This window comes from Perissodus microlepis, chromosome 16 (genome assembly GCF_051167445.1).
Source record: "Perissodus microlepis isolate ML-2025 ecotype Zambia chromosome 16, ASM5116744v1, whole genome shotgun sequence".
NCBI classification, from domain to species: Eukaryota; Metazoa; Chordata; class Actinopteri; order Cichliformes; family Cichlidae; genus Perissodus; species Perissodus microlepis.
Window position 1 is genome coordinate 22,661,592 of NC_140476.1, and position 72,089 is coordinate 22,733,680.

The 72,089-nt window shown below is 41.1% G+C and overlaps 1 protein-coding gene and 1 long non-coding RNA gene across 2 annotated transcripts; one reads left to right on the forward strand and one right to left on the reverse strand.

Moving 5' to 3' along the window:
* Positions 1-4,346: 4,346 nt before the first annotated feature.
* On the forward strand, positions 4,347-11,547 carry LOC146370918 (uncharacterized). Its single transcript, XR_014797189.1, has 3 exons — positions 4,347-4,407; positions 4,592-4,620; positions 11,461-11,547. It is a non-coding gene; the product is annotated as an uncharacterized LOC146370918 (long non-coding RNA).
* Positions 11,548-46,028: 34,481 nt separating this feature from the next.
* tmtc4 (transmembrane O-mannosyltransferase targeting cadherins 4) lies at positions 46,029-56,089 on the reverse strand. Its single transcript, XM_084908405.1, has 18 exons — positions 55,650-56,089; positions 55,351-55,552; positions 55,148-55,263; positions 53,170-53,386; positions 51,622-51,709; positions 51,336-51,436; positions 51,037-51,129; positions 50,675-50,836; positions 50,178-50,380; positions 49,751-49,925; positions 49,259-49,390; positions 49,030-49,109; positions 48,830-48,937; positions 48,592-48,733; positions 48,094-48,208; positions 46,711-46,823; positions 46,498-46,567; positions 46,029-46,292 (listed from the first exon to the last, which is right to left on the reverse strand). Exons 2-18 carry the CDS (start codon positions 55,510-55,512, stop codon positions 46,144-46,146), a joined length of 2,226 nt encoding a protein of 741 aa, XP_084764531.1. The 5' UTR covers positions 55,513-55,552; positions 55,650-56,089; the 3' UTR covers positions 46,029-46,143.
* Between the last annotated feature and the right edge of the window lie 16,000 nt (positions 56,090-72,089).

Below are 72,089 nucleotides of genomic sequence, written 5' to 3' on the forward strand. Positions count from 1 at the left end.
CTCTTAGGGTCCTTTTTCTTTTTTTTCTGATCATTTCCTCGCCTTATTCATGAACCCTAGGAGTCCAGCTTTGTAGTAGTGTTGGAGCTAGAGCAGGCTACCCCCACTGAATACAGCTCTGGGCCTCAGCCTGCGCAAGACTCCCCCTCTACCCTGTTACCTCTCCCCAAATAGCCTCCCCTCCCCTTTACCTCCCTCCACCTCTTCCCCATAAGGGCCCACAGAATCTCTGAACTTGCTACACAGAAATGACCCGCCTTATTGTGATCAGTTATCCTCAACCCCAGTCTCTCTCACTCTCTCTCTCCCTCTTCCCCTCTCAAACCCACCCACTGTTCCAGATCCCCCTGCCTCGTCCCTAGCCTTCACTCCTTTCCTGCCTCTCCTCCTCATTGCAGATTTGTATGCAGACTGTGACCTGGGCGGCTACAAAGGACCGCACATTATTCTTGATCATTCCTCTGCCCCCATGAAGCCGGTTATGCGGAAAGAACCCTTAATGATGCTCTGACTATTAACAGTCTTTTATGTCCAAATGTGCCGCTCGTTCTCCTAACCACCCAGTCAAATATAGATACAAGAAATGTGGGAATCTGCAGTGACAGTGATTTTGGTAAAATATACATAAGCCCAGTTTGATTGTAGCAGTAACTGGCAAGTAAAGGGTCCAATTAAGTGACCGTGGAACATGGCGGTGGCTGGCGATGGACTTTTGGTCGTCTCAGATGAATTCAAAGTTAGCTTTAAAGTTGTTCTTGGTTATACATTTCCTGAACGTGAATATCCAATGCAAGATTTACTTTCTAAATAATACTCATCATTAGTAAAGAGTGATGATTGTCATTTGCACAGTATGCCAAGTAATGTCACATGTGATATGTCATTCTTTTGGTAAAAATTTTATTTTTTTCACAAAACCCCCCCAAATAAATCAAAAATAACTTTTTATGGAAAACATAAATAATCTTTTCGAATGAAGAATGATGAAATGAGAGTTTCCAGAGTATGTGTGCGGGTGCATGTGTGCGTCGTATTTAGGAGTACGAGATTAGTCTTGATCGGTGTTTGTTGTCACAGTGCCAGCATTGTGTCTGCAGCCAGTCCATCCAGGCCCCCGCGTCTCCCATCTCGTCCCAAGCTCATCCCTCTGTCTGTAGGAAGACAAGTCACAGCGCCAGTCTGGCTTGATGCCAGTGTGGAAGCTCTGGTTAAGTCTCTTTGCCAAGCCTGGATTACACTGAGATGTTAATCATGGGAGAGCATATTAAAAGCATTATTGTATACTTTCCATTTTCAAACCGCAGTGACATTTCGGTGGCGGTAGACGCACCACCTGCGAGCTCTTTTGAATCTTTGCCTTTTTTCTTCTTCTTCTTTTTTTTTAACGCATCTTCAGTAAAACACGTCAAAAGGAACGTCTTACTGGAGAGTCCGTGGAGTATTTTGGGTGGAGTTTGGTAAAGAGGAATGCCCTTTAAATTCCGGTCTCTTTTGTTACTTCATTGTTGCAGCTTATTGTGTCATAAGTAATTCTAGCTGACTTCAAAGGAGGTTGGGGCCGCCAACTGTAGGGTTGTGGGAAGCACTGTGAATGTCAAGCTATGCAAACGACCTCTCTCAGATGGGAACGATACAGCTCGTCTCTCGTGAAAATAGTTTGTTTCCCTTCCCGTCTCCCTTCAGATTGATACATGACCTAAATTTGGCAAATTTGAACTTATAACGCAGGGAACCTGATGCCAAACCTGTTTTATTTTGCCGCACGATGTGTGCAGATCTGTTTGTAAGTGCGTGCGTGTGTGCGTGTTTATGCACAAGACTCACATTTATTGGGTTTTGTAGGGGTGAGTGGGAGATGCCAAAATGGCAAAGGGAGCACCACAGAAATAGATCATATTTCTGTGTTCTGTGTTTTCTCCTAATAAACCAAAGCAATATATCAGAATTACACATAATCAAAGCTTTTCAATTTTGACTAAGTTGATTTGAGTGAGATGTGTGTAGGAGAAAAGAGGCCTGTAACCAATTCACTTAGGGAGTATGTATGCATTTGGGCCCCTATAGTGAAGCAGACAGACGTTCAAATTCGAATGATGAATCGTCCTGTTTTACTGCATCTGTTTATACTGAATTTGGCAACAGATTTTAGCAGACCTGTCACCCGTTCGTTCTCCGCAATGATTTAATCGTGTTTGAGTTACGGGATGCTGAAGTAAACATTAGCATACCTTATGTGGAAGGAAGAGAAGAATGCCACCAGTCCCTGACAGCGCTGTCAGTTCGCTCTGCGTTCCTATTGATGGAAGCAGGCGCAGATTTATGACAAAGAGGGTAAGAAAAGTCATGTAAGCGAGAACAAGCCAAACAGAGAAAAGCTAAGACCACGAGTATGGAAAGATGAAGCATTTTGCAGAGTTGCTGGCGATCAGCAGGAGTTGGACAAACAGAGATTGTTGGTGGTGGTGGAGATCAGGGGTCCATGCTATCACTGTCTGCGCTACCAGAGAGATCTCCACAGGGGGAAAGAGTGCCCTCTGGACCTCCACACATCCATCTAAAGCGGTCGTGCACATTCCTTACATACTCCTAATATTGGCTTGTCCATCTTCCGCTCATTGTGCTGCCGTTTGACTGATATCTTTATTCACATCTTTGAAAAGGTCTGCACTTGTCTCTGTTTGCCACTGTGTAATCAATACGATGGGAATGTGTTAACAAGCAAGCAAAAGGGGAAAAAAATTGTTTTGACAAACCTAACCTAAATAAAAGTAAACAGGAGTCACGGTATTCCAGCACTTCAATCATGCAGCTTTGCGTCTCTGCATGTTTCTGTCATATTTACAATATGGTGCAGTGTGAGGGAACATTTTCTCTCTCGACAGCCGTGAAAGCATCTCCGTGCTCATGGTAACAGAAAGAATTTGCACCCGCACATTTGCAGCTGTCAGAACTTCCTGCTGATGCTCACATAAGGTTTTACGGCACACATAAGCATAGATTTTGCTTCAGGAAGAAGGAGATTCTAGGATGGGACACGTCCCGCTGCATCTTCATTGCTTCAGCTCTATTGCACCTCTTTTGCAATCGCACAGATTTAGCGCTTAACTGTGTGTGTGTGTGTGTGTGTGTGTGTGTGTGTGTGTGTGTGTGTGTGTGTGTGTGTGTATTTGTGTGTATTTTAAGGAAAGAAAGTTTCAGATCCACGTCCCTTAGTCTTAATGAACCCATCAGTCAATAACAGTCAATGACAGCAGTTCCTCGTGTTATCAGTATTCACGCGGGAAATCGGCAGCTTTCTAATTAAGTGGATCAGAATTAATCAAGCAGCAGCTTACTGTGGGTCTTTGTCAGAGGAGGAAGTAGTTATCACTCAAAGAACACACACACACACATACACATACACACACACATAATTAAAGTATATATAGATATATATTCAACCTTGCAACTGTTTCTGCTTTATACATCTCATTATAAAATCTATTAAAACTAAGTTAATTAGTAAAAGGCGTAGTACTTTTTTTTTGGTTTTTTTAAACTGCATCCCAGGTCAGCTTGAATTAACACTCTTAAAAATGTTCTTTTTTTACCTTTTTTTTTTATTTTCAGCTCCTCAGGTTAACCTCCTTTGTGGGTCCTTTGCAACAATGGAAATCTAATTTTATCTTCATCTGAAACTGTTTGGCATTTAAACTCTGCTCTTGTTGCTTTTTGGATTTGACTAACCTTTAGGAGGCGAGCTGTGCATCTTTGGTATTTATACACTTGTTTGTGTACTTTTTGTGTTGTTTGAGAGAGAGCGAAACCCTCTGCATATGCCTACATGGACAGTATTTATGTTTGTACCTACAGGATGCATGTACATTCTGCTGAAAAAGGAAAAAGACAGACAGGCCTGCGTGTATATAATATTTGCGCTTTAATATCGTCATTGCCTGGATGTCCTCTTCATCTTGAGCCACAGATTCAGAGAGGTGCCCTCCCCCAGCTGACCTTTCAATGTAAACTGCTTATTTTAAGATGCCATGTTGCATCACCGCAGAGAGGCTGCTGGGATGCAACTCTAGTGTTGCAGGGAATGAGGGAGACAATTCAGAGGTGGGGAGAATCCATCTAAGTGACCTCTCCAACCTCTGACCTTTTAATGAAGCTTTTATTACTGACAACCACATTCACTTTGTTTTGTTTTGGACTTAACCCTCGTTGAACCTCAGATTAGATGTTATTCTTTGGCTCGCGTAGCCACAGGTTATTCTTCTCTTTTCTTTCCTCGTTACAGTCTTTTCTGTCTTCTTTCATCATAGCTATTCAACAACATGTAAAAAGATTATTTGCTTTGTTTCTTCCAGAGTTTGAGCTCACCTTCAAGACAACATGAATCTCAAAGATCAACATCAGAAGTTAAAGGTAGTAAAAGAAAATCAAATATTCATTAAATGTCCTCTTATTTAACTGAACAAAAGAAGAGAGACCTTGCCAACATGGCAACATAAGATATTTACATTTCTAAATAACTCAAGAATCTTTCTAAAATATATGTATGTATGATTTCATAATATGTTCCTATGTTTCTTGTGTTTTTAATTAATAGGAAGCTGCGATGAAGACATTATTTCCCAGGTATGGAAAATGGGGCATAATTTGGATCAGATTATGTCAAAAATGTGTGAAATAAATGCGTCAAGTTTTAATGTCAAATGCCAAATGGCAGTAAAAATGCAGTTAAGAAACCAAAGATTAAACTGGAAAAAAACATGCAATTACAATAACTGTGCTCATCTTCATTATATTGTGGTTATTGTGGCAGTATTGTGCAGTTCATTTTATTTTAAGGATGATTCGCTGCTGTTTGAAAACTGCATCACTTGGAGCGCCCCAGTCGGGTCTGATATTTAAAACACCATTATAACCGTGTTATAAGACTAGGAGGGAGTTTATGTTAATCCCTGAAGTCATATTTATATATGATAGGAGGCTGAAGGCTGAAGGATTTACACAGCGTAAATATGCTGAGTGTCTTAATCTGCTGTATTTTATTAGTAACTGCACGAAAGGGTTTTTCCAAATCTCAGTTATGCACACATGTTTCAGTGCTACCTATGTACGTTTACGAGATACTGCCAATAATGAACATGTCTATACTGGGAGGCAAAGGATGCATTTACTTTCAAGTCGACTGTTTACTCTTTTAAAACCAGTAATAAATACAATGCCAAGATGATGGACTGTATGATGAGCTGAAACTCAGTAAGTACACTATTTATACGAAACACTGTTTTTCTGTGTGCTTTCTTAGATTTACCACTCACTTTACCTCAAGCAGGCAATAGATTGAGCAGAAAACAACAATCAAACCCGTCACTTCCCCTCGGACCAGTCTTGTTCTATCTACTGTCCCACAGTGTGCTTTGACTGTGAGCTGTCTGCTTAGCCTGTGGCTGTCTGGCACACTGACCCCCTTAAGAGGATACATTGTGTGTATGTGTGTGTGAGTGAGCGCGCGTATGTACACGCACACCCGTGGGCGTGACTGTGTGTGTTTGTTTGTGAGTGAGTGTGTGTGGGTGCCACCCCTCCTCTAGCCCAACATCAGCTCATGTCCTGGCTGTTATAAATAATTCATTGGCCATTTGAGGCCCCCAGAGCAGAAGAGCACTTGTGCAAGCCTTTAGTGATGGCCTTTAGTTACTTCATACAAATACCCACTTAAACAGTCTTCACACACAAGAATACGCTCCTCACAAACCACACCAAAGCGGCCACTTAAACTGTCACAGCAGATCAATGGGAAGTCTAAATTCAACATTATCCTCTTATGTCAAAGCTTTTTTCAACCTGACAGTACTCAAGCAAATAGATATTTCCTTTATCCCGTTCAACCTTTTATCACTTAGCCTGGACTAGTATCTGTATCCAGAAGCTCCGGCTAGGGTCAGGGTTGATATTTTGATGGAGCGGAGAGGAGTGTGATGTGAGGTGGAGGCAAAACACCTGGATTTCTTCCTCCAATCTGCTACCTGCTTCTGGTTTGTGCATTTGATGTGCCATGCAAATGAATGGGGGGAGAGAGGTAATTGAGCGAGGTGGGTGAGACATGGCAAGACACGGAGGAAGAGACAGAGGATGAGGCATTGGGAGGTCAGAGTAGCATCTAGCCTCCCGAGGAGAGGAAGAGAACTGTCCGGTAGCACCTGCCTCATTACCGTCTGCACTCCCTTGGTCTGACGTAACCCCGGTAACCCTGAAGAATATACATTAGCTGTGGGCCATACCTATAGGCCATGCAAACACATTTGTACAAGTTTTTGTCGATTAACTAATTCAGAAGTGAGCTTCATTATTCCACAGCCTTAATTGAGATAACAATGCAAATTCCCTTCATTAACTGTGACATGGACAATTTCTCGCGGGCTCCACAGGGACACCATTATATTCAGAGCCCATGGAGCAGGTTGCAAGGTGTCATCAGATATTCAAATGGCATGCTTGTTTAATTGCAGTAAATGTAGCATGTCCGGACGGCTTGGTGGAGGACATTTGGAGTGCGAGCCCGGCCTTTTTTGTGTCGCTCTTTTAGGTGTGTATGTGCGCGCTACGTGTTTGGTAATAGAGGCATTTGAATAGTAGTTGAGGTAGGAGTCAGTTCAAGGTGTGAGTATAGGTTTGTGTGTGCGTGTGTGCTTAAAGGTGCAGGGCCAATGCCCCTCCCACCCCTCCCACCCCCCAGGCAGCTGTTTGCGGGCCCCTGTGCGATCCCGTGGGGCTCCTGAGGGAGTGTGTTGTTGGACTCTTGTCTTTTATGGCAGCAGCAGTAAACATGACAGGCTGTTTGGAGACCATCTGTTTCCAATGGCTGCCGCATGGTAACAGGGAGCTCAACCTGAGATCTGCTTGGTGTCTGTCTCAAAGGTAACAGTCCTGTCTTCCAGCTCCTGCAATGGGATTCTGACGGGTAGTGGGAGAGGGGACGCGGATGAGAGAGGGGATTCCAGTGAGATAAAACTTGGCATCCGCATGTAATACCTAGCATCAAACAGCACCCGAAGGACCTACGGGTATACTCTCATCACTTAAAAAACACACACACACACACTTCAAACATAGGCAGAAAAATGTCCACACGCTCTTTTCAGCACACACATAGCTACACCTCGGGTCATTAGGTTAAAGCGGTATTAAGAGAGGCGGTCCCAGAGCATGACAGATTGACTCAAGTTCTTCTAACACTCTCTGGCTGCCTACACGGTGCTATGTCAAAAGCCTGCACCCCCCAAACACCTTCTCTTGCCAAATGAGATGAAGCAAACAAGAGACTGTCATACTCCTCTTAACACATAACTCATTAATATGTCTCTGATGCAATCATTTGTTCACCTCACTCATTAATTTGGGCTTGTTCTCACTTAAACAGCATTCAAATCAAAACAGTGCGTATAGCTTTGAGGTGTGACTCTGGCTGATTTGCAAGTCCTTTACCTTTGAGGCCATCTTGTTGCCATTAGAGCATCACAGATCATTTTCTTTTTTTTCTCCTCTTTTTTTCCTCCTGTGTTTTTTCTTGGTCTGTGATCATTTGTTGAAATCCGACTTAAGAAAAACACCAGTCACCCTTGGACAGCTAACAGTAGCCGGGCAGAGTTTTTATTTAGCCATCTGAAGAGGTGTATCTGTTGAAACAAGGTTGGCATTCTTTCTATCTTAGGCTAATTATTTTTTTAAAGCCATTTACTTTCCCATCATTACCCTGCTTAAACAAGCCTATCCCGAAAGGCCATGAACCTCTCTCTCTCTCTCTCTCTCTTTCTGCCTTGTCATTTCATTCTCCCTTGCACATACCCACCCATTAAAGAGCTGCTGCAGTCCGCCACTCATTATTGCTCAGTACATTTACATTGAATAGGTCATTGGGACCCAACTAAGTGGAACTAATGTGGGATAGAATAGTAGACGGTTTGGCTTCAGTGTTACACAAACCCTCTGCTCTGGAATAAGGACTCTGTGATAGCTGTTAAGCGGGTGGCAGAGCGCCTCACTGATCCGAGACATGCCACAAACAAATCTCGGGTTTGCTCGTTTGTTTTGTGGCTGTCTGTATTTTGGCTTTTCTTTATCGTAATTGGTATGGAACGGGGCTGTTCCCTTCATCAAAACATAAAGGAAAGCTCGCTCAGCTTTGTTAGATATGCACGTTTAGAGGTCTTATTTTTTTATGTTTTTTTTTTTTTTTTAATTTGTTTCAGTTGAAATGTTACGTATAGGCTCGTAATTATGCAGGGATAAGGATGCAGAAGGCAAGGCCATATGGTGGATGTCTCCTTGCCTTACTGACACAGAGAAGACTTAGAAATGAAGCACAGGGTCACTCCTTGACATCGGCCAGTGCGCATCATAAAGAGACAGAAGTATACAGTATATGCACGCAGTCAGCAATGCCTGCAAACTGTATAATCTGACTGTATGCTTTCAGCAATAAGTCGTTGTGCAGTGAAACATCTGTTGTTGATGTTTATGGAAATACAGCCACTGCTTTTGTCATGCTGACAATAAAGTCTGCCTTCCTACACAACATGTGTTAGGTCTCCAGTTGAAGTAAACAGGCAGTAATTCTGTATCTTGTTTCTACTTCGTAGGCTCGTCTGTGGGTGCAGCCAGGGAGGAGATGATAGTTGATACTTACACCTCTGGCTCAACGTGGTGGGCGAGAGCACAGCAGCTGGTTGACTTTTATTAAGACACTGCAATGTGTGTGTCTGCGCGCGCATGTGTATCTGTGCAGAGCGAGTGAGCACAACCGCAGCACACGTTTCAGCCCGTTTACATGTCGATCTACTGTATGTTCTCTGTGCCGTGTGTAGACGCAGACACGGTCGACTGTTCTATCAATTAACACTTTGGCTCCATGTTACGTGATAACGAAAAAAAGGGATTTTCTTTGTGTGTGTGTGTGTGTGTGGCTGGTTAGGAGATCATTTTGCTGAACATGGGAGCAAGTAAGGAAAAGGGGTAGGAAGAACTAAGAAGAGAGGGAGTACCCTGTCTATGTGAATCCACTTCAACTGGATTTAGCTGTATGAAGTAAGATAGATCAAATATTGAGTAAGTGAAGGAAGGGCATCTCCACATCAAAGGCACGGATTGGGAGGCACAGGGAGAGATTAAAGGCAGCCTTGAAGAACTGGGTGAAGGAGACCAAACTGTGGTAGGAGCCACACTGGATGGACCAGTCGATAGCCAACACCACTGCACTGCTCCTCCAAGTCACTGCTACATGAGCTCCTTTTCTATCCCCGTGCTGCCAGATCTTAAACACTCACACAATGACCTTGAGGAGGAAACGATCACGAGACACAAGAAAGAGAAATGCCAGCAAGATTTCACTTGGAGGTGCTTTTTTTTTTTTTTTTTAAATGAACACCATCCAATTTTTTTTCCATTTAGAGGAAGTTGTCATCCACCCCCTCTCTCTATTTTCTCCAAACCTCCACCCTTTACCTAAAGGTTGCGGCATTTCAGCTTTCATCTACAATGTCTTCTATAATTCTAATTTCACAAAATGTTTGCATATTTCTTTGGACAGTCAACTAACTAAAAGAGTAATGAAAGGAGAGGACACAATAGCACATAAACAAAGTTGAGTAGAAACCCAAACCCCTGCAGATTCTGGCCTAATCAGCCTGCCCTGTTCTGGCCCAGCTTGCATGCCTGCATGCCTGCCCGAGCTTGGCTGGGTTTGAAAAGTCATGCTTGTGGGTGGATGCTACTCATAAATATGTATTTGGCTTAAGCCGTATAGTCCCACTGCTCTCGACTCTGCCTTGCCCGCCCAAACCTTATGCTCCTTTTCACTCGTCAGTCCTTCACAAGTAAAGGATGCAACTTCCCGGGGCATTCGCATTAAAAGAAATACAGAAAAATAAGATTGGCGATAGAATCTCTGTAACAGGTTGCCGCTACATAAGAAATGTAAAGGTGGGCAGCAGGGCAGTAAAGATAACATGTAGGTAAATGCCACTGTTGTAACAGTTCCAAACAAAGAATAGAGTCAAAAGTCTAGAAGCTGCACTACTTCCTTTGGAGTGAAGCACCATATAAACATCTATCTTTCTGTGTCAGTCTTCACTGATGGCTTCATTGGCACTGCTCTGATTCGTTTCAAAGCTCGCTAGTAAAGGAGGCTTCAAAGACTTCAAATGAGCTACATTGGAATAAGACCTTAAAAATACCTCACTTAAATCTTCCCTGAAGAATTTCTGTTTCTTTTTACCTTGGAAATTGAGATATGTCTGACTGAGTGCATAATCCTGATCCTGAATTTTGATTTAGGCTGCAGCTAGTGTTTTCTGAGGATGCGTGTGCTTCAAGTCAAAAGGCACAGAAGCTAAAACCTAAGATCTCTGCATGTACAATCTGCTGGGAATCTGTCATGTGACGATCCCTTTTTATCTACACAGTTGGTGTGTGCGCGTGAGAGTGTGAGCAGGCGTGTGTTTCTGTGCTTGTGTATACGCGTGGCAGCCTCGTATGAGCACTGATTCACTAAGTTGCTCCCACTCCTCTGTCTTTGCGTTTCCTTGGTTGCAGGTTTGCACTTTGCTAAGTGAAGATGTGTGTTTAAAACTATGTCAGTACTCACAGTAACTGGCTTTCTGTGTAATCCTACAGTCATGTTTAAAGCACTCCTCCTCCTCCCTTACTTACTTGCCTTTATTTAGACTTGTGAAAGTTGCTGCTCCTTTTTTGTCTTTCTCCTAATAATGCTATTGTTAGCTTTAACGAGAGCTAGCTTGTATTTTCTGACAGTTCTCAGAATTTAGAAAGATCACCCATAAACAAGAACTGATGGCTCCCTGAAAACACACACACACACACACACACACACTGAACAAATAGGAATCTTTGTTGCAGTCATTTTTAAATGCAGTGTGAAACTGATTGCACATAGTAGGCAACAAAAAACATCAAATAGCTCAACGATTTTTCATGTAGTAGATGTTGCTGTGTAGTTTGTTAGATGACTACCCTAAAATAATAACACAATACCAGAATATTGGTTGATGTACTTGTATAAAAGGCTTTGCGGTGGAAAGAGAATTTGCCTAACATATGCTGTTTAGTCACTTCCCTCTAGGCCTACGTGACACCTGATACTCAAATTTTACACAAAGTAAAAAGAGGTGAAAAAAATTAAAGCACTTTTTTTTTGGTTACTTTTCATGATGACAGTCATTCTGTGCGCATTCTATTTTTGTTATAGTAACCTGATGATTTCTTCTGTAATGTGTTGTCCATCATTCTTTCAAAGCTAGAAATAATTCAGATTTATACCTTGAATGTGTGAGTAGCAGTCCTTTATAGACGCTGAAGGGATTGTCTTTTAACCTAATTGTTGGAAGAGACGATAGAAGAATGACAATCTCCAGGCTGCAAGCCAACCCAAACCTTTCAATCTTTGCTCTGCAGGGATTGGCCACTCGACTCTGCCAGCCAAACTGCTGCAGTAACCTTGACAGGAGCTGACCTCTGTGATTATAATCCTTCTATTCTCATCCACAGGTGAGTTTTTTTTCTGCCTTTGTCTTTTGGTTTATTATTACCGGTAAAAACAATTAAACTCAAATACATTTCAATAACACGCATCAGGCTTCTTAGTCGTATGCTCAATTGCTGCTCTAGTCTTTAGCTGTAGGATCTCTTCTTTTCCGGCCTTGTTTTTACAAGCTCACACCTCTTATTTCTTCTCCAAGGCCCATCCTTTCCAGGCCCAGTCCGGTGTAAACTCCTGCCTACAGTAGCCTGTCCACCCTATGCCCTGGCTGTCAGCTTTCCAGGCAGGCTGTGTTGACAAGGGGAGGCCACTAGGGCTGTCTGTCATGGGGTTATTCTCAGGGCGGAGACGGTTCAGCTGATTCGCTGACACCGGCTGGCGTGCGCAGGGGCTGGAAGGGCGGGCATTTGGCGGGGATTCACAATGTGTGTATGTGCGAGTCTTTATGTGTGTGCCTTTGGCGGGGAGCTACCAGGGGTTAGCCTTGCCAGATGACAGGTATAAGGAAGGCGCAGAGAGAGGCTCAAGAGGCAAAAAAAGAAATACAGGGCAGGCTTCTTCTACACACCTAAACAGACACATAGATATGGTCACACAATCATAGTGAGTTGAAGGACAATGAACAGGGTTTCAGAGCTCAGAAACACAGCTGGGCATAAATGCCCTCAAGAGAGGTGTGTTTTAATCAAAGAGTGAAAACAATGGACATAAAGTAACCTGATTAAATGTATTACTTCTGTAAGTTCTGACTGCCTCTTATGACCCCTGTAAACATGCCTGCCTACTACCTAGAATGCTTATTTTGCAACAGCTCTTTCTTGATTAAAATTATTTGCCCACTAGATACTTTCAGATTGTAATGTTGCATATGTATGACAGTCCAATTATGGTAATGATGATGTTCAAGTCAAGCGATTGCAAAAGTCTGTACCTGGGGAAGCCAAGAGTGAGAACTGAACTGAACCTTAGGCGCGCATGTTCTACCAACACTAATATAAACTATGACGTCAGAAAAGGTTGATTATTGTAACAATGTTTCTTGACAATAAATCTTATAATACAATAAACGACACCAAACAGGAGTCACTGGCACCTCCTGACACACCCTCCTTATGTTGGTTACCAGTTTGGTCACACACTGCTGTGGGATGGCATCCCATTCCTTAACCAGCAGTTGTCACAAGTCAGCCAGTGTGGTTGTGTCAGTCACAGAATAAGCTGTTTGGCCAAATCTTATCTGTCAATACCAGTGTGATGGACCGAGTTGAAAACAGGAGTCACAGGGTAACTAAGCAAAACACAACTGTAAACAACAAACAGTGCAGTATAGTCTGGTATGAATACATAAGCAAACTAAATGTGCACGCTTACAAATAGAACAAATATATCCAAACCAATCAATAAAGTTATTGGAAACTAAAGTGTGTTATTGTGTTCAAACAAAGAAATGAAAATACACAAGAGTTACCAACTTTAGAGTGTGGCCATGGGTTTGGCTATCACACCAGTTTCAGTGATAACTTTTCATTAGAAATGTGGCACCATTTAAGTGGCAAATAACAGGCTCTCCAATGGTATACAACAGCGGTCCCCAACCTTTTTTGCGGTTTATGTTTTCACGGACCGGCCTTTAAGATGTTGCGGATAAATACAACAAAATAAAACCAGTACCGATACAAAAAAAAAGAAGATTGATTCGTAACACATTCATAATAATCAAAAGAGATAAAAAAAAAAAAAAACCAATGATAAAAACCGATAAAAACCCTGAAAACCATAAATTTCACACTCGAGCCTCAACTCTCACAGCCCGGTACTAGATTCATGGACTGGTACCAGTCCATGGCCCCGGGGTTGGGGACCACTGGTATACAATTTATTGCTAAGAAGCATCATTATAACAAAGAAATAATCGACCAAACACAAATTTCTTTACTTTTTGTGCATTTTACTTGTTGCTCAGTTATGGTAATTTTTGCAGATCTCTTCACAATGAGCACAAAATGTCATCCAAAGCCCTCAAAGAAAACCATCCTGTTTCGCGGTTGAAAGTTTGGAAAGTTTTGCTTTCATCAAATGTTGCTCCGAATAGTTCTTTACGTATTGTAGCCAAACAGGTCATTTTAACTAGCATCTGTACAGAACATGTGTTTCTAAATTTACTCAGGCATATCCAGATGTTGCTTTTCATAGTTCCAATGTTGGCTTTTGTGATAATCCTGCTCTTGCAAGCGTTGCCACATAGTGGAATGATGCAACCCTTGTTTCTTCTGCTTTTGCAAAGAAACGCAGGTTTTGCTTTGCCTGTCAGCAGAGCTTGCTTTTCTTAATTCTTGTCTTTTTTTAACTTTTTCATGCAATTTGCAATCTGGAGTCGCTTTGATAGATTTCTTACCTTCCCCAACATATTTTCAGTCAGTTGCCCACTGCTGAGTGCTTCCACAGGTTTAAAGAATCAGAAATTAAAAAGAGCTTTCATCAGGTGACAGTTCCTAATGGCATCTTTTGACCAGCCTTTGCAAGCACTTCCAAGAGACTTTTAAGAGTTAATGAATTTGAAAATTTCTAATCATTATCAAGTCTCTAAATTAAACTCAAACCTTATTGAAAGTCAGGTGATTCTTCGTCACTTCCTTCAGAATTCTTAACGGACTTTTAGGTGGAAGCTTTCCGCCATGTAGGGTTGTATGGGTTTTTTCAAATGGTAGGAATAAAACATCAAATATGGTCGTCTAGTTGCAAGACGCCTTGTTACGCAGCAGTTTGATACAAATATGTTTTGGACTCTTGTCTTTTTAAAAATATTAGCAACTAATATAGATCATGAAAGCTCTGCCCATCAGACAATTTGTTATCTGTTTTTATTAGCAGACTTAAACAGACACACACACACACACAAAATCAAAGTTCCATTGTACATCTGGACTTTGAAGTTGGAATTGTCCTCGGTCCTGGTTATGCAGCTAACAAAGGTTTTTGGAGTGGCTTTTTATCTTTATTGAGAAAATATCCAAATATGTAAACAGTGCAGACATGCTCAGCATTATTATTACAGGGAAAAAACACAATGTGATAAATAAATAGAGTTAACTATACAGTTACACAGTCACAGTATACAGACTGTATACTGCGTGGGCGCGTTTCATGTGGTAGGGGATACAAGGGGAAACAAGATTTTGCTTTTATGTTTAAGATTTACCATTTACAGTTTAATTTCTAGCATGTTTAAATTGTGTAATGACAGCCTACCACTCCAACCTTCCTGCATCACTGTCACCAGTTTTATGCAATATATAATCTTTAACTGGAGTCCAGAAAGTAATTAAATGTATATAGTAGTAAAGTAAAAGTGTATTTTCAATGAGAATTCATGCAAACAACAAATAAATACATTTTATTTTAAAGGAATATGAGTTTTTTTGACTATATTTTGACATTTGATGTGTAGGCCATCTTTAAGTTGATTGATAATACTGGATTTATGAGGAAAAAAATCTTCCATCTGCCATTTAGTACCTGTGCAAATGTTCATCCAAACAGCTGCATCATACCATGTTATAACGTCAGGGGTTCTCTCTTTACTGCTCTTTAAATTGATAGAAATAACTGGAGAAAACTTTTTAGTTGCTGGAATAGATTATCAAAATATTTCACTGCATAATTTAGTGTTCAGCTTATTGCATGAAAGGAGAAGAAAATATTTACATAAATAATACTTTTATCAGCTCAGTTTTGCTTAAAGATAGTGTGGCATCCTGGACATTTTAGGTTGCAGGATTCTTTGAAGATCTATTTATTATTACTTAAAATGCTCTGTGTGTGTGTGTGTGTCTCTCTCTCTCTGTGTGTGTGTGTGTGTGTGTGTGTGTGTGTGTGTGTGTGTGTGTGTGTGTGTGTGTGTGTGTGTGTGTGTGTAAAATAGATCACTGACACTGCATCATATTAAAATTGTACTTCTAGGAGCAATGTTGTTGGTTCTTGTGCTGGTAGCCTGAATCAGCTGTGCATTCTGACACATGACAAGACTCCAACCAGCCACAAGCCACCTGTGAAACCCTTAAACCATTGTATTACTTTCACATTCTTAGAAAGATTTTAACCACAAATATTGGTCTGCATTTTAGCCTGGGATCTGCAGATCTAACAACTGATATTTCAGAGTTTTATTTATACAGTGTCTGTGCAATCCTGGGGAGCTTCCCAGGATCTGACATCCTCAGCTGAGCCTGTTCAGACTGTCCTCCTGTGGGATTTTTCAAGGCTTGATACTACAGGACTATCAGGTACAATTTTCCCCATGATATGATGTTTGAAACTTTACAGGTCCATTGAAACTATATACATATATACTGAATATATGTCTCTGTGTGAGGTGGGGATAATCCCTTGATCTCCTTCAGAAGGTCCCAGCAACATGCCAATGCTGACTTTGGCTAGAAGAGCCAGGACAGCTCAGGCGCCAAGGGAGTCTCATTCCACTCATGTGGTGCCAGCACTTAAACAAACAGGGTCAGCTTTCAAAGACAAAGACTGGACATGGATCCACTGGACTCTCAGTCAAGTACTCTGATTCAGTCTATTCATAAATCTGTCAGTCTCACTCAACACAGAGGCACATTCAAAGCAGTCGGGGTTGAGGATGGGGTGGGTGTTTGTTTCATCTAAGCACCAGCACTGCTTGCTTTAAAGTGCCATTTGTTGTCTTTCTTGTGATTACTTTTTTTTGCAATGAACGTATAAGTGCTGCATTTGAAACATTTCGCATCTTTGAAATGAAATTATGCTTTGACATTTTCCTGGTAATTTTTTTTCCCTGCTTCTCATTTATATACATATTTTCACTCAATAATGTCGTCTCTGCTCTTACCTTGGACCTCAATTATCATCTTGAGAGTTTCTAAATCCTACATTAGACAAATGGCAATTGACTCTTTTCTGTTGCCTATAATAGAAGCAGCATTGTGAAACTGCAAATGAGATAGAGTTCAGACATTAGTATTCTGTTAATTTGACCCTAGGCGCCTCGGTGCAATCAGATCTGAAGCCAAAGCACTTAGCCTATGCTAAGGATTAATGACGGCCATCTAAAACAATTTGGGAGCCAATCAGTTGAACTGAGGAGGGTAAATCTAATATGATAATTTATCTGCATCAACGCGACTCGCCTGGCAGGGAGGAGTATGCTAATTGCGCGACCCTTACCTAGTGACTGGATGCACACAGCTGGGTGTGCTGGCTCTAGCTCTGCTATTAGGGAACTTTGAGGGACTTTGGAGTTTGCTGAAGCGAGTTCTCCTTGGAGGGTGATGGGAAGTGAACCCCGCCGCTTCACACTGAGCTCAGTCCTGCTCCCCTCAACCCCTCCATTTCAATTTCCATAATGTGCCCGCCTCCAATGACATGACAGCAAGGCGCAAATAAGTGTCTATATTGGTATCAGATAGAGATGTAGTGGATAGCAGTTTTAATATGGTTGGAAGGCCTCCCCAAGAGACCATTTTTGCCACTGCAGAACATCAGTTACACAGTTACAACAATAGTCTCTTAATTGATTCGTTTAATTAGCCAGAGATGGAGCTAGCACTACAGCTTGTCATCCTCTATCATAGGGGGTCTCCTCAGCAGCCCGCACGGTCACTCTCGTACCCCACGCCAGTCAGGCTTCTATTAAAGTGTAATTATATGTAAATGAAAACTACATAAAAACCCCTTTGCAAGTTGACCACTGAAACATTCCTTGCCCTCAGAGCCCTCCCGTTTCTTTTCATTATTTTAACTGATGAAAAGAAAGTGAAAGAGTATTTTGAAAGCGCGGCAGCCTGACGCTTTTTATAATTCACGCGGACACATTTCAAATATCTTGGCCTACTTGTGAAAGACAAGCAATTAATCAGCGCTTTTGATGGAGAGGTAACCCCAAATCAGTTCTCGGCTTTGTGCTATGGAGACGGAGCACTTGGGTGAGTTGCGGGGTGGGGGGTTAGAAGCAAGGGTGGGGATCAGGGGGCCTGTATGGGGCTGTGTAAGAGTTTCTATTTAAACTGATGCCGCTTAACAAAAACAGCCACCATTCCAAATCCTTTGCAACCACTCCCCCGCCTCTCGCCCCGTTGTTTACCGCAGGCCCAACTTCACAAGCCTTCTTGGTATGAAGTTGGAGCCAGAGAGCTAAGAGTAGGGGAGTGATTACAACTTCCTTCGGCGTGAATGGTGCAGATGTCGGCCTGGCCTCAGTGAAGCAGAACAATGCCCTCAAAGGCGTCTGGACACAATGGGCCTTTCTCCTCTGCCGGAGATGTCTCTCTATAGCAGCTTGCAGCGCGGGGATGCTAAGCAGGTGGCACACAGAGAGACAGAGACGGCCCCGGCCCTTTCAAGTTCCCTTGGCTGAAAAGCATCAGTGGGTACATGTGTGGAGGAGTTGCCGCGGATTGCTTCTGTGGTCAGTCTGGGCATTAGCGTCTGGAGGTGTCATTTAGCAGTGGATTAGCCAGGCTGCCTGTTCACTGGGGATTTTCCCCCATTGATGGGCCACCGAGAGAAGCAAACAATTGATGCTCGCTGGCGTCTTTTTCTCTGATCTGTCATGGCTCGGTCAAAGATTGAGCGGTCTTTTGCCCTCTATGAGGAAGTTAGAAAGTTCTGCTGCCCAACCGCCACGCCTAACTTTTCCCCACTCTCATTGCTCAGTTTTTCCTTTTTTTCTATAACAATTGCTATTTGTGCCATATACTTTATAATCTATGATAACATACCAACCAGAAGAGTATAAAATGATCTGAAATTTTAGAGAAGAGATTCACAAAGCTATATTTTGTATAATATTCAAGTGGGATTCTGCTTGATTGTGATTCCCACACTACATATTTGTGTACCAAGTAGAGGCACCCTGCTCTTATGGATTTACAGATTTAATTATGACAGCACTAGTGTCCCACCGCGTGTTTACCACAAAGAGTCTGTCTCTATGGAGCTGAATAATTTGCTCTGTACTTCCCCAGCTGTGTGGCATTACTGTGGTTTTCCTGGGCCCAGCGGAGAGCAGTGGGGACCAAATGAAGAAGAGTCACCTGGCGTCTCCTTCCAAGGTCTCACAGAGTTAACATGTAATGAATAAATTAATATTTAATGAAGTAGAGGTCCACTGTTACACTCACCCTGCACTAGTGCCATCGGGGGAAGATAGAGGTTGAAGGCACTAAATACTGCTCTGGATGCTGTGAATTGACAAACAACTTCAAAAAGACCGAAAAAGTGGTGCTAAATACTTTGGGTTCTCTCCCGCTGTGCTCGTTTGAGCAGAAGTTAATGTCATCTCTACTTCTTTTTTTGTCTTATTCGTGTTTTCGTCTTTTCATGTTCATGGTTCATGTTGGATCCCAGCTTTCATCACAGTGGGCTGATTAAAGAGTTGTGACTCCTGTACAGAGTCTTTTTTAAATCATTATTTTTAAAATACAGAGCAATAATTTCCATCGCTTTTTCGTTTTTGCTTTTTAAGACATCTAACAGTCTAGTAATAATTGGGGCATTCTGGAGGGCAGCTTTCATATAATAAATCTTCACTGGTTCCAGTCAGTGTGTCCTCCTTGCCCTCTCCTTACCCATACTGACCAGCTACCACTAACCACCTCAAAAACTGGTTGTGTACCAGAAGAATGTACAGTATTGCATCTGATGTATGATGGCGGCAAAAAAATATGCCTACAAAAATACCTCTCTTGTATCTTTTGTCATTGAAGATTTTAATGCGTCATTGGCACACGTGCGAGCTGAGTCCTGCTGGGCTGTTGCTAATGTCGTGGCCCCCTTGTGAGAGTACATTATCTCTGAGCCTTCCTATTATTCTAGAACCGTCTTTGACTTCTAATGTGCCTATCTACACTTCCCTGGATATCTAGCATCATTATGAAATGAACTAACAATCCATTATCCTCATTTCTTGTCATTACTACAAGAAATACTCCATAGTTTAAGTTCTCTTGTTTAGCTCTCTTAATTTTCGTGAATGACAATTTGGCACTAAAAGAAAATGTATGTGCACGAAGGCTTTCATTTGCTCCAATGTGCAATGTGGAAAACAAGCCAAAAAGCCAAGTTTTGAGAAATCACAAATGCCAAAATTGCAAATCAGTTTCCAGATAGCAAACGTGTGCGTTAAAATGTGATGTTCTCAAACCTCTTCATCCACTCAACAAAATGTAGCAGTGTAAAGGGGTCTTTTATTCGTGCTGCAAATAAAAAACCTTAAAAGAAAATATGTTCCAGTACAGATATAAAATTATAAGCTCACATTTGCAATTGAAAAATAGTAGCAAACCAAAGGCAGTTATGTCAACATAGAGGTTTGTAGATTCCTTCTTACCAGCCACTTTGGCTAAAATTCTCCAGTCTGATCTGTATCACAGGTCATGCTCTAAACCAGGGATGGCAAACTCATCTTATATTGTGGGCCACATACACTCCACTTTGATCTTAAATGGGCCAGACCACTAAAACTACATGATAAATGTTATTCATTCAGTTCGTTGCACTGCCCTGTAATTATAAATGTGTTGTTAATTTACTGTGGACTCACTAATAGAGGAAAAATAAAAACAGGAACTTTCCTGCCATTTAATTGTTTGCTAGTTAATTACTTTGATGTAGTATGAAGGGCAATGGGGTGGGCAGTCTTCATCAATAGAAAAAGCTATAAAAATGTATGCAAACACAGTTGAAAGTATAAAATCTATACATCCCTTCACATTTTCAAAAGCTGTCCAGTGGGCCTGATTTGAGCCTTTGTTGGCCAGGTTCTGGCTCTGGGGCCTTATGTTTGACACCCCTGCTCAACAACAGACTCTTCAGTCTCAGTAACAAATCTGAGACTGACAAAATAAATGTGCCCTTGATTTCTGCTCTTATGTTCAGTGTTTGTTGAACTGTTTTCTATGTGGTTGTGTGACAAGAACCAGAAATCGTTAAAAACACAGTGCATTTAATGTAAGCCAGCAGTCAAACATATTGACCTCTACCCTGGATCAAATGCCACAGATAACCATGCATGGTTATCCTCACCTAGTGACTACAAACGCCTCTTCTCATAGTCGCATTCAACAAAGGTTAATCCCTTCCTCCTTTGAGTATTTGTCAGAAAGCCCTGTGTAGTCTTAGTAAACGGTCTAATTTCTATTACAGTGGAGGAGGAAAAGCTAAGCGGGGAGAGATGTGTGCCAGTCAGGTGTGATACAGCAGGACAAGACATGAGTCAATGTTTCTTGATCAAATACTCATTGCCATTCAGATCAGGTTAATAATCCATTCCAGATCATCACAGCAAGAAACACTACTTGTCTGCTGATAATATTTTTCATGTTCTCCGTCGTGCATTTAGAATAAGAGAGAGTAAGAGGGTATAAGAGAAGAATCTCATGGGGCAGGGCAGGTAGGTCAGATAACTGAGAAAGATAGCAATTATTAATACTTAAGGTTAAATAAAATAAAATAAAATAAAATTTGACTTTGACTTTGACTCCAGAATCAAGACAATTTTCCCCCACCAAGGCGAGGAATGGGACGTGGCTAGAGTGTGCAGGAGGCAGAACATATACTGATACCAGCACGCTCCCTGTGATTTCTGTGGACGATTGCCCACTCTGTATCAATCAGATATCACAATTTTTTGCTAGGGAGCTGGCAGCGAAAAGCCCGTTTAATGTCTGATTACTGATTTGGACGTTCGCTTTCTGACATACAGCTTGTCCAGGAAAAAAGAGCGGCAATGTGTGAAAACAGCTCATGGCTGAGACAGAAACACAAACAAACAAACACACACACACGAACACTGCCGTAGACAAATGTAAAGATTATTCAGATAACCCCGTTACCTGGGAGAAACATTCAATGACAGAGAAAGATGATGAAAGATTGACCTCACATCCCGTTCAGCATCATATTGCCAGGACTGAGCCTCTAGTTTGGTGCCTGTAATAAACCTGATGGGGTGTGATAAGACACTATTTGCCACAGAGTTTCTCCAGAGAAGCAAGCCAAAGGAACGAAGGAATGATTTGTAAGTGCAATTAGATTCCCTGATATTGAGTGTTAAAGCAAACTCTACGTCTCCACGGGAGTCAAGGGAAGCACATGTACTGTACTTCTATCTGAGATTACACAGATAATACTCGGTTAAATGCTCGGAGGTGAAAATATCTTTCTTTCTTTCTTTCCTTGCAGCATTGTCTCTCTTACACCGCAGGAGTATGACTTATTCTGTTGAAGTATGAAAAACCAAACACGTGTATTTTATTGCATTATAGAGCACATTCAGTCTGCAATAAATATAACAGGTTGTTTCTAAGCCACATATTAGCCATAAAGTATCGGTAAAGATCACTTCACTTCAAGCTACTTCACAATAACTTGTAAAAGTCTGAAAGCTGTCTTTTTTTTCCCTTTAGCAGGTGCATATTCCCCCTGCCTTGGAGTACCATAAATCTTCTGTATTTACAACCACAACCATTTAAACCACAAGAAAAACAACAAAACATGCCGGTGTCCTCCATATTTTTGGGCCATGTTTGTGCAGTGAGATCACTTACTGCTGACTGATTAATTACTCAAATGGTCCATTCTTAGGCAAGAGGCCATTGTAAGGTCATAACCTTGAGGACAGAGGAAACGGTAGCCATGAGCAGGGGGCCATCCTTCTCCCGATTCTTCGGGATGACCACTCCTGCGTCACCTGTTGGCTACCTACTGTCCTCCTGCACCAACAAGAGACCAGCGAGAGGTCCCGTCCCTCATGTGCCACATGACAACTGTTCAGCCCAGGAGAACAATAAAACAGTGTCAGTTTCTGCACGGAAATAGAGACAAAGTGAAAGAGGAAACAATTCGTCCACAACAGGACACAAGGCCATGGAGGATAACCTGCCTTCAAAGATGCTGGGGTGCCTTTTCAGAATAGTTTAGAGGTGGCGCACTTCAAAAGGCTAAGTGTAGCTCCCGTACAGAGCCGTTTTTTCCTGCTATTCTTGTGCGCTGGTTTTGGGTTGCTATAAGTAGCCTGCATCCTGTCCCTCTGTGGTCTCAGGTGGATAGGTTTTGTTTTTGTAGCTGGAGCCAGGCCTTTAATGGTTCTCTGTGCTTCCACTGCTTCTGTTGGCAGGAGTGATTGGCTTGTTAGCAATACATATATCATAGCAGAGCAGTGAAACTCATATGTAAACTCATACTAATGGTGGGAAGAATAGCTCTAATCAGGATGTTATGTTATGTTATGTTATGTTATGTTATGTTATGTTATGTTATGTTATGTTATGTTATGTTATGTTATGTTATGTTATGTTATGTTATGTTATGTTATGTTATGTTATGTTATGTTATGTTATGTGAACGACATTGGGTCTTGAGACAACAGTTGTTGTGATTATGGCTGGTATATAAAAAGGGAAACAGTGATAACAGTGCTGTAAATTTTTAGCAGTTAGCATCCAAAATTTGACATGTAACAAGAACAACGATGCTTTTTAAGCATGATGATCATGTGTAGTCAGTTTGACAGAGAGTCTTTGTTCAGCAAGCTCTATCTAGAGGAAGCAAACTTGTGAAAGGTTTGCATAGGAAAACCTGTAGAAGATTTAGTAATGGCTGCCTGCTGCGTGCACTCCTTTGTCTCGGGATCACAGAGGGTCAGTGATGCATTCTCCCGTGCCTCCTGTGCATTTCACAGGGCCTCCTATGGTGGAGGCCGCTGCCAGCTATAACAGGCTTCTGGTCAGTGGGGTCTGCCAGTTTCTCTGATACAATGTGCTTCACTGTGAAAAACAACCCCTAACTCTCATCTGGGAGACCCTGTGTCCTCCCACAAAACCTTTTTTCATTTATTAATTTGGTTTTCTACTAAAATATCTTTAGGATTCAAGAAAATGGACTCAGTTTTTAATTTCTGTGAAGATATGATATTCTATGTAATCATAATATAATAATTTTGACTATAATTTTTGCTATAATCGTGCAGTACTAGTACTAAATTGTTCCGTTCCATTTCTAAAGATAAGCTATCTGATCATATAACAAACCACAATTGACCAGGTGACGCTCACTATGGTTTAAAGCCCCATACAGTCCACTTTGATCTCAGTTCACTTCAGTTTTATTTATATAGCTCCAAATCACATCAACTGTCACCTCAAGTTGTGGCCCTTTTCTGTCAGTGTCAGTGTAAAGAAGTTGAACTACACATTTAATCCCGAATCCCACATTTAAATAGATGTCTTAATATGAGAAAAAGAAGTGCAATTTAAACCTCAGATCTCACTTTTTATAAATGATAAAGAAATGCTGCTGTAGTGAATGAAAGAAATCTGTCAACTTAACTATTTGGTCTTAAATTGTAAGGAATAAGAGTGTAAAATTCCAGATATATTCTGCAAAAATTATAAAACAAAATGATTTTGTTAACTCAAAACGATTTTAAAACATAGATACTGAAAAAACAGGAACATTTCTGTCATTTAATTGTTTTGCTATTACATAATTACTGCCTGCTCCAGTAATTACTGATGCAGTATGAATGTAGAAGAAGCTATAAAACTTAAGGAATTACAGTTAAAAATCCAAAATTTATGCTCTCCTTCACTATTCCCAAATTCATGCAGTGGGCCAGATTGGAGTTTTTGCAGGGCCAGTTCTGGCCCCCCGGGCCTTATGTTTGACGGTCCTGGTTTAAGGCTACTTGTACTTGGATAAATGGAATCCTTTAAAGTCTTTCCTGCCATTTGTTTTGTATCTTTTATTTACTTTTCACATACAATTGTTACCTTCAGGGTCTATCACTGAAATATAATACAGTAATGTGAGCAGTAACAGAAAATAATAGACCAAAACCATTTCCATAAAGTGGTTATTTGAGACCTTTGGGTTATTGAAGTCTTCAAATCCTTTTTGTCCTTGTGTGAGAAAGCATCTGTTCTATGCTTGTCCTAAGTGTCACTGTATCCGCCTTTATCCTCTTGAACCTCCTGGTTAAATATAGGTTTTAAGACGTGCCAATCTGCAACTTTATCGGACCCTTACCGGTCCGTCTGTCTGTCTGCCTCAGTCTCTTTTCAGAGCTTTTTGAGTCCTTTTGAAATATATTGCCCGTGTTGATCAGTGGCGGTCTGATGGTCACCTCTGCTCCTCCCACAACACTCAGAGGCACACATGGTCCATTGTTTGGCGCACCGGCCTGATTAGTGTGCACTCACCAACAGGGTTGGTAGGCAAGCCACTTAGTGGAGTAAATAACCTCTGCGGTGTAATTATGTACAGTCTGTGGTGGCCTTGTGGTCTAAACTCAAGGTAAAATAGGTCTCCATCCTCCTGGCCCACCTGCACCTTTGTTAGTCACCTAGGGAAGGCTGACTAACAAAGTGCAACGTCCTCCATGCCTGCCTCTGCCCCCCCCCTCCCCTTTCCTTAATGGCTTTCAACTTTGTCTGGATTTCCTCTCCAAACTGTAGGTCAGCTTCCCACTTAATTACACATTCTGATGCTTACAGGGTGAGAGGAAAAGTGGCAAAGTTTGCCTAACCTGTGGCGGGTCCAAATGCCGTCCCTATTTGGACTCGGACTGTTTATTTAACCATGTTACTATCTCGGGTTAAGTGCCATTGTTTCCTCGTGACCCCTGACTTCTGCTGCCTTCAATTAATCAAGCTATTTATGTCTAAAGGTTGAAGTAGCTTTTTTAGCTGGAAGAGCCCATGATGTGATGAACTAGATTCTTACCTGTCACAACATAATTATTAGCAGTATAAAGCACCTTTTTTTAAACTCATTTTTTACCTTGTTGGAGCCAAGCAGCGCCAAGCCCAGAAAAAGGGAGGGGGTTGAGCAACACACCAGTAAACTCACACATGCTAACGGGTGCAATCACAGTCTCATATCCTGATTGTGCAGTTGGTAGTGTGGACAATGAGGGCAGAGAGAGCGTAATGTGCACGGCAGCTTTCCATTATGAGATAGTGTGTATTACTGTAATCCAGAGGGCCTCCTGCTCACTGTGGCGTGTGCCAGACTCCTGGGTGGGCAATCTCAGAGACAGTGGGGAGGCCCAGCTTATTTCTGGGCACATTTGGCATGGCCTACATGGCTGTTACAAGAACTAGAAGTGGAACAGAAGTCATAAAAAGACGTTTAGATATATTGGGGGAAACTTTTTAAGTGCTAGAGGTGAGGTGGAAGGTGTGCTTTGTCTACCTTTGTCTACCGCTTCAGATTTTGAGTTCAGTGTGTGACACATAGTGAAGTTATGATCCTGCTGTCTAAACAATGCAGACCCATCAGAAAAGAAATATATATTTAACTTAATTAAGATTTTGGCCCTGCGTTTTGGACAAAAAAAAGCACTTCAAAAGTTGTGTTTGTGTCTGAATTGAGAGTATGTACCACAAAATACGGGAACAAGATGCAGGGATATATTTGCTGCAGTGTATTTGCTCTTTGGCTCCTGTCACTTGCTTTCTTGTGGTTCAGTTGTTAGAGGCTCTCCCAGTATGAAAGCCTGAGATGCCCTGAAGACCACTTGTTGGAAGCCCACTAATCCTCTCGGGGTCTGAAAATGTCCTGAGGTGACTCTGAAAGCCTGTCAGAGTTCTTTCATAAAGCTTAACCATGTGCTGATGCCACCGGGCTGGTCCTGGAGAACCGCACTTTGGAGGTGGTGATGATTGATCTTTCACAGGAAATGTGTCTTTATGCCTGTTAAGCTGTCAAGAATATTAGTAGATAGGTGCAATTGAAAAAAAGAAAAATTATACACAGACACACACAGCAGACACAGATAATTGCAAATGGAAAAACGTGTCTGCAAATCGTGTGGTAAGGTGCTTTAAGGCATTTTAAAAAACATATAAGTATTATGTTTAATTTAGATGTTTTGGTAATTTTTCTCTAATGAAAAAAGTTGCTACTAACTGATACTAATAATACTTTAATAACATAAAGCAATTTTTGATTTCTTAAAAAAATTGATTTGTAAAGTCATAATCTCATTAGAACTGTACTGACTTTGAAAGGCGGGTCTTGCAGTATCATTAGAACAGTTCTCTGAGTCGACCAGGATACTTGATTGACAGATGATGCTTGTAAAGAATCATTATTTGAATGGATCTTTTGTCTAAAATATTACAGGTACCACATGTATGAAGGTCTAAATAGTAACTGATTTTTTTGTATATGTAAGTGTATGAATCTCACATTGGGGAGCTTTAGTGCCATGGTAACTGAAACAACAATGATGATCATCCCAAGGTCATAACCTTTGTTGACCTGAGTTCAGGGAGAGGTTGTCTGTGGTTTCCCGAGAATAATAAGTGGGAAATCTCCACTTCCCAGACCTCCCAGTAACCTTACAAAGTAAAAAGATTTACGAGGCCCGTTGAGGACTCCCCTGATTGGCTTTATGACTGGACTTCCACTCTGTTCCCTACTAATGTCATCAGGATGTCTTCAACTCTAACCCTTGACTGTAGAGAATGGTTTGACAAAGATTTACTGGAGGATCGATCTAGTGTGTTGAGAGGTATGATTGTTGTGGGAACAGAATGAGTTAAGAATATCTGAAGTACACCATTCACCTTTTTCTGTATGACCGTGTACGTGCTGCAGCTTCATTATGTAGTGACGCTGCTAAACTTGTAAACTGAAACACACAATACTCGCCTGGATGAACAGCTGACTTTCACACTAATAGACACATACATACTCATGGGCATGCTCTGGCACTGGTGGAGACATGCATGGGTCACCTGGCAGGTCATGCCCCCCCACTGGTCAGGCTTGCTGAAAGACTGCATTGATTATGTGCTTCTCTGCAAGCATGTGATCAAGCATGTGCATTTTGAACATGTGGACACGTGTTCGAAGATTTTTGTCTGTGTTTGCGGCGAGCTTTTGTAAACTGCCGTGTCCATAGACCAAAGTCGTGCCAGTATCTTTAGGACGTTTTGCAGGATCATGTCGTCATCCAGCATGTTCTCATTCAACGGTACCAATGTACTGACAGCAGCAATACTGGATGCTGAAAGCTAAGTGTCGGGTTTGACAGCATCTCCATAAGGAGTCAGCACATGTGGCAGTGATGCAAAGAACAAATTTGTCAACCAGGAGACAGTTAGAAAACTAGACGTTTTTTGTGGTTTTCACTTGCACTCACCATTTAGTTGGGGAAACTCATAGTCTTGGTTAGCATGTGCTCCTTAAAAACATCACCCTTGCGCATTATGCACCAATATGCTCTTTTCCAACTCCATAGAAGTACTTCTGCATGAGTCACAGTCAGAGTAAATCTTATTTATCTTATCTTTTACTGGTCCTGTACTGATCTTATACTTATGCAGATAAGGCCACATTCTTCTGATTGGTTGCCTGTGGAAAAAAGATTTTAACAGCAGGTGGGTGGGGCATCTATGCTTATAGCAACACCTGTGTGTCTGAGATGAACACATTAAGAATATCTGCTCTTTTAGATATCACACTAAACTAACAGAAGAAAAAAACTGGATAACTAGCACACAGAATGCTTAACATAATATCTTACTTACTTGCAAAATGACATGTTTAATGCTAACAAAAAAGAAAAAATAGAAAACAGAAAAAATACCAAAACACATTTTTATTTTATTTATTTTTGCTTGAGATGGCAGATTATTATTTACTTGCGTTGCGGAACAGAAAATTCATTTTAGTAAGTGAATTTTCATCTGCCCTCTATGAGCTTGATGCTCTGGGGTTTTAAAAGTGTTGAGCTGGGTGACGCTATTCCTCAAACCAACTGTCCCACGAGGCAGGATAGGTTTGATCTTCAGTGATGTGAAACAATGTAACTCTTTTTTGCTGTTAACTTTATCACAGACTTACAGTTAGAATGAGGAGTACCTTCACCGGAGTACCTTTAACCTCACTTTAGAAATAATTAGAACAGACAAAGGGCCTTCTCATGTTTCATGTTATCTATCAAAACTTGTTCTGGAAAATGCTACAAAACCATAATGAGGTGACAGCTATCTGACCCCCGGCATGCACATGTAATCTGCAGCCTAGTGTGAGGAAATAAACAGTATGCACTTTTGAACTAAGTATGTCAAAGAAAGACCAAGACAACATATTTGCCAGTGAGTCTCATTAATAGTCTTGTCATGCTTGGAATACAAATTAGGAACATGTCTGCTTTAAATTGCAACATGGAATGCAAAATTTTGCTTTGCTTTGTTTTGCGCCGGAGTTGTTACCTCACTGTTTTTTAAACATGCAAGTGAGAAAAAAATGGGGGAAAAGGAGGAAAAAGCCCCCAAATTCACAATGTTACAATTAAGCAATAGGTGTTGGACACGCCACAGAAGTATAATTGAATGTTCTTTGTGTTGTGACTGTCTTTCAGATCTCACCTTTTGTGCTTCTTATCTCATCTGCTTTTTATCAGCAAAAGAGCTTTATGCAGGCCACAAGTGACCCACGAGCACTTTAAATGAATACAGTGTGCTAATAGCTGAGCGAAGACACCCTGGGAGCAGGCATGAAATATGTGCAAGGACCCGTGACCACTGAGATAATAGCCCCTGCCCAGACCACGGATTCTCTGTCCACTCTCTCCTCCGCTGCGCTCCACCCAAGGTTTGGAGTGGCTCATATCCAGGACAGATGGTAAGTTGAGGCCCTTGTATCTCATGACAGTGCAGGGGGTAGGACAAAGCCTCATGGGTGAGATGGGGATGAACAAAATTTCCCATCCAGCCAGTTTCTTGAGATTTTTTGCTTTTGTTTTTTCTATCATGTAGATCCTGTGGATCGGGAAAATAAAAGCGTACAGTGAATGCTTAAATGTGTACACTTTGTATCTCAATTTATTCATCTACTGCAGTTTAATGTATGCACAAGAGGACAAAAGAGTTTACATCGCTTCTGTACTCTAGAATAGAAAGGTCTGTTGTGCTGACAGTATGGTTTTATTTACAGCACAAGAAACACAACCTATACAGGTTTCATAGTCAAGGGCACTAAATACTAGCTGCAGTAGCAAAGTGTTGGCTATTTCCTAGCAGGGAGTTTTGTGTGTAGGAGCTTTTTGTGTTCATGTGTTGAACCACATCCAGGGCCGAAAGAAGAGAAGATGGGGCCAGCTCTAATTAAAGCCAAAGGAAGAGTGTCATCTGCTGTGAACTCGCAACTAGGGGCCACAGCAAATCAATGGACGGCCAACACTGTCATCACCATCAACAGCTCCCGATCAGAGCAATTGGAGGGGAACAAAAAGGAATGAAAAAGACTCTACCAGGAAGCTTCTACCACCTGTGCAGAGCAGGAGAGAGAAGGGAAGAGAGAGAAGGCGAGAGAAACGCAGGGAGGGAGAAACGAGAGACAGACAGAGAGAACAAGATTGTGACGCTGTGGTTTCAGCTATTGTAAAAACGCCAGAGACTTGTCGTTTCTTTGTTTAGGCCAAGCAATTTTGTCATCATCACCAAGAGCATCTATTTTGATAAACAAAGGTGCAATTTTATGAAGATTGGCTGCGAACAGAATGATCTTATGACCTGTGTAAAAAAATATAGATTTTTTTTTTTTCACCAGTGGATCAAACTGCTGCATATAGTGACTGCCAATGCTACATGTTCCTGGCAATATAAAAAGTGTTCCTAGAAGAGATTTAGGCTATTGAACCCCGTAAGTGGCATCAGTGCTCTCCTGTCTCTGTGAACTGTGCCTCCCGGCCAGCAAGCCGAGGGGAACGCTGGATCGGATTCTTACGCAAACACAGGCACATAAATGGCATGTTCTCATGGCATTACCATTCCAAAATGTTTTTCAAGATGAATGTGAATGCAACTATTTTGGTCTCGCAGCCCGCACTCTTGGATAACTTCCTTTGAATAAATGAATTCTGACAAGGGGAATCTGCATACAAAAACACAGCAGGTTTGGAGGCGGCGGCTGGTCCGCTGGTGAGGGCCTCTGAAGCGCTTTCTGAATCTCTTCATTCATTCCCTGTTCCTTATGGACTCACGGCCCTTTAAATGGCTGCCTCTGTTTATTCCCTGTTAGCACTGGCGGTCAGGGAGGCGGCGAGGCATGCAGCCACACATTAAAAACCTCTGTGCTTGCGGTTGGCACCTGCACATCTTTTTTACCTGCTGAATGTCAGGTAGACTCTCTGGAAATTCTTGAATTTTGAAGATGTTTGGAAAAGCCTGTGGAATTATTATCTGCACGACAAAACCTGACTTTCTCAAGCCGACTTTGAAAGGGAAAAAGGATGCTTCAAGCTCTGTAGCAGCAGCATAATATAAATACTTTCCTATTACCCTTAAATATGCAGTTGATTTAACAACTTCACGGGTTATTAGCTATTTATAATATATGGAAATAAAAGCTATTTTTATGTGCTGCATAATGGCACGGTGACACAATTATTATGAATATTAGAAAACAGTATTTCTGTTATCCTCCTTAAAATCTCTTATTAAGCGCCTGACTTAAATGTCAAAGACGTAATAGCTCTGAAAATGATTCCACGATTATTAAGTGTTCAATATTTGAAGATATGCTTTGATAAAATCAATAAAGCCATAGTCAATATTATTGTACCATAAAAGTTGCTATATCAATTAAATCCCCCCCCCCCCCAAATATGTGGACCTGCATATCACCTATTTTGTGTCATTCTGCCTAAATCTTTCACCGTGTTGGGCTATTGGCACTCCACTCACCAGTCCATGTGGCGTGGGTAGGCATATAGAGCAGACTTTCAAAGCAGTGCCATCTCCATATGTTCGCCACGATAATCTTTTATCTGCCATCCCGCACTCTGGTTCACTCCCTTTCCTCGCCCGTGGCAACAATTTTATTTCTGCATCAATTAGCACAGTGATTAATGCAACAAGCAAACAGTTTAGAGGTAATGGCACACAATTAACATCTTTCCCCATCATAAAGGGTACGCTAAACACTCACACCGCCGCTTTCTCTGCTTGGAATAGAGATGTTTAGTCCCTAATTCATATGCTCTCGGATAGAAGTGGTGTGAGCCTGGCTTTGTGCTATGCCATCACCACATTAATCTAATTATAGGTAGCTGAAAATGAGTCTTGCAAATCAGGATTGTGTGTGTGTGTGTGTGTGTGTGTGTGTGTGTGTGTGTGTGTGTGTGTGTGTGTGTGTGTGTGTGAGACAACCTTACCCTCCATTCCCACCCCCAACACTTGCGCACGCTCACACACACACACACACACACACTTACATTGTCCCCTAAATGAGAGAGTGAATAAGAATGCCTTCGCTTTTCAATGCACCGCCACCATGCGAGCGCCAACCCACTCTTCAAATGCCAATGTAGCCACTGAAAGGCACCATTCACTCGCTTTGTGTCCAAACTTGTTGCCGACTTACTTTTTAGCAGCAACCCCCGTTCCCTTTCTCTTTTTACTGTTTTCTAATTACAAACCAATTGGCACTGGGAGGGTGTGCATGGGTAAATAGAGCTGTAGGGGCCTGTCATGTGTGTAGTAGTGGAGAGAGGTCCTCGCAGCGCTGAGGGATGAGATGATTTGTTGTGATTGACAGCTACCTTGAGACTGGCCTGATGGAGTTGTCAAAGCTGTATGCTAACAGACTGTTTCCTTACCACTACAGATGTACTCTGCTCCGCTGTACTGCACACACACGTGCACATGCACATGCACGGCATTTTCCAGCATCAGGCACATCATGGGAACTCAAATATTTATTAGGAGAACGGTTTCTTAAATGCAACGTGAGAAGAGCCATTCTGCTTTTTGGGCTCATTCTGGTATAAATAAGCTTTTTGTACTGACAGCTTCACACTGCCACCTCTTCCATATCACAGCCTTGTTTTTTCTGCAAAGCCAAGACAGAGCTGTATTTGAGGGTGCCGTCTTGGGCTAACACCGGGTGTGTGAATACAATGGCAATCCTACATCTGGGAACTCAGTGGGAAAACTATCCCATTTCTCACTTGTGCTGTTAGACGAGAGTGTTCATTTTTACAAGGTGGATAGTGTTACTACAAAATGAAGTTGTGCAAAATTCCCTGTGAAAATCTGGTTATGAGCATTAGCAGTGATTTTGACTGATACTATTCATCACATGGGTCCACTGAGAGTCAGCGGAGCAAGTTTGTTTATGGTGGGCTGGATCCCTTCCCACCTTTGGTAAATGCAAGTGGAGAGGCAGAAAACTGAGACATCTTTTTTTGTACTTTAATAAAGAGAATTAACGCACAAAAAGGCATCGAACCTCTTTGTTCTTTATGCAAATTAATGTTATGTTGACTTCTTTTTTCAGGAGAGTGAAGCTTGGCTTGTCATGTTGTTAGAATTTAGGCATTGTAAAATAATGCGTGTGAGCTTTAATGGCAAAGATGTGTCAGTGGCTCTCGTTCTGTAAAAGGGGCTCAGCTTTAGCGGGGTATAGAATGACCAGCCTCACTCTGCACCATGTCACCGGATTTCTCCTTTGGCCCCAAGTCTCTTTTCCTTTTCTCCCTCTTTTCCCTCTTGCCTCGTTCTCCTTGCAGTTATTCATCTCGGGAACAAAGGCTAAGTGTTTAGCTGCGAGCCAGATCAAGGGCCTGCTTCTTCCTCCCAGGAAAAGGTATAATAACAAACATGGCCGACGCTGAAATCAGCCATACCTTCTGTTGCCTCCAGACTCCCACATCTGTGCCGCACCTCTCTCTGTCTCCCACACAGCTGCTGCCGAAGCTGTGGAGGCTTCAGCCCAGTGCCTCCAGGCTCCCATTGCCTGGGAGTCCCCTGGGATGCTGCTGACTGGCACCCAGACTGCCAACCAAATGATGGATCCTACCAGGAGAATCAGACTTGACAGGGGGAGGTGAGGCTGCAGGAGCGGCCACCACTGAACCTGAGGACGAGGGGCAAATGCGGTCAGCTGCCTCCGCTCCCGTTTGTGTTTGAGTGTTTACATGCAGATATGTTAATGTCTGTGTAAACACATGCCGTTGAATGGCCATGTCTGTGGGTGGTTATCTTGGCACATGTAGTCAAGTCTTTTCCTTTTTTTTTTTTTCTTTTTTTTTTAGTTTTTTCACTCCAGTCACAGTCTCCATCTGGACCCAAAGTATTTCATTAGCTGTACGATGTTCCATTTTACTTTGAAAGCTGACAAAATATCCGCAGTGTTTGACTCTTAATGCTTATCACGTATGTTTTTGGACCTTCTCTAAGCTGACAGGTGTCACATGACAAATGCTGAGGGCAAGCATGCAAAACAAAGTGAAGAGAGTACAGAATTAGTAGAGATTTTTAATTTAATTCGTTTATTTTAGGGACTTGTCATCTTCTCAAATAAGTGGTAACAGGTGAGTGAATCTTTAAGTCTCAGTTATTCCAAAAAAATCAATGCAAGCAATGGAAAGATAGAGAAAAAAAATGTTGTAAAACCTTTTACTGGGCTCAGCATATTGTTTTGTCATTTCTGGCATGACCAGTTTGATCTTGTGATACCAGCTGGATGAAAGCTTCATTCTTGCCCTGCGGCATCCTGCTGTGCCATTGCTTCAACCAGACACTGTGATGTTAAGTGACTGCTGTAATTGTTCTGCTTGTAGCTCTTACTCTTCAGCCATCCAACTGGCTCCTACCTCCTGGTTGTGCCACATTGCCCTCATGGGCTGTCTTGGCATGGACCCACATCACTCCCCCACCCCACCCCAACCCACCACCAACCACCCCCAGCGCAAAGACTAAATAGAACTGCGCAGTTTGATATGCTGATGTGAAATGTCTTTACAGAAAATACAGATTTATTAATTATTATAACTCTGTGCTGCTTAGAATTGGGTTCACTGTGCCCTCACTCTTCAGAAAATCATCTTTACAAAGTCTCTTTTGGACATGGTGTTGCCGATCCTTCTTTTTTCATTCTATTTATTTATTTATTTATTTATTTTATTGAACAGAAATCTGTCAAAAGTCTAAACCGGAGCATATTCTAAACCACAGACCTGGATAAAAAAGACGAGAGTTTGGAAAATATACATGTTTATCATGTTCAGTGACTGCTGTCTGAGTGTTTGGTAGCAGGCAGCGATTTCTCCACCGTCATCTCTCTGAGAGATTATGTATGCACTCAAATACTCTTGTTGCCTCATTTACCCTTGCTGAGTATGCCAGCAACCCCCCGCTCCTCACCCCCCCCCCCCCCACACACACACACACACACACCCTACCCTTACCCCCACCTCACTACACACAAACACACACAAGAAAACAAACAGAGGAGAGGGGTATAAAACACAAGGGGTGGGTTGCTTACTGTACTATACATCAAATATTAAATTGTTTACTATGGCAAATAGACTCATCTTAGCGCAGTCTGTTTGAAGTGACAGTCAGTGCTGTGAGGAGTGGGTAAAGTGGATCAGCCCTTGTCATATAGTGGGGACCGACTACTGTAACTGAGAGGCTCATTTACCATTCACTCAGTTGTGTCTCTTTTTCACACACGCTTGCTGGAAAGGCACCCACTCTGCATTAGTCAGGGCTGACTCTGATTTCTTTTGCTTTTGGGTGTTAATGTTGGAACCCCGTAGTGGTCTCCGTCCGTTAGGCTTACGTAACAAACGTCATACAGTGAAGAGAAGGAGGAGGAGGAAGAGAGGAAGAAGAAGCAAAACAGTGAGGAATAGTGAAGAATAGTAAACTGATCTTCAGAGCTAAAAATGTAGGGGGGGGGGGAGCTGCAGCTACCACACCGATCATCCAATCACCAATCCATCTCCTTTTACCTACAGGCTGTGAATATACAGTGAATATACATGCACACATACACACACACACACAGGCGTGCATGCATGCGCACATGTATGTACAGCACACACTCAAAGCCAACCATAGGGATTTGTCTGTCTGGCTTTTATCTTGCCTAACCACCAGTAGTCAAGTCAGGAACCCGGTGAATAATTCACTATATTTACCTGCTCCTCTCTTCAAGACTTATAATGTTTGTATTGCAGTGCAAGTAAATTAATAAATAAATTAATGAAGCACTAGGTGAACATGTGAATGCATAAAAAAAAGCTAAAGGAGTATAGGGAGGCAAGGTCTCAGCCAGAGGTATGTTGCCATCTTCTGGTTCTGGAGTCAAATTTCAGGGAAGACAGTCATTTTCCTTCCTGAGACCCTTAAGTGCTTCATCTTATATTTGTGGCTTAAATGTAAGAGATGTGTATATTCTTTTTATTTTCCTCATTTGACATTGAAAATGTTGCAAATTAGTCAGCAATCACCACTCTGCCCCGGTTAACTCAACCAAAATAAGTTCACCTCTATGAGTTTCATTAAAAACGTGTCAAAATGTTCCAGTAAATCACAAATACATGTATTCTTCTTTGAATACCCACTTTGACAGGACGCTGTATTTGACGCGTTTTCATGAGTTGTTGCCAGAATTCAGGTGCCTTTCTTGTTCATCTAATTTGCATGTATGATTATCCACATATGCCCTCCTGTTCCACGACTGCTTCGTATATGATCTATGCTGTGGCAGGGTGTTAATTGGCTTGGCCCTGCAGTGTGTGCGTGCATTGGTGTGTGTATGTGTGCGCTTCTGTTCCTCTTCACAAATGTTTGCGTATGTATATGTCAGCACGCTGACAGTATGAGCAGTGTCGGAGCCTCTCTCCGTGGCCCGGCACATGTGGCTCTCCTCCAGTCTGAGTGGCTCCTTCCTCTGTTGCTAACATGCGCGCTGTGCCTCCCCTTCCCTGTCCAGCCCTGCTTGGCTCTGTGAGGCCCTGTCTGCCCGCCGTACACAGGGCCTCACCAAGCTTAAGAGGGTGTGCTAAATTATAAAACACTTAAATAATTCTGTACTTTAAACTTATTTGTTTAGAGCAGAGCTGTTATGGGGAAATTCTAATATTATGCTATTTATTTACAAAATTCAGTAATCCAAACTAATGATTTCAAACACACTGAAATTAAAAAGCCGGCAGTTATCCGTTGCTGCACATTTTTAACAGATAATTTTCCTCGTATTTGCCATGTATGTCCTTATCAGAATAAAATTCTAATTAATTAGTGGCGAATTTAAGCTTCCCTCTAGCTCTCTGTTTCAGAAGTATTTGGAGACACTGACACTTACATTGTGATAATCGTTTAAGTCTCAGCTGAATTCTGAAAACAAGCATTAATCCCTGCACAGCTTAATAGAAAATTTTTACTCTACATGAGTGTCATTGTTTCCCAGACTTTCCCAGCCAACTCCTGCGGTATTTGCATTCGTTCCATTGTTCTTGTACGAGGACGCCTCGTGGGATTAACTGTGTGCCTTCCTCCTTGGTGACTGGCAATTTCACCAGTCCTGTTTCTTCGTGTCGCAAGTGACGTGTCCATGCCGAGCACCTGAGTGTGTGCCTGAATATTTAGCCCCAAGTGTTCATGGAAATGTGTCTCAGTGCTCTAACGCAGTACATGGACCAGAGACATGAGAGTTACTGTTTCCTTCTGTGTCCAAAGCATTTGTCTGACTTTACTTTTGTTGCTTTTCTGTCCATTGTGTGGAGTTTTCGGTGGGGTCAGCGTGGGGTGCCGAATGAGCGGGATGCCACGCTGTGTGGGCACATGCCCCAGAAAGTGCCAGAGGACAATCAACATTTCCGCCAAACACACACACACACACACACACACACACACACACAATCTATTGCCCTCTCTGTCTGTCTCTCTTTTTTTTTTTCTCCCGTCTTTTCCCAGTATCCCTCCTTGCTCCTTTTTGCCTGCGGCAAGACAGCTGTGTCCATCAGGCCATGATGCCCGTGACATGGGTCACACGCTAAGAACCTACTAAGATCATGGCAGCAAAGCAGCTCTTCTAGCTGTTTGTGCAGTGAGGAGATGTGCAGAGGCTCCCTCATGAACACCCCCCCACCCTCCATCCCACACAGAAAATCTGCTTCTTTCAGTGATTTTAGGAAAATATAAAAAAAAATGCTCATTGTCGCATCTGCAGTTGTTATTTTTTCACATGTAAATAGAGCTCTGCATTCTGCATATTCAGACTGAGAATAAACACATGCATATCCTGTGCTGTAACAAAACTCCTGTAAAAGTGATTGTGTGCTACAAAGAAACAACAAATTGCTGCTTTGTTGTGAGATTGTGAACAGCGTGTTACTTTAAAAAAAAAAAGAAAAAGAAAAAAGAAATGACTGTGAAAAAACATTTACACAGAAAATAAAATGCAAATTGTGAGTAAATAAACAAATAACTCAACACAACGACTGAAGAAAGATTTCTGTTCATTTATTTTCAGTACACAGGCCTTGCTTCACTCATTACTGACAAATGCTCCATTATGGTGCTGCCAGCATTGTATCGACTTTTTGTTATAGCTTTTATATATAATTGTTTAGGTCCAATTAAAAAAATACAAAAGCATTAATACAGGAATAAATTAAAATAATACAGAACTTTAAGTAATAAATTTAATTGTAAAATGTAGTTTTAAAAAAATCCAACAGAAAAATTTAATATCAAGTTGAAAAAGCTATAGAAATGTATCAGGCAAACATCATTCATTAAAGATTTAAAGAAAATGCAATTGGTATGTTTTCAATGAAACTGATACAGGTAAATATCCACTGTGAGATCTGAAACTTTACATAACTCCTTGAATCTGGTTTCACTGTATTCATTTCCAACCTTTTATTTGTTGTTGAACTTTCATTCAAAGTCTAAGTGTGTAAGTTGCTGTCCTTGCATTTACACTACTTTCTGTCTCAAGTGATACTTAGAAACAACTTAACATTTTGTTTCGCTGTTGTCCCACTGAAGGTTTTTTTTTTAACATTAAAACATTAAAATTACAATTATCCTGCTGTTGGTTATCCATTACCCCGGGCCATGTGGAGTTTTATTTACAGTAAAAATATTGTCACATATTGCCACAGCTGCTCCAATTCACCTAATGTTGAGCTTTAAGGAGCAGCTAAAAGCTTTGTTCCAACAGCTCTGTTTCTTTGATGTCAGGGAACTGGATATCCCCCCAGATCTGGAACACAGTCCCTGAATAAACACTGTGGTCTTGAGGTTAACTTGCAGAGCACTATATAGCCTGAATACTGAAATCCATACCGCTTGAACGACGGTGCCTCCCTCACTCTTCTCCCCACCTCTCCCTTCATTCATTCACTGCTTTCTTTCTGTCCCTGTATCGAGCAGCTCGTGTAAGTTGTGTAGTGCGGCAGCATGTGCTGTCTCTCGGGCTTTCTCTGTCTTTCCCTCTTGTCCTCCCTCTATGTCCCGTTTCACTCACAGAGGTTCATTTGAACAGAGGATCTGTGCTCTTTTTGACCTGTGCTTGTCAGTGTTAATTGTATGAGTTTAATTACAAAAACACATTTAGCACATTGAAAGGGGCTTTAAGTTAAGTCCTTCCTCTTCAGACCAAACCTCCAGGATTTAGATGTGGCTGGGCTGTATCAGCTATCTGAGTCAGATTAGATGTTGTCTCTTATCTTTTGAGCTGCCTTTTTATTCGGCTGTCTGTCTGAGGCTTTTGCAGGCTGCTTAGATGCTTCTTAGCATTTGTACGAGTCCACTCATTGCTTCCTTCAGCAACGAGTTCTTTTTTTTTTGCTGGTTTACTTATTAAATCAAATCTAAACAAAAGAGAACACAACCCAATACATTTTTAAAGAGGTATAATTTATTATAATATGTATATTTTGTATTAAAAATCTGAAAAAGGACAATTATTTAAAGTAATTGTATAAAATTAATTTGGACAAATACAGCAACAAGTTTGACTATTTTATGTGAGTGTTTGTGCATGGATTGTTGGTCTTGAGCTCTTTTTTCCTGTTGCAGATCATTGCATTTGCTGGGATTTAATTAAATATCCAAAAATGTCAATCTAAACCAAAGTTAGAAATGCACAAAAATCACTAATATTTAAAGGCTTACATAAAAGATTTTCAAAGTTTGATTTGATTAAATTCTGTGCCGTAAAAATGGGTTCAGTTTGTGAAAACTGCATAATGACATAATTCTGCAGCAGAGACTTATCCAGACTTAATTCCAGCCCATTGTGAAGGAGCCAGTGAAGCTCTGTTTAATCACAAGGATTTGTCATGTGATTGACGGACTGTTGACAGCAGTATTGGGGCAGTATTTAGCAAGGTCTCAGGACCCCCGTGGCTAAAGTGAATTTTATGGAGACGCTGGTGGGTCGCTGGCATAACAAGAAGTCAGGCAGTTTTTAAAGTTGATGCAAATGAAGGTATTTCATGTTGACATCTCACCGTCTGGGGTGTGATAGTTGATCACTTTGTGCATGGTGGGAAAACAAAAGTGCATGCGAGGCCAACCCCACAGCATAGTCATTGTGAGTGTGTGTGTGTGTGTACTTTGTGTGGGCGTGCGTGCGTGTGTGCAGTTACACCCACCACTGTCCCTCTCTGTGTCTGCAAGCAGAGTAGAGTGCATTAACAGACCTGATTTACAATGTATGGACTCTGCGGACTGGAACGTTTGTAGTTACCAGATATTTGAGCGCCTGGTTTAAATTGCTTGGATTGAAAACAGGATGAGAGGCTAACGGTCATTTTGTGTGTTTCACATTATAAGTTTAAAAATTAAACATTCAAAAATACCTTGTTTCTGTTAGTTGTGTCAAATAATAAAAACAAATGTATTATACAATTTAACTATAATTAGTATAGTCTCAATTTTTAAATACACTCAACTTTTAATTTTATTTTTAATATGTTGTCATTTCTTTATAACTATTTCCCTTTTTTCAATTTGCAGATTTTGATTACATCTTTTATTTGTGTGATAATAATCTGAAATTAATGCAGTTCCTGTATTTGTGAAAACCTTTTTCAGCTATTTTTTTCTGGGGAAAATGCTATTGCATAAATTACAACAGAGACATCAAAAGTTAATTTAAGCTTCAATATCAACAAATTATTTAGTCACATAATGTGTTTAGGAAGAGAGTCTCTCAGATGATATTACACTTTATCCCTTTTCTACAGGGCTGATCCTTCAGGTACTGAATTTTCTATATCAGCAAAGCAATCTGTAATTCATAAAAAAATGTAAATCTTCATTCATGACATGTATTACACATTTATGTTAGTAATGGGCCATGCACTTCCCCTCCACTTACAGACATTAAAACTATTATTTACACATGTAGCCTCCTTTGATTCTTTATCTGTGACCCCCAATCAGGCATGTATTCTTCCCCTCAGAAGTACACGATGAGCAATATCCCATAAAGGACATGTAGAAGGTTTTTTCACTTTTTTCTCTTGGGTCCTGAGGTCGGGGTTTTGTGGGCAGCACTGCCTCTAGGTGTAACATCGAGAACTACAGTCCTGTCAGAATTTGTAATAAATTTAAAGATCCTTTCTGTGAAACTGATGAAGTCTTTAAAAAAAAATTAAATAATATATATATAATATGTTTATATTCACAGACCTGCTTATTGACGAAGCATCATTTTCTTGTCATTTAACTGTATTTCCATTTGTCCAAGTATGAGATAGGAATTCTTCTAAGCCACAAATGAAAAAATATCACAAAAAGCATAAGTCTTGACTCGCATAAGTGATTTCAAATTTGTCTCTTTCCAATGAAAGGATAAAAATGAGAATGAATGAATTGCGTCTCTGAGGTTTAATTGCTTTTTCATGATCCAGCAATCCTGCAGGAAAATGCAGCGTAAAAAAGCCCAATTAGAGTCTTTTCACTTTGTGCTGCAGACAGCAGGGTTCAGGCTGATTGTCTTTCTCTGCTAGTTGCTCTGCTCCAGAAGGTGATACTGGGTTGGACCCCTGTTACCCTCCGAGCCTTCTGTTAAATTTGGCAGAAAAAACACCGGGGCTCAAGGAAGAACAAAGGCGTGCTGGTTTCGCCATAGAACCAGAAAAAGAATCCCTAAAGAATGGATTAATTCGGTCTAATCGAGGAGACCCATTCCATGCTCACTCTAGCAATGAGAGCTATTGGAGCAAGCAGGAACCGGCTCTCCTCCTTATTTAATAGCCTAAAATGGCTCAAAAGTTCTTTTCCGTGCAGCCTCTATACAGCAGATGCTCTGCATTAATTGGTCTATGAAGGCCTGACCCGGGGTTCTGTGCAAAGGGTTTAGGAAGCAAATTTATTATTTGCTATAACCTGGCGTGCATGATGTGCGCTCACGAGGGTTGTGTTTTAAAATACAGTGTGATACAGTCCTTAATGTTCAGCGTGCTTCGGGGGAGCTGATGTTTGGGAGGTAATGTTTTAACAGCAGGTAAGTCCTAAACACCATTCATCAGTGGCCTGCTCTCTCCCCTCATCCGGCCACAGCCATGACTGATGGGCCTGTCTTTTGTATGAATGTTTAGCACAGTGGCGAGCCATATGCCACTGGCACCAACTCCTGCCCACCAACTCTTACTGTAGAGAAGAAGGAGAGAAAGAAAGTAGTGGGAACAACAGGAGAGAAGAAATACTGGAGCCAAAAACCTGCAAAAGTCTTTTTCCCCTAAAGAGTTACTTTACTCATATGAGCCATACTTTTTATACAGATAAATAAAGCGATGAGAAACCCTCTCAGTTACTTAAACACCCCCGTGCAACATGAGTGCTTATTTATTTACATATACTCGTCTACCTAGAGACAGTACCTTGTGGTAGTATTGGAGATTTTAATAAGAGCGGTGGTGGTGGGGAGGCTAGAGGGGAGGTGGTGCTGATCCATCTGTCCCAAGCAGCCTCTCTCCCGGTGCTGCTGCCGCCCCCTCGTGAGAGTAGCACAGCTGTTACTGGAAAGCCCTACTGTCCAGAAAAAGGGGCCCACACTCCTCCCCTCCATCCTGCATCCCTCTGTCTCTCCAGCCCTCCACCTCTCCGCCCAAACACCCCTGCAAGAGGATGAAACGAACCAGCAACCCCAGCCACTGTGCAGTCAGCCTGTGCGTCTGCAATTTCAAACCTCTTTAGATCATTTTTCATGCTCACCAGAAATGAATAATGCACACATTAACTGGTGCCAGTTAATAAATTTCCGTCTCACTGCACTATATTTTTCAATAAGGGTCTGGCTGCTTCGTTTTGTTTTGCAAAACAGTCTCATAGGGCTCCCGCTGCAAATTATCCCAGTCCTCCCCCAACCCACCCACCCACCCGCCAATTCATACACAGCCAGAGAGACTTTCCTTGCTTAGAAAAAAAGTGATAAAATAATTGTAAGCTGGTATATTGACCATTTTGTTTAATGTTGAATTGATCATTCATAGCGCTTTTCTCGGCTGAAGATAATACACCGCAACATTTTTCACAAGAGCGCATCCTCAAAATTCAGCCCCCAGGGCACCACTACATAGAAACAGAATCAATCTTGGGGAACTTCCAGGCTTTGTCAGGGAGCCAAATTGGCAGACTCTGTCCATTATATCAGTACAACAAAGCCCCGACTAGCATCTGGCCACACTGGACACTTATAGCCCATCTCTAACTATTAATCATTGGCCGCGACATCACGGACTCTCGAGAGGATGGCAGGGATGCTCTCTTACAGAGAACGCTGCTGAAAATGCCAGGGCATGTAGACACGACAGTCCCAATGCCCACTGACAGTAGCCCTCCTTAAAATGACAGAGTCCATCCAAGCCAGACAGACAGAGTGCTGTCAGGGAAGCGCTGTGACAGGCGAGGAGACCCCTCTGAAAATGCCACTGTGCCCTAGTGGCCTACAGTGCTGTAGTGCACTGGTAGTATCTGTTGTGAGGTCGTGTCATGTAATATGATCTAGATGAAGCGGACAGGGTGGGTCCCTCTCCAGGATACGGACGGGGTGTCAGACAAGCTGCTCCTCTAATAAGGACTGCCATTCTAATGACCACTCAGTCAGCCTAACCTCTGACCCCTACTGTTATAAGAAACAGAGGGAGGGGCCGGCCGGGATGGTGGGAAGGATGTGGTTCAAATGCGCAGTATTTACATCGATTAGACAGGCAAGATGGAGGTGCCCATCAGAGCCCATTAGGATTGTTGTGGTTGGGGGAGTATAAGGGAGGGACAGCGAGGGCCCTAAAGAGGCCCAGCAGACGCATCACAGGACTGCCCTTGATCGCATCCTGTCACATTGATGAGAACTCTCTCAAAATCCTTCTATATAAGCTATAGAGCATGTTTGCAACCGTGTGTGTGTGTGTGTGTGCTCCTTTCCACACATACAGCATAGTTGAACTCCACTCCAATTTAGGGAGTCTCCAAGTCTTTTTTTTTTCAACTTTCAGGGTGACCATCACATTTATTCCCATCGCCGCTTCATTTAATACCTCAGCACATTGTCATGTAACACTTCTGATAAGCCCTGTGATTCTTTATTTTCTTGGTGGTGAGGGGCGAGGGGGGGGGGTTGCTTATCAGATGCAAAATAGCACACCTGCTGTTCCAAAACACCCTCACTGGGTTCAAATTAGTGCTCCCCTGCTTCCATTTTTTCCCCTGTCGAATACGACGCGGCGACAAAAGGGTGACAATAAGTTTTTTCATAACAAGTTTCGTGGCAATCAAAACAAAAACGCCTCGTCGAATTTGGCATTACAGATTTTTGAGCGGTTTTGGCTTTGAACAATCGGACGCGATTCCGCCTAATCCATTGATTATAATGATCAAAAGTCATCAGTGTGATTAATAGAACACAATAAAGAACCCCACCTGGGAGACGATTTCATTATATCATTGTGATGGAGCATCCAAGCAGTTAAAAGGTGTACAGTGAAAAACCCACAGAACAAGGAGAAGACTTCATAAGGCTGTAGTATCCCATCTTTTATTAATGTCACTCCCTAGGACAGCAGGTTTTTGTCAGTCAGAATGGATAATGAAGATGTTGGCGGGGCCGGTGAATCCATCCCTTTAATACTCACATATTTTATGATAATGAAAGGTATTCAAAGAATGATTATGATAAAAGTGGGCTCCCCCACTGGTGTGCCAGCACAGCTGTGCAGCTAGACAGTCAGCTGCAGGCACTGAATGAAAGGATCACACAGAAAGTAAAGAAAGGAACCATAAGTACATAAAGCGAAGAGCTGATGGTTGTGTGGCCAATCGTACATCGGCAGCGCTGTGCGTTACACGGCGTGATGAAAAATAATACGAGGGAAACGCTTTCAGTGCTGAATGTCACTATCCAAATGTTTTTTGATCTCCTTGCGTCTGCATTCGCTCCATAGCATGAAGTCTTTTCACTGCACTGACCTTTGCCAGTCTTGTTGAAACGCATTTCATCGCAAACGAAACAATGCTTAAGAGTGTGCTGTGTGCACACTATAGGTTTTTGCTTTGTTGGGACTTGCAGATGCTTTATACATCCACCACGGACTTAAAGGAAAATAAAAACAGGCGTGTAACAAAGACATTTCTTCACGTGATGACTCATATTTAAGAATTCATATACACAGAGGATATTGATGGTCGTGTGTGCTGTGCCCCCCACCCCCACAATGTTATCAGTAACATCTTTCAAGCATCAAAGCATCAAGTGGTGTATTGTACTTTATGTGCAAACAAACTTAGCAGCCCCTAAAGCAAAGCCATACCACCCCACCACGGCTTCAAAAGTTTCCTGCAAGCTGTAGGAAGCAGGTGAAAAAATAGAAGTGGGTTGAACTTTGACCCCGGGTGCACACTTGTTGACTGATGTTCCACACTGGGGTTGCCTTTCCCCTCTTCAGCGTTCTTCAAGAGAAGCAGGCCCATGTGCGAGAACGTATGTGCGTGCGTGCACGCATACTCCCCCCCCGGGAGATAATCTCCGTCTCCCTTTGAAGGTTCTGTGCTATAGAGCTGTTTTCATCCAGCACCGGCCATGGGTTTCCTGTCTCAGCTGACCTCTCATCTTCTCATGGACACTTGAGAAAAACGTCCAAGCTAAAAAAAAAAACACCTTTCCCCCATTAACTGCAGTGGTGACAGGAGCAGTAAAGAGGTGAGGAGGGGGTGGTTATAGCTCATAGGGCAATCCCAGTCAGAACTAAAAAGATGGGCATTAAGAAACACTGATGCTATGACCACATGCAGACTAGCACTCTTGGTCAAAACTATTTTAGCGTTTGAGCGTAGGGACATTTGGAACTCCTGAAAAAGGGCCAAGCCAAATAAATGTTACAGCAGACCCTCTGCACGTGCATGGTGCTCTATCCAGCTGACACAACATGGGGTCAAAGATGAAAAGAGAACGGGGTTCAACATGGATCAGGTCCACATGGCCTTCAAATGGGGCAACAAAACAGCACAGTGTAGCAGAGCATGTAGCCAATACAGGCATCTGACAGTCCTAACCTGGACACATCTGATGAAATCAATGCACATTTTAACACTAGCAAAGAAAACATTGTATTGCTTTACATTTTCCTTTCCCCTCTCTCTTTTATATTTTTCATATAAATAACAGAACAGAAGCTCTATTAACAGATCGTGGTCTTTATTTCCAAATGTTTCAAAGCCAGAATTAGTGTGAGCTCAAATAATATCAAGTGAAACAATTTGTTCTTCAGTAGGCAGGAGTCAAAGTGGGTTCCCTCAGGGTGTGCTGCGTTTAAGCTGGTCCAGTTTGCGTCGCAGCATGTTGTAGTTGTCTCTGGTCCCAGGAGCCTCAGGGTCCAACTTTAGAGAAAGCTCGTAGTGTTTCTTTGCCAGCTCCAGCTTCCCCCAGCGATGATACAACACAGCTGAGGGGAAAAAAAGAGAAAGAAAGCTGCTTTAAGCTGAGAAGCTACACTGATTCTAATTCCATTCATTTAGCTCATTCGGTACAGCTAGACTGCACAATAACACTTTTACTAGCAAGCATAAATATATATATATTTGTTGCTTCTGAGTGCTTGGAAGCTCTTAGCAACACTAAAATATGTGACACAACCAAAATCGCCTTACCTAAATTTCCATGGCAACTAGCAGCATTTGGGTTGATCCGGAGGGCGTGAAGAAAGAAGCCCTCTGACTCCTGATATAAAACAAAGGGGGGGAAAAAAGAGCATATCCTGAATTGTCTTTACTAGTCCCAGTCATATTTCAGAGCAGACACAGAGTACTGTAAGGGATAAAATCCTTATAATGCCTACTATGCGTACTAATATGTTTACCGACCTCATATTTTTGTAATTTCCCCAGGACATTAGCCAATGAAAACATGATGGTGTGGTCGTTTGGGAGGACTCTCAGAGCCTCTCGGCCGATCAGCTCTGCTTGACCCAAGTTACCTTACAGACAGAACGAAAAATTACTAAAAATGTCAGAAAAAATAAAATTCAAATATACACACAGCAAATCTATGCTATGTATTTGTTAGTGTAATCTACACAGCAAGGCAGCTAACATTTATGCGACAAAGCCTATTGAAATCATGGGGATTATGTTAAAAATGCTGCCCAACATGAAAGCGTTTCAGACTGTTGAAAACACAAATTCAAAGATGCGGCTAAAACACAGAGAGTCTGAGCGTGTGCTTTATTTGTCAGCAGTATCTAGAGCAGAGTTTTTCTCTCTCCACACATGGAGGATTGGTTTAGTCTCCTAATTAAGGATGAACACAAGGCCCACTGGGTTATTGATCTCTGTCAAAGATCCGTCTGATGTCTGGCCAGAAATGGAGAGAGACAGACAGACAGAGAAACGGAGGGCAAAACAATGGCAGTCATGTCCTGAGTCATGGCCCATGCCCTTCAGACAGCTCGCCAACACGCGACTACATGCGCAACTGTGCCTAAATTTACACTGATCCGGTCTTTTGTTTGTGTAATGATCAAAACAAAGAAGGAGGGGCCAAGACCAAAGTGAAAACAATATTCCCAGTTCCTCACTTTTTCAAAATGACACCTATTGTTCTTCTTTTCTCTTCCTCTCTTTTTTTGTGTGTTTGGAGTGGAGCTGGGGAGATGGGTAGAATTATTTCTGTCAGATTTGGGGAACAAATGCGGTGGGGGAACCTCTGAGGGGGCGCTGTTCTGGCTGTGCTTGCCCACGTTTGATCAGGAACATACTGGGCCCTGATTGGACAGTTCCAGTACCCTCCTGGGAGACTCCGCCCCCACGGGAGCAGCTTCTGACAAAACGGCTCGAGCGTTTGGAAATCAGAGCATTCTCCACACGGCAGGGAAGACTGCCTTCAAAACTCAGAACACAAAGCTTTAATACATAAATTTCAAGCATTGCTGATTCCTGCTCTTCCGGTCTAATCTTGTTGGCCATTTAGATTTACTGCCTTCCCAAAAATAACAACACTTTGTTTCTTGGCTCTGATTCCTGTAACAAAGTGCACCCACAAAAGAGGCTTTTTTCCTTTTTCTTTTTTTTAAGTAAAGTGACTCATTTTCATGTAAATTCACAAAAGGCTGAATGTTATCAGTTACTGGTTTTTAACAACAAACACTTACAATAAAACGCATCACATAAAACAATAAAATAGATGTAGTCTAGTGTCTGTTGTATTAAAAGCATGTCTGTGTGTGAGCATGTGCACTTTTCCGCTACCAGTGTTGTCCAGCAGAATGACCATGTTGTTCCACGCCAGGCTGTGGTCAGGTTTTAGCACAGTTGCATTCCTCCAGGCGTTTAGGGCATCCAGATGTCTGTTCTGGTCGGCATACTGAAATATGAGGTACAGTGTTAGAAAACTCTTTTTGAATTCAATGACAATTTCTATTTTTTATTTGGTTTAAATTGTGGATTGAAGCTGTAGAAGAGAAACATATAACATGTATCACATAATGCCAACACTACACATGACCTAGTGTAGTGTGGGGCTTTTGTCAGGGGTGTCCTCCCTGAGGCTGACCAATATAAACATGGCAAAAGAAGAACAGCTAAGTGAATCTGGCGAAGAACAGTCAGCGTACAGAGTTAAAAACGCTACTTTTGAGCTAGTACTGCTTCATGTAGAGGTGTAGTTTGTCTTATCCTTGTTTTGTTTTGCCAATAGCTTAATCTTACACAGTGATAATGGTGCGTGGTTTGAGCCCGGGACCTCACCAAGCGTCCCAGGTTATAGTAGCAGTCTGGGTATTTTCTCCGGAAGCGGATGGCGTTCCAGTAACTCTTCTCTGCCTCCTCAAATTTCTGCAGGCTGTTCTGAACTATTCCCAGATTCATCCAAGCTGCAGCGAAGTCAGGCCTGCACGGTTTTAAAAAGAAAACAAAGCCATGAACAGGGAGTCTAAATCTGTTAAAAGAACTCGTTGGTGTAAACTTTGATGTTAAACAACATTACTGAATGGAAACAGCTTTAGACAACAGCTGCTCTGCTTCCACAAGTTCATTTTTCTCCTTCAGGATATTCCCCAGGTTGTTCATTGCATGGACGTATGTAGGGTGTAGCCTGAAAGCCATAAACAACATGCAACAAACAAGTCAATGACTGTTTCTTTGTCAGAAATGTAATAGGTTGTAACTGCTTGCAAGGACACATACCTGACTGCTTCTCTGTAATATGTAATAGCTGGAGTGGTGTTCCCTCTGTCAGCCAGGTTCTTACCCACATTATAATGCACCTGAGGGAACAATCATTAGCACTTAAAGCATCAGGACGTGTCTATGACTAAAATTCATTTTCAAATGTGCACTAAAATAATTTACTGGCACAAACTGAAGTGAGGCGGGAAAGCACAAATCACTGATTTTTTATGTTTTTTTTTTTTACCTTGGCGTTGAGCGGACAGACAGAAAGGGCGCTGGTGAAGAGACTTTGTTCTGAACGCCACTGGTGACTGCGGAGAGCACAGCGCACTACATACACACACAACAGTGCAAGCACCACGACGCACAGCAACTTCTGCAAAAAGAGAAGAGGAACCATTTAAGCCAAGTGCTATAAAGCATTACAATATTAAGCTTCAAGTCAAATGATGTGTGACACTGAATTAATAACCTGCAAAATGTATTTCTGCAGCACATGGACACCACCTGCTGTCATCGTCCCTTTATAGGGAAGTCATTAGACATTTCTCATATCTGTACCTTCCCTGCATCACGAGTTACTGAATTATCAAAGCTGGTTTTGAAAACAGATTTTGAGTTTAAAATCAAGACAGTTTAAACCGACAACTTTGGAAAATAAATCTTTACTAGAAACTGCTTCAGTGTTTGGTGTCCTTTGCCTTATTGTGATCTTTTTGGCATCATTTAGGCGTACCCTGTATTTGGACCAACGGCAGCAGCAGTGTCCTAAAGAGTATGCCAGCAGTAGGCAGTAGCCGGCTGAAGACAGATAGAGAACTCTCTCAGCAATGACAAAGCCCACCCTGAAAAAGATGTTGCTCGCAGGCAGAAAAGGGACCACCAGTAGCACCAGACCCAGGGTCAAAGTCCTAGTGAGGAAAACAGAGCACACACATAGCATCTAAAAACATGTGGACTGAGATTTAAGCTTAAGAATCTGAATACTGGACCCAAAAAATTGTCAGTCTGTGCTAAACCAAGCAAAAAGTACGCGTTGTGCTCTGGTGACACTGCGGTGAATATGCTTTTATAGTCACAATCAACTATACGTCTTTAGAAGTCAACATGTACTTTATTTCATCTTTCATTCCAGCAAATCTGAGATGGCTTTCCTCACTCACCTCCTCCTCTGGCTGTCCTGTGAGCATAAGGCTTGGCTTATCAAGCCTACCAGGATGCACCAGAGCAGCAGCAGCCAGACTATCCTCCAATCAGTGGCTGACTTAATGAGAGGCACACAGCCCATGGACCAATCAAAACACAGCCACCAGGGACACAGCAGCAGCCAGGCATTAAGGGAGTAGTAGTAATTATAGTTCACTATCTGCCAATCAAAACGGAACAGAAAAGGAAGAGAGCAGCAACAAAACCAGCGGAGAAAAAGCATTTAAAATTCTGAAGTAAACACAGTGTTTAAAAACCATGCAAATTACTCAGGACAAACATGATATTAGATGGTGAATTAAATTGAAATTATGAAAAAAACGGAATATATGCTTCAATAAAGTCAATTCATAATTACATAGATCAATCAGAATCATTTAAAGATAAAATTGTCTGTAATTATAATGCATGAATAAATATTGTGAAATAAACTCTACAAACTAATCTTTCTTACCCTGAGGATGATATTTTCTGCAAAAGAAGCCGGGTTGTCTACTTCAGTGAACGCTGGCGGTCCTGTTCCCATGATCCTCCAGCGTGCGTAAAGCATCAGGAGGCCTCCAAGACCCATTAGACCCAGTCGCGTAAGCAATCCCATTCGCGCCAACTCACTTACCTGTCACAAGAGTATTACCACTTGTCACTTACAATTAAAAATATAAAGCTTGTTAGTTACTTTCAGTCACCATTTAATCGCTAACGTACTCAATTGCAAACTACTTTATACAGACAGTGTATGAAATGTGACATAAATCATACAAAGCAGTGCATAATTTATGACAGAAAAGCAGGGGAGGGTGTGCAAACCTAACTCACATCAAATGATTTCTTCCTAAGGAGTAGCCTCTGGCTGAGTTCATACACATTAACATTACAGATCAGGAGGACATCAAAGGCAGCATTCACACCCTGAAGGAAAATACATAGAGAAAGAAGGAGAAATGGCATTTAAATGTATATAGGTCAGCAACAAAACGAATTAGCTCATTTCATATATACATATATGTAAAAAAACGTGAGACTTCTTCTCCTTGTGTAAGCAAGAACTACAGTGGGATGGCGAGACAGGATGAAAACATCAGATCTAAAAATGACCTTACAGAAGGACTTCATACCAAGACAGTGATGCCTTGTTCTTTACAGAGCATTGCTGCAGCACACAGCAAGAGGCTGACCACAACCCACTGGAGAGAAAACCTGTCATCTCTGTCACTCCCTGAGAACACAAAGCCAAGACCACGCTGGTCAGAGACAGGAAAGGATTGAAATGTAGGTGTTCAGACAGATGCATCGAATGCTGGCAGATCGATAACGTTTTGATGCCAGTGACATATGGAAAGCGCTTTGTGCAGTATAGAATTACTGTGTACCTAAAGAGTAATACTCGTGTCAGGTACCTACCTTTGTTAAAAGCCTTGCAGTAGGTGAGGAAAGACAGCTGGAAGAAGAGGGCGCATAAAAGGTCTGCTCGGCCCACTATGCCAGCGACCTTGATGAGAGAGAGAGAAAAGGGAGAGAAATAAAAGCTATGATACATGAGAAAGGAAGGACTGATTAAACTACAAAAAATACTTGAAGAAACAACATTATCTGGTAAACCTCTTTAGAAATTATTCATTTTATTACACATGCACCATATATTAGTTTTGCATAATGCATCCAAGTACAAAAGGAAGCTTATTAAAAAGATGTCAGAAGAAACTCTCATTACCAGTGTAGCACAGTTGTGTGTGTGTGTTTCTATACGGTGTGTGTGTGTGTGTAAAGTATGGCTGGCATCCTGTGGTTGCCTGCTTTGATACATACAGCAGGCCCAAGCAGACAGTCTGTCTCCCTCCCACCCCCCAGGTCTTACCCAGTCCTTGCCCTGCATGATTAAAGGGAAATGGACAGGGAATTGCTTCTTTCCAGCCATGCTTTACAGCAAAAAAACACATATGAGGGCAGGTCAATAAGCATCCCAACGTGGCTAATAGTCGGGTCGTACTATCGCACACACCTTGGCCCACGCTCCCAGCTGAGATGGGGCATTTGTTCTTGGCACGGAAGCACTGGAGGCTCTGGATTGGCTTGTCTTGACGCCGTGTTGAAACCATGTTTTTAGGAAAGGTTTATTTGTAGCCCAAAATCAAAACTACCTCATTGAGGTGCACAGGTCCCTAACAGTAACAGCTCAACCAAGTTCAAATAAAAACCTGGAGCTGACTTAACAGCTCATACGCCAGCATGCAGAAAGAAAGAAAATAATGTAAATATATAAAAAGAAATACTTAAACACACCATGGCCAAACACTACTAGCTAAATGTCATCTGTTAGAAGTTAGCTGTAGAAATAAATGTGAAATACTGGTGAAAGAGCAGTAAAAAGTAATTCAGGACAGGAACAGAATCAAGGATTCACTAGTGTATCATCTCCTAACCACACAGCCTAAAAATGTCCTACCTTAAACCATCACATGTTTCTGTATTATACCTCCTTGCAGCTGTTTCTTAGATTTATAGCGTAAAGATATTTATGAATGGTATTTTACTACTCTCTTGTAAAATCTCAAGTCTTTGTTTTTCTAATCACTGTTGCATATATAACCTTTTTATTTCACTAAATAAGGTGCTCATCATGGCTGTGTACCACTTTAATTATGTTTATTTAGACTCTAGTTTTTTTTCATTATCTTGCTGTTGTAACACATGAATTCCGGTTGTGAAATCAATAAAGTACCTATCTATAATTGTTTTTCTTTAAGCTTTACTGTTTGCGTTTTAATGCAAAACTGTATTTTCAGTTTTGAGACTACGCCTACTGCCCAAATAAGTCCAAACTACACAATAATCATACATATGAATCTTTACACACTCATGTGTATGATGATTTTAATGCATACTGAACTATTTGATTGTCTCTTTACTTATAATATTATGCATATAAATAAACACTTCAACTCTACTTACACTTTCTGTGTGAACTGGGTGTGCAGCAAAGAAGATGGCAGCAAGCAAAGAGGTCTTCGGAGCGTGGTTCAGTATCCTGCCCTTCTCATCGTAGGCCAGTCCACCAATAAGTACTGCAAACACGTCAATCATAAGGGCGGATATGACAGCATGGAGGATGATGTTCAGCACATGGAAGCCAACGGGGTGAAGGCCTCCCGCTACGAGGTAGTTCAGCCTGCAACAGCGAGACAAGAGAAAAACTAGAGCTGAATGTACAGCAGGTGTAGGAAAGTATATGTGTGAGGATGGTGAAGCTATTATAAAGCATAATGTGACACGATGAAGCCAATGGGACATGGTGAGGGTCATCAATAACCACCATCAACTGCACAGTTATATGCAAAGAATAGAGGAAAGGCACCTTCCCACTGTAGAAACACAACAGAACTCCTAAATGGCACAAACGTTTACAGCAATGGCCCCTAATCATCCTTTCCGTTTCCACTGCAGGTTAACTAGCCTCACAAGGTGATGTAATCAATTTGCAACAGCTTCAAACTGCAAGTGATGAATATATTAAAATCAGACTGATATAGCAGTCTCTGGTGTTTCCCTGTGGATAATTTTAAGCAGCTGTTGGTAACGTTTGACTGGAGAAGACTGTTACTCGAGTCTGTCGTTATCCACCAGACTCCAGTGGTTGTGTTTGCTGTCGAGTTCTTCCCTGCAGTTTTTAGGGGATCAAGTACCTTTCCTCCACCCTGAAAACATCTTTGAAAGAGAAACTATAGAGAGATTTCCTGCTGTCAGAACATGCACACAGGTGCTGATTGACCTAAAATATTGTGCAAGTTCCTACAGGAAGAAGTAACCTACAGAAACAGTATGATGTTATGCTTTTTCAGTCAAGTCCTTACTGTGGTTAAACTACTGACAGGAACCATGTAGAGGTTTTGGCAATTAACAGATGAGTAAGTACTTGAAGAAGGATGCTCTAATGTGTGTGGCTGAAATTACAAGCACATATTTTTTAAATTCTGACTGAACTCTTTTGGATTGAAGGTTTCAGGTCAACTGTGCACATGCGATGTGGTCTAATGATTAGATTGATAGAACAGATTATTGAATCAATACAACATGCAAAAATGATGAATGTGCTATGCTTTTATCTTTCTCAACAGCTGTGTTAACATTTAGTCACATGTCTATTCAAATCCTTTAATATACACTCACTGGCCACTTTATTAGTTACTGTTCAGCTGCTGATTAATGCAATTTCTAATAAAACAAATCACACGGCAGAAACTAGGTGCAATACCACACACCAGGTGCCACTCCCGTCAGCTCCACCCGTCTTGTGATGGCTGCTTCCAGCAAACCGGTTTCTTCAACATGACAGTGAGGTAACTGTACTCAAAAGGCCTCCACAGTCAGATCACTTGGTCCAAGGTGGGAAGGGAAATTCACATCATGGATAAGCAGCTGACAAATCTGCAGCAACTGTGTGATGCAATCATGTCAATATGGACCAGAGTCTCTGAGGAATTTTACCAGCAACTTGTTGAATCTGTGCCATGAAGAACATAGGCAGTTCTAAAAGAAAAAGGGGATCCAGAATAGTGCTAACAAGGTAGTAAAATTAAAGTGGCCAGTGAGTGCATATAGGTATTTCAAGTGCAGTAGTGCCTGTTATTGTGTAGTGCTTTTTTAATCCTTTTAGAAGTCCAAAAAGTTGTATTAAAAAAAATCTCAACAGAGAACAAGTTTGGCTTTTTGTAAAGAAGACAAGCGCACATCTGCACACATTTACAATGTACAATGTACAAAGGGAGCATGTACAGATGTTTTGAGACACACCTCCGCAACCAAAACATAAATCAGTCCACACTGTTTATTCTAACTGAATTGTAGATTAAACTGATTTGAATCTGATTACTAGTTTAGCTGTGAATGTATAAAGTGTGTATAAACTCAGACACTAAGTAGGACTCCTTACCTGAATGTAAGGACAGTGAGAGGTCGGTAGGATTTGTGACTAGAGTTGCTACTCAGGTTGGTTCCCCAGAAGTCATTGCTCCAGATGTTGTTCAGAGGTGTTGCTGGGCGCAAATCCTGCAACCACAAAAACAAAATGAGTGACGGTTATTGCCAGTGTAAGTGTGTAACTGGAGTCAAGCTGCTGATGAATGAAAAACTCACCTTGTTGTTAACAATTGCTTCAGAATCATCAAATACAAAGTCTCCATCATAACTGTTAATGAAGCACAGGAGTGCCACCAGGGCAACGGTGACCTTGGCCTGAACAGGAGCAAGCTTTGGCAGGGGTATGTGGTGGTCCCAGTATATTTCAGTCAATGCCATAGTGCACTGCTGGGTCTTTGGTCATTCAGTTTCATTATCCCTGAGGAGAAGAGATGGGTGCAGGAAGTCAATTCAAATCACAGGTTGTAAAAACTGATAACTGCGTAATAAACACAGTGCAAAAGCTGCATACACACCTTGTCGTCTCAGTTCATTGTCTGAGAGGTCACGGTGTCTTGTGTTACCTCCATGTTAGCTTGTCTGCCAGATAGCTAACGAGTAGTACACGTTGACTCACTCAGAGACAGGAGAATCCCACCTGCATGCAAATGCGGCGATGTACAGGTACGATGATGACGCGGTCACTGGGGCATCACAGTATAACGTGGAAGGTTTCTTCGTGTGTCGCCAGCTAGCATGTCTGAGACATGCTAAAAGGTCTCTGCTGCTCCTAAACAAATGACAGGCGCGCAGTTGCAGTGGCGCTCGGACAGTATTTTGACTATTATACTAATCAGCAAAGCCCTTGAATCGCACAGAACAGTCCTGCCGAGGTACGGACAGAGTACTCGAGGCTGTAAACAAATGTGCACGCTAGAGTAAACGACTTCCTCTTTAGCGTCAGAGTCACGTGTTCAGTGTCAGCCAATACTTGTTGCTAGATGAATGATACACGAGTGTGCAGGGTTGAGCAGAGGAGAGCGCTTTGATTGTGTAGCAGTACAAGGCTCTCTAAAGCCATAAAAACATTTCTTCCAATAATATCAACAGGTGGACAACAGTGAATGTAGGCCAAAGTTTGTTATCAAAATGCTCTGTCCTCCTGGAATAACTTCCATTTTATTTTGAAGCTTTACGCTGATGGCTTTGGGTAACTTTGGAGATTATTTTTAAGAGGATGCTCTATTTTATATTACCAACAGTTTATAAGTATGTAAATGAGCCTTAAAAAAAGGACAGAAAAAAGTCCTATTCAATTCAAATCAATTCAGTTCATTCAATCACTGCAACAACTGCCTCTTAGCACTTCATATTGTAAGGTAAAGAACCTATAATAATAGAGAGAAACCCCCAATAATCAGATGACCTCTTTTTAAGTAAGCACCTGGTGACTGTGGGAAGGAAAAACTCCCTTTTAACAGGAAGAAAGTTCCAGTAGAACCAGGCAGCGAGGGGTAGCCATCTGCCATGATCAGTTGGAGTTGACCTTTCTAATTTCACTATTGGCTTCTCTTTAGCTGATTACAGAGGTCATAATAGCCTTCCAGTTTTGTGCTGAGAACTAAGTGCAAATCCATCCATCCACCTTCTTCCGCTCATCTAGTTCAGGGTCCTGGTTGTAGCCTCTTTGAGCTGTCATAGTGCTAAAGACAAAGGGTACACACTGTACAGGTCACCAATTTATCGAAGGGCTCTGTCCAGTTATACTAGAACATTTCAGTCCTTGCGTATCGTCTTTCTTGGCTTTGAATTTGTTTTTAATGGCTTTACTGTATTAGTACCAGCCCCTTTGCTTTCATACTTTTGAGGTGAAAATGGAGTTACAGTTGTGTTTGTGACTCTAAAGGAAGAGCACTTTACAGCTCAAGATCTCCTGAGGAGAGGTCCACAGTTGTACTTTTCTCCATTAATAGCATTCATTAGAACCGTTGCGAAAAGTTACTGATTATCAATTAGAATTTTTGGGTCTGTTTACATATGTTTGGATTCTGCGATACACTCAGGCACTTAAATGTTGATGCACTACATATGTTGATTTCACTACGTAAGCTGTAACTTCTGTAAAAATGTTGATTCAACATAGAATATTCAATTTTCATTTAGCAATCTATCTTGCCATGAGCCACAGAAAACTTCTTTTACTGTCCTACAGTTCAGACTGATTGTATTTTGGCCACAGGACTGGATCTTTGTTTCTAATTCGAACACTGCCTTGAGGAGAACAGACTGGCTCCACACAGCGAAGCATCTCACATTAATTGGATTATGATAAAAGTATCCATGATCAGCTCTTCCTATCGAGCTCAGGTGTCATGCGGCGATGACACGAACCCTTTTCCTGGTTCACACAAAGGGGGCTTTAGTTGGGATTCGCCTTTAAAAAGGAAGCACTGTCCTGGTAATTGGAGAGACCTGGTTTAATTTAAGTTTTATGTAAGACATTACCAATCACACATGTTATATTAGGAAAAGCATGTGAATAATCTAATTTTTGATGCTGGCTTCTTGTCGCAGTGTCATGTCTGAGAACAGAACAGCACCGTTTTAAATGGTATTAGCAATTCATGTTCTTTTCTTCTGTGACAAGTCAATTTTTTATTTTTTTTGCTGTGAAAAGGTCTGTTAAATTTGTCTTTTTCTTCAACTATGATTATTTTTTGTTGCTTTCTTTTTTTTTTTTTGAATGTATCTGTGTTCCTCCTTTGACATTCTTACTCAGTTTAGCAACTCCCGCTGGTTCAGCCTTTGACACAATGTAATAATCCAGTCATTGATTGTCAATCCTTGTTTTTGCAGAGCAGCTGAAACATCAGATCAGAGACCAGTGCAAAACAGTCTTGCCAGCATTTCAGTTATGCGTGTTAAAAAAACATTCAAAAAAATTACAATCTGCCATGTTTCTGTAATTTAGTAACTTGTTTATCACCTTAAACTGTGGTTTTGTTAAAGCACTCGACTGCAAACCCATCCAGAGGTTTGTTACAGTATGACTGAAAAGGAAGGCAATTTGTTTTTGGGTGATTTGGTCATGCAAATTATGAAGTGGCTTCAATAACAGGAAGAAGGGGTAATCATTCCTGCATGTGATGTGTTTTTCAATCAAAGCATTATGCATGTGTTTTGATTTCATTTACAATTAGTATTGTAAGGTGTAACAGAATATATTCAAGTATTTTTTTTATTTGCATTTAAAAGAATAGCATCATATGCACATCTCCCCTTATAATAGTGAAATTATTTTGTTGTGTGACATTATACCGTAGGTCATTGAAGGAAAGGCAAGGAAATTGTGATGCATTTAAATAGTGTCACTCTGATCTGTTGGTTGGTTGATTTTAATGTTTTTGGGTATAGAGAATGTTTTTTCCCCCCTTGAATTAGCAAGTTCACATTGACCTCAGACATTATATATGGGTAACAATCTATTATATGTTCTATTATACACAATATAAAACACAGTATATTATATTTAAGTTTCACCTAGTGACAATTTTAAGAAATGTAGGGAAAGCACGAGTGTGCGGTCTTTTATTCACCTTTTATTTGGTTTTGTTTATTTTATAGGATAATAGGTATGCGTGTTGCAAACACTGGTTTGTCTGTGTTTTCGTGTGAAGATAAGTGTATGTAAGAATCAGAGGTGCTGCGTTTGTGGAGAGGGCTTTTGGCGAGCTTTGGGATTTTGTGCTCCATTTCACCTGTCATTGCTTAGGGAAGGCAAGCGATCTCCCTAACGGCTAGAGTCAGGGGCCCTGGGAGATGAGACGGGAGAAAGATTGTCAAGGGCACATTCTTAGACCTTTAAACATGGGTCTCAAGGATAGTTAGAAAAGCAGACACTTATTCAGCAAGAAAGTGTGCATAATTAAGGCTACGCTTCAGAACATAGCCCTTGGTACCATCACAGGCAGTTTTATGGGTTGTACCAGTTGGATTAAACCTCAAGGTTTGAAGGTTACATTAAAACTGAAGGCGCAAATCACTGCTTTACATAACATGACCATATCTATCTATCTTGCTTATGTTCTTCGTCAACTAAAACATTTAAAATCACTTTAAAGTACTAGCATGATTCTTTATTTACTCCCTTTTTTTCTTTTAACGTCTATTTTTAATGCTATAAACTTCAAAATGATTGTTTTACCATCTCATCAGGAACTTGGATACTTTGGCAGAAGCATTTAATACCCTCCAAATCCTCTAATTACCTCTACATGCAAAATGCATGAAGTATGGATTTCATCTCCTGGCTCTTCACCCATGTCAATCTGTTGGAATTCATGTTATTAGCATCGCTTTCAGAAACGGCAATGGTGGGGCGGAGGAGATAATGAGGGGGATGTCCCAGTACCACCAATGGATGATCTAGTGGCCCAAATGCAAGAAGACAGGGCTGCCAGTGGAGTCCCTGTCAGGGAGCGTCTAGTGTTTTTGTGATCACGCAGAAGGGGACAGACATTGATTGTGTGCAGTCTGACACAGAATCACAGCAGAGAGGAAAGGTCAGGGTCAAATGGCGTGAAAGTAAATAAATTGACTAAGCAGCACGCAATGTCCTTAGATGAACAATGTAGCCTGCATGTGTTTTTCATCATTAACTATTAATGTTAGTTGGCGCTGTTTTCTTCTCTCTGATCACAGTGGGTGACATACAGTGATAGTCTCCAAAGTCTTGTTTATTAAGGAGATGTTTACTAATGACAGACACAGTTTAGATATGTAAGAAAAGCATGCATTATTATGGTAAAAATAGATGCAATAGATGCAATGTATTTTTCTTGATGTAGAAAAATACATCTTGAGCCTGTATGTGTTTTTCCCCTGTAGACCTCAAACATCAAATATTTATTGGTTTCAGACAATAATAATTAATTGTAATACATAGTTTTACTTTTGCTTATTTATTTGCTGTAACTCACCAAAGAATACGATGTTTTCAGTTGGTAGTAAGTACTCTAAAGTATGTGTGAAAGTATGCTCAAGTTTGAGCTATAAAAATCAGTTTTTATTTAGAATAATTTTTAGGTTGTGTAGTTCAGGCTCCCCTCACAGTAGGAATCTAAGGTTCTTGCTTGGTGCTTGCTTTTCCTTTAATTTGCCATCCGTCTGTAAATGAAAACCACAAAACCAAAATTCCACATGCATATCAACAGCCGAGGTAACAAAGTCCAGGCACTTAAGTAGAACTTTCAGTTATCTGTATGCAACACGTGCCAGATACCTGGTCAGACATGTTCTATATCTGAGCAACAGTCTGATCCATCTGAATCAGAAAATTTAAAGTATAATTTATGAGACAAAAAACTGAAATCAAATGGAAACAGCCCCAGCTACAGTATTAGCATAAAAGTTAAGAGACAAAATAGACCAGTGCACCACTTACATAAAGGACAAAACACACAGTCAAAGGCCAGGGCCAGCTGTGCCAGAGGTCAGCTACACTCTCTAGTCCCACCACACTGTACGGGGTAGGCTGGCAATCCTCCCCAGTCTCAGCAAGCCAACTCTTCCTTCAGCCTGTAGCACAAACAGTTGACTCCCATTATTCATGGGAGTTAGGGACCACAATGTGGTCTTCATTGTAAAACTCACAGGAGAACAAAAAGAACATCTACTTTAAAATATTTCTTAATATAAACCATCTTAAATCTTATAACATGCACAGAGAAACTGTGACAGCAGTGTTTGCAGTGGGGCATATCAGTGGACTAGAGTGTAAGAGCAATCAAATACAATTAACCAAACCCAAACACGGTCATTGGCTCAGAGCAATTGTGAAACAAACCCAAGGAGGACTGGGTTTTTTGCACTCTGGGGAGCCTATGGATGTCCGGGCCCGGGTCTCCTCCGCGGCCGCTTCATGCTCTGGGGGGGGAGGGCTATGGCTCCCCACACCTTCTAGCAGATTGTTACATGAAGAAACCTTTTGAACTTAAGCGCGCTCACGCACACAAGTGTACACCCGGGTGCTCAGGTACAGAAACTATATCTTCCTTGGCTGCTACCTTAAAGCATATTGTGCACTGTCGGTCCTGCGTGCTGCTCAATAACATTCAATATTTTGTATTTAATGTTACTTACATGTATCTAGGTTGTTCTCTCTATATTGTGTTGTTCTCTTGTTGTTTGTTTTCTCTTTTCTTCTTTTAACAGGTGATCCAACGGATTTTCGCAGTGTCTTCTTTTACTGTCCCCCCCTTCCCCTCTGTCTGTCCAATTTGTAATAACTTAAAAGAAAATAAATAAACAATGATAATATAGATTAATCAAGTGGAACAATATGGCATTTCTCCACTTAAAAAAATAAAGGTCATGGGCTCTTTCCTGGCCTTCAGACAACAATCTGGATTGCTAAAGTACCGAACAAGACAGGCCAAAAAAAGAAAAAAGAAACAAACTCAGTCTCAAATGGAGATGATTTAGTGTGCAGGCAGTACCAGTTGACATGTTACATATACTTTGCTCCCTACAACTTAACACAATTATCTCAACTTTCTACTCATTACATTTTCAAAACAAGCTTCTTGTTTTAGGTTTACGACATTTGAGAGGAGTTATTATTTTCTATCACTGTGCAGTCAAACTGATTTGAGCCTAATAACACACACAAGACAATCTTACTGATGTATCCTTTACTGGTGCTTATCACACAGAAAGAGATGAAAGAGCAAAAAAAATACATAATTTATGCATCATTTATAGCAAAATACTCGAGTGTTAAAGGGTTTTTTGGTGCAGATGTCCATAAGTCGTGGCTACAGTACTTAACTTAGCGCAGCAGAAGAGAAGCAAGGACAAAGAGACTTTATTTGTCAGGTAATTTCAAATGCCATGACATGTCATGAGGTTCAGTTAATTTGGCAGAGACACTTTTTACTTTCACAGAGTACATTTCACAGCTTGTACTTTTTCACTTTTACTTGAGTAGAAATGAAAAGTTGAATCAGTACTTCAGATACTTGTGTATTTTCTTACACAAGTATCTGAACTTCTACTTAAGTGATGAATGAGTGTACTTTTGCCACCCCTGCTTAAAAACCACTACACACCCACTCTCCACTTAACCTGCAAAACACATACCCAGTATGGCCGTCCATTTAAAGGTTCGATGTATGACACTTTGAACATAATTATAGCAGTGAGCAGCTATTTGCTAGGCAACGGCAGTGTAGTAATGAAGTCACACTTTCTCTGTCTGTCATATTTTGAGCTAGTCTTTTCTATGTTTTGGTAGATGTGTGTTGACCTATGTTAATGAAATTGAAAGTTGGGTTTTTTAAAAACATTTCTGCCCTGACAAAGACATTACTGTCAGAATTTGCCATAAAAGGCAAACCTATCAGGTGGAAATGAGTGTGTCAATGATGATTCGAATACCACACCCTGTATGAGTATTGTTGCTGACCATGGGCATCCCTTTATAGTCACAATTTACCCATCTCATAAAGGCTGCTTATATCATGATAATGTACCATGTCCCAAAGCAGAAGCCACCTCAAACTGGTTTCATCATGAAAATGACACTAGTGTACTACAGTGGTATCCCCAGGCACCAGATCTGAATCCAATAGAACACCTTTGTGATGTGGTGTGGAAAAGGATTCACAGCATCAATGTGCACCTGACAAGTTTGCAGAAATTACGTGATGCAATCATATCAACATGGAACAGAATAGGGCTTTTTCACAGCAGACTTTTTGACTTGTCGGAGCAAGAAAAGCACAGGTGAAATAAATTTCATTAACAATGGCTCCGTTTCTTTAAGTGCCTCAGTAAGCCATGACAGAGAGCCAGCACGCACAGCTGGAATTCTCATAAGCTGAATGCAGCCATCATTAAGACACCTGTGCTTTTCCTGCTATAACATGTCAAAATGTCTGCTGTGACAAAGGTCTGACTTAAAGGAGTGCTTCCAACGTCTCGTGGAATACATGCTTCAAAGATTTGAGACTGTTTTCTGAGCAAAGGAAGGCTCTGGCACATATTATTTCCTATGGATCCCACTGTGAACGTGCAATCCAGAAAGTCCTGAAGCTAATTTTAAATATTCTACAAGGATACAAACAGTTAAAGGGTAAAAAAGGAAAGAACCTTGAAAGAAACCCTGCCACAACTTGCAAAATGGTTGAGCTTACTCATTTGTGGTTACTTTTAAAATATATTGAACCTTCCAGAAAAATTAATATTAACCACCAATGTGAGAAAAAAACAGCCATGCATAACACATACAAGGAATCTCTGCATATTGGCTTTACCCAAACATTGGGAGCAGGGCTAGCAAAGACAATGGTGACAAGTCACTAAAGAAACGACGGGAAAGCAGGAAATCAAGATGATCGAGCAGGTAAGTATCTCTGTTGCCTTTGCCACTAACATGGTTTTGCTGTGCCTACTGAAGAACCAACTTCCGGGCCTGAAAAATACCCCATATTATATCCTCTGCCTGACCCTTACTGTTTCTGGGAGTGATACTTGTAACATGCAGAAGTCTCAAATACCAGTGAGTCCCCATAGACTTCAGTTTTTAAATGCTTATGCTTAATGTCTGGTACAAAATACAGGTTTGGCCTTTATGAATAACTGGTATTACAAGTTAGCTGCTAACAGCTATCCTTCACATCTTCTCATTGGAGCAGTGTTAATTTCATTGACCAGTACATTTTTTTCATAGTTTACATTAACAACCATTTTTTCTGATGAAAATAAGCTGATAACTGAATAAACACTAATACACAAGGACAAGAACTAAGATCAAGTATAGTGATACTAGATTACTCGATATTTTATTTGCCCCAGAAAACAGCACCTTTTTTTGAGGGGGGAGGGGATACAACTAGCTCTCACGCTAAAGAGAAGAGCAGGCGTATAAATTTAGCATTTGATATAAACTAAAATAACACACAATTTTTAAACAGTGTGGACCAACTAGTAAAACTACGACAAACTTGTACGCTTTATATTTTGGTCAACTGAATGAACTCTAAACTTTGTCTACTATAATCCTATGATATTTAGACTAGACTAGACTAAAACTAGAACAATTTCAATACTTTAATTATGACTAAAACTAAATCACATTTTTAATCAAAATGAACACGCTATTTTTGTCACTGAACACGACCTCTTTTGTGCTACTGGGTATAATGTAAAAACTGTGCAGGAATTTTGTGCTTCAGTTTTGGTTAGTGAAACTCTAGCAGTTTAATATTTTGATGCTTTAAACAATTAGCAGCTAGGCTACAGTTTATGGATAACACTACCTAGCTAACCAAGCTAGCGTTAGCTGATAACTTAGCACTTAAGGCTTTTAGTCGAACCCTTTGCAGGGCTCAGTTAACATGTTAAATGCTAAAGGTCATGACATTGCAGAAGAAACTGACTGAAAGACCAAACAAGTATGGCTTGTTTAAAAGGATTACAGGCAAAAGTCTCTTCTTTCTAAAATGACATTGCATCAAGACTTAGGTTTGCTAAGATGCATCTGAACAAACTGCAAACATTTGCAGATTGATTTGCCGTAATGCAGAGTGCCCATTTTGGAAAAAACAAAAACAAAAAAACAAATACAGGGTATCAGTACAAACTCCTCATACCAACTGTCAAGCATGGCGGTGGAGGAGCGATGACCAGACCTTAACTAGACTGATATAATTGTGGCAGGGCATCAATTATATACTGACGGAGGGTGTTCTTTCTTTCATCGTGACTGGATACTGTACATTTGTACAGACTAAACAGGTTAGATTGACTTTAAAGGTAGAGTGGAATCATGTTTCGAAGAAAACTGCTTGCATAGCTCATCCTTTTTTTGTTTAAGCCTAGTCAGTAACATAAAATGCATTCTGTATTCAGCTGTTAAAGTTTTCTCGTCTTTTTCCTAGATGCAACAGCCATTTATTTTCTACATCTTTCCCCTATTAAAGTCACTGGATTCCAAAGCGTTCTTGGAAAAACATTCCTATTTTTGTCTGAGTATCAGAGGTTTAACAGACATCTACAACAAAGGTGAGGGAGATTTAATTGACTTAAAACTGTGTACTGAGTCATCACTTGTCACACGCCCCATCTGAACCTCTTTAAAAGGCGCTCCTCACTCATTATTTTGATACAGCTGTAAGCCTCACCTTTTCTGATCAAAAGTTTCTTAATATCACAATCCCCAAACTTATGCTTAAAGACAGCACTGTATCGTTATACGCGTTTCATCTCCTCAAAAACTTCTTGTAAGCGACTATTGATGCGATGGAGTTGAACTGCTTCCTTTTGAAATGCTCACCTCAAAGGTGCTGAATCCAAATCTGAGCTGAGCCACAGGGACTTTGCGTGGAAAATCAAACACTGTTTCAAGCACTTCCAAGCTCTTCATCAGTAGCTGCTGATGTTCAAGGCTCTTCTAAACCTCCCCCTGCCAAACTGCATGTAAGAACTGCTAATTTGTTCACCTTTTGTCACTCACTTAGATATGCAGTACGCAAAACCTACGCTCACATACGCATGTGCAAAATTGCACAAAGCATAGTATTTAAATAGATGGCCAACTTTTTTTTTTTTTTTACCTGCTATTCTTGAGCAGGAGTGTTTTTTGTTTTTTCTCAGCCTTGGCTACTCAGTTTCACTTCAGTTAACAAGCTTGGACAAATATGTTCTCATAATGAACGTGAACAAATTCTAACAAAACCATACTTTTTGCTCTCTGGAGTTGGATGTGGGATGAGTTTATGTACTGCAAAAGTATCTGAAACAGGGCATGATGTTGACACTAAGCGTTGCAGTTATTGGGTTATGGATGTGCTCTACAGCTGAATGGAAAACAGCTGGACTCTGTCTGACAGATGCAGCTGGAGGAAGGCAACATATACGGCATCCATCTATCGACTGTAAGTGCAGCTATTTCCAGTCGAAGCCCCGTGGAATGGCATCAACTCTATTGGAAGCGAACTAGCTACACTTTAATTAGGTGTGTAAGCTAACAGTAATTTTATTGTTGTCAAAGTGCTTTGGCCTGCATGAGGAGAGTCCCTTCATAGAGGACGGTGATGGAGAATAGCTTCCATTAATGAGGGGAAACACAGCAGGCAGGAGCAAGAAACTATCACTTAAAGAGCTAAGATGGTGCCTAATATCCATTGCCTACAGAAAAAAGGGATGAGATGACACATTATAATAATGCACAAGTGCAAAGTAAGCATTTTATGGTGAAACAAAGTAAATTTCTTCATAAAGGAAATATGCAGTAGAACTGATTCTTAAGCCAATTTTGTTTCTGATGGACAGTTTACAGCTTCATTATAAGACTGTCCGCATGTCAAACGTCGATTTTTTTTCAAAGGTTGAAAGATAAATTCAGTATTTTTACAACAAGATGGTTCCTTTCAGCAAGATAAGCAAAAAATTCCTTTTTTAAATATCTCAGTGACTCAGAGTATTCCTAATGTTTATGCCTGGACTTTTTGGAAAGTATTCACATCTTTTTCTTTAGGACTTGATTCCCAGACAAATGTGAGAACACGCCTGTTTTATTTAATTGTTGTATTTATTATTGCTCTGTATGCTGAGGGCAACGTGGGTTATATTGGATGTATTATATGAAGGATCATGCACACGCCTAGAAATATTTGAATTTTGATTCTTTTCCTATTTAGGAATTTGTGCGTCTGTTAGTCTAAAGCAGTGTGTTTGCATGGATAATTTTATATTATTGTTTTTAACATCAGCACATGCCTCATGTGCCTAAATAATAATCATCTCATGCAGCTTCTATTACATCTGAGTTAATAAAACTGATTCAGCTTTCTACACACAGTTGTTAAATATTGAGCACGTGTGCATATGTGTATTTTCACAAAGTCACACTCTGAGCACTATTAGACAGTTGGTGCTGAAGGTGAATTCTTTTGTTCTCTTCAAAAAGCAAAGGGACAACTCAGGGGGATGGTGGACCTCTGTGACAAGGGATCTACATCAAGATGTGAACCTGGGAGACTGTCGTCCAGCCTTTAAGTCTGACGTCATTAGTTGTTTCCAGGTCCAAACTCCGCTTCAGGTCCCAAAATCAAATGATCACTGCCGCATCACTGAGAGTTAAAAACTGTCTAAATTCTTTTATCTTTAATAAAATGATCAGTGATGCTGCTTTACAAGGTGTAACAGTTAAGTTTAACACCCAGGCATCCATGAAAACAGATTTTATTAAATTAAAGTTAGCTCGCTAGTTTCCACCTAAACACAATATAGCATGTTCTGACTGAAGGATTTCTGAAAAAATTAAAACGTACAGCTCTGCTGTCACTTCCGACATAAATGAAGACAGGAAACTAAACAGCAGTGACTTTTGTAGGGTTACTGAAGTTGGGCTAGCTGATATATAACGATGTGCTAGCTACACAGCTATGTTAGCATAATATAAACACACTGAAGCTGGAGGATGAACGCTAACTTTTTTCAATCGCTAAAAGTTAACGTGAGGGTTCCCGATGGTTTGGGACAAATGCAATTGCATGGCAGGATGTTGTAAACGGACCAAACTTCAGTCAGGAGAACAACTGAGATAATCCATCCACAGTACGAGGTTAGTCATTAATATTCTCCTGCGTGGGCTGGGCTGTAGTTACATCGTAAGGTTTTAAAAACTGAACTTTAAAATGAATAGTGGTAATAAAAATCGAGAGAGGCCGACAGTGATAACTGACTGTTTTTAGGGGCTTGTTCAGATTGAACAGAACAAGATAAAGAAGCACTAAAACATGTTAAAAAACACAACAGTCTTAGTAGTTTGGACCCAGAAGCAGGGTTCGTACTTCATCACTTAAAGACCAGAAAGTCACCATCAAGAAGCTCTGCAGGCACGCATCCACTCATATCGTACTTAGATTCTGAATTTATTCCCTATAAACCTTGCTTTCTTAGTCATCTGCCACTGGGTATGAAATAGCATAAGTGAAGACACGAGCGCACTCCCAAAACAGGAGAAGATAGCACTGTCTTGTTCTGTAATTGTTAGCATAATGAGAATATCTGTGGAACTTCTACCCAGCAAAAGAAAAAAAGAGCCTTGTTGTGGAAGTAGACAAAGACAGTTGGAAAGCCCAGAGTCTTCAGGGAACTCAAAAATCAATATTCAGTAGGCGTTATTACATCCAGATCCAGTAGTGAAGTTGATGTTTTGATGTTTTAAGATAAAACGTGATCTTGATTTTCTGACAATGGGAGGGTTACAGTTACGGTGGATCAGGCAAAGGGTTGAAAAGTTCTCCGTGGTCACTTTTGCAGTTACATATATAACTTATTTCTTTGACAGTACCACTACTTACTGCATTTTCCTTGGTCAGGTTGATTCTTTTGATATTCATCAGGGGCACCGATAACTCCTGGGCAAAATAGCTTTTTCCATTCATGTGTGAGAGGCTGTATTTCTTTATTGTAAATAATAAATAATGCAGTCCTAGTGCAATATTAATCACTGGATTTGAGAAGGTGTTTGAAGCTGTGGTTTAGTCCACACAAGAAAGTTATAATTTTTACCTACCTACCTTGATAACTGGATTGTTCATTGGGGCAGATGATTTATCACGTTAAATCAAAGTCAAACCATACTATAGCTTGGTGCAGGCGGTTTCTTTCATATTCCACATAATCATTAGACTCGTGGTTAGTAGGCAAATCAATAATGCACTTGAACAATAACGGTGAGCACTGATTTCATATTACTGATGATATAGAAACCTTCAAAGCAAAGATTGTATATAAAAGATGGACTAATAGCTAAATGGAGGTAAGACTCTTGATCACAAAAAAGAAGCATTTTTTAAAACAGTGGTTTTCATACAATTTGTCCTCAAAACACACTAAAGAGAATATCTGTGCAAAACGGTCTCTATGAAATGTCATTACTTCTGTCAGGTTAAGACACTTTTGATATGCATAAGCACGCATTTCTTTTTCTTTTCAAAAATCTCCACTAGTATATAACTTCTCTCTATTAGTTTATCACTTTCAAACAATCCAACAACCACTTTTGCTTCCTCTGGTTATATTAAATGCTCTTAAAAACAGACCAGGTTTCTCTCAAAATGAATGTTTGGTTTCTAAGTGCTAACATTTCCAAGGAATTGAACTAGTTCTCGATTCCCATACCTGCAAGTGACTTAGCTTAAGCGTGCAGTATCTTGGGCTTCTCTTCTCTTCTATTCAATTTTATTTATACAGCGCCAAATCACAACAACAGTTGCTCAAGGTGCTTTGGGTTGGTGGTGTGCCAGTGGCTTCTCTTTAAGACTATGCTTCCTCCTCACCGTCACCCAGCCATCCTGTTTCCCTGGTTGCTTGGGACAGTTTGCTGGGGGACAGCTGTTGGGGCCTACGCTACCTTCGGTTGCATCGATTACAGGGGCCTGGCTAGCTACGGGTTTTTCAAAGGTGGAAGCCGAGTCTCCAGTTAATCTTATATAAGATATAAGAAGTTGATATAAGAAGTTTTAATTAAATTGCTACGCAGACAAGATACACAAAAACACCACTGTGTGCTGGAACAGGAAGTGAGAGCGAACACCAAGTGACAGTGCCACCCAAAGGATGAAAGCATCCTTCTGACAGGATGAGTTTGGTATTTTTTTCTCATCTACAACTTAGTCTTAATTACTTGTTTCAAACAAACAAAAAGCCCATTCTTAGAAACAATGGGTGGTGTCAGAGTGGCCACATCAGATTTTTAGAGGCCTATGTCACAACAATATTATAACATGTTAGCATCAGGGAATTTGCTTGATTGTCAAAACTATGAAATCCAGCAACATAAATACTTACTAAACCAAATAAAATCAAAACATCCACAACTGCCACAATTCTTTAACACCTGCAGTCACCAACAGTCTTGTATGGACAGCGACAGAGATTAAGTCCTGTCCAACCTCATCAACTTTATCCAGGGCCTCCACAGGTGTCTGTAGCCCTGCCTCATAGAATGACGGAGCTATCATAACACATCACGGCTCAGAGTGGAAGAGTGGCAGCACCCAGCTAGTCTACTGTACAATCTAGGCCCCTGGGCATGAAGATGGGGTGGATCAGATCATTCCCTTGTTGCCAGGGATGGCTCTCTCAGGGCATGACAAAATGCTTTGTCTGCATGTGACTCCCACCAGGTTCTTTCTTACAGGGGTCAGGATTTAGAGCGGGAGAATGACCGCATGAATTGAAAGTGGCCAGAGGGAAATTGCAGGGGGCAAAAAAAGAGAAAGGGCGTGTGTGACGTGGCTGTGGTTAAGTTGATTTGTTATGTACTGCGGACCCTGCTGTTGCCCCTTTCCTGGTGTTGCTCACAAAAGTGTTCTGCCAAAATCCCTCTTGTCGCCCCGGTACCTCAGGCCCTGGTATGATTGACACCCTGTCACATTATCTTATGACAGCACTGGTGCAGAGAGAGAGAGTGCTAAGAAGTGATACTGGGACACACACGCACATGGTTACACATACATGCCGGTGCAAATGCATGCATGCACACACAAATACAGTAAACAGAAACACGCCCTGAGGAGCATCAAGACACACCAGCTGGGTAATGAAAATACATCTCGGCCTTGATGTGTCTGCATGTGTAGATTCTCCTGCTCTAGAGGCAGAATTCACCAAGCGCTTGAGAAGGTTCATACAGGGCCACAGATGTTTTGCACATCATGTATCATGCTCCTGAGATGTGCTATTTTAGGCAACAGGGTATATGGAACAATCCACCGATTCCTTTATGAGCATCAGTTTCTATAGCCGGTAGCTTCAGAGTTTTATTTATGTAGTTCGATGCCCAAGAGATGTTGTTTCGTGGCAATGTAACACCTCTAGCATACATATCAAGGAATGATAAACCAACAAAGGGGACCAAAATAGATGAAAGTTAGGAAAGAGGAGTTAAATGTTAATCTCATCTTTGTTCTGAAGTTAATATGATGCAAATCTCAGAAGAAGCTGAATTGTTAACTTTGTGCGTTTATGGAGTAACATGACAGAAAGCTTAATCTTTAAAAAGCATGTAGCAAGTAAAGACGAAAAAAAACAACAATAATTTTTTATTGCTGCTGGATTCTGTTGCAGTACAGTACGATTATCAGTACAGATAAGTTGGTATCAGTTGTAACTTCTGTTTTGATATGTAGTCCTCATGTAAATGAGGGATTGTCATTATTTTGGGGGACAAGGACCCCTTACAACTTTTTCCAAGGTCCACCTCATAATTTTACACATTTAAATAGAGGTTAATTTGATTCAGATTACATTTAGTGACAGCCTTTATAATGGTCATACCTTTCAAGTAACTGCTCTGCTCTGTTCTCAATAAAAACAGCTTCATAAAAAACCTAACTGGAGATCTTCTAAATTTAGCTCGTTCTTGCTTAGCATCACTTGATGATGCCTGACCTAAAAATATTTCTCCATGTTCACCAGTAAATGCCGGTTATCTAAATATGCATTTTCCAGGAACTTTTGCTCCTAGTAGTAGTTTGCCTGCACTTGTCCTTGGGAGTCTTCTTCTAGTTTAAGTTTTTGACCTGCCAAAATCCTGCCACTAAGGTCTAACAGGACTTAGGATGAAGAAGTGAAGTGAAATCCCAGTTCTATTAATCCTCCTATATAATTTTCAACTTTCAATCAAATGCTGCACACTGGACTTTTATGTTCTGACAAACATCTCACACAAAACTGTTGGTTTTTGCTGTTGCAAACATAACTTTTTTGTCTTTTTTTTGCTTCTTAGCGTTTTGTTGTGTATACTTGGGACAGTTTGGGAAGTATGAAATTCTCAACCATAAAACTTCTTACACTTCAACCCTCAGACCTAAACTCTTCTGTAGCCTATATATCAAGTGTCAATATCCTGCTTACTGGTGCTAGTTTTCTCTTTTAACAGACAGCTTTTGTAAGCAGAT

Bases quoted from the DNA above. Each gene is read 5' to 3' on its own strand.
- tmtc4 (XM_084908405.1), bottom strand. From the start codon at position 55,512: ATGGCATTGACTGAAATATACTGGGACCACCACATACCCCTGCCAAAG. The intron at 50,381-50,674 runs GTAAGAAAGATT...TTTGATTGGCAG, and splicing joins CAGAAAATATCATCCTCAGG to ATAGTGAACTATAATTACTA. The intron at 46,824-48,093 runs GTAGCGGAAAAG...TCTGTCTGTAAG, and splicing joins CATTCTGCTGGACAACACTG to GTAACTTGGGTCAAGCAGAG.